At 39.9% G+C, this 72,089-nt stretch overlaps 1 long non-coding RNA gene across 1 annotated transcript; it reads right to left on the bottom strand.

The window, feature by feature from the left end:
• Positions 1–10,724: 10,724 nt before the first annotated feature.
• On the bottom strand, positions 10,725–58,495 carry LOC128942703 (uncharacterized). The gene is made up of 3 exons (XR_008483633.1): positions 58,380–58,495; positions 57,209–57,321; positions 10,725–11,191 (listed from the first exon to the last, which is right to left on the bottom strand). It is a non-coding gene; the product is annotated as an uncharacterized LOC128942703 (long non-coding RNA).
• Between the last annotated feature and the right edge of the window lie 13,594 nt (positions 58,496–72,089).

Raw genomic sequence — 72,089 nt, forward strand, 5'->3', positions numbered from 1 at the left:
TCATAAAATTGTCTAGAACTCAATAGTGCAGGATGTCTAATCAATAGTAATTCATTTTCAGAATTGCTGTCTGTTTCAAAGCCAGGAATTGCAAGAGGTAAATCATGACAAACGCTGCCCGCACAGACAGGATCCATTATATCACAGCAGGGGTCATTCTGGAATCACTTCATCTGTTTTTAAGGTTTGAAAGCCCAGGATGCAGCGGATTTTCAAACAGGCCCATCTGTGTGATATTTCTGGCCACAGAGCTCTGGTTTCCCTACCAGAGAACGGTGGTAACTAAATCTCTGTGATGTACTCCATGCCACGGGCTGGATTATTTGCATTAGGAGTAATCTTCTGGTGACTCTGCAGGTGTTTGTACTTGGCAGAATGAATTAGAGGGCTGTGCCTAAGCAACTTTTTTCTGAATGTTATTTTGGCTTGAAAATTATTAGAATGGGTAGCTGAACTTTTGGAGTTGTAATCTCTGCCCTGTGCTATAATTAAGGACTAACTTCTTATGCAAAAGGAGCAAAGATGGAGTGGGGCCACTGTTTCTCCATTCTTTTCCTGCTGAGTTTTCTGAATAACAACAACAAAAAAGCTAAATGCCCCTAACAGGAATTTTCTGACAGCAAAATCTAGTTCATTTAAAGTCCTGGTTTTAATTCTGCCCATGGATGATTGCAAGAAATTCACTTTTATAGTTTGGAGGCATTCCACCTGGAAAAAACTAGCTCTGGAAAATGAAATTTCCATCTGTTAAAAAATGGGAGGGAGTGGAGGGGGCAGGGCAGGGAATAAATGATGGTCCATGTAGATTAGGGCCAACAATTTCAAAAACAGGAACTAAAGTTAGCCTCGTGTATTCATACTCAGACACAAATACATATATAATGCTTTGGGAAATTGTGCTAAACCTTTGCTAGTTCTGCTTGTTTAACCTGACCTCATCATTTCAGGCCACAGTCAGCTGCCCAAATGTGGATGAGAGACAAACTCATGCTCATCCTTTTTTGTGACAGCACTGACCCATGTCCCAGGGAGCAGAGCCTGTGTTTCTCTCTTCCTGCAGAGGAGTGAGGTGCCAGTCCAGGCTAGAGCCTGTGGATCTGTTCATGGATAAAGGTTAAAAAATCCATTCTGCTTTGATGTCCAAAAGGCAGACTTTGGTCTGTTTAGGAGATCAGTTCAGAGAGTCCCCTGTGAGGCAGTCTTGCAGGGCAAAGGAGTCCAGGAAGTCTGGACATTCTTCAAGAAGGAAATCCTAAGGGCACAGGAGCAGGCTGTCCCCATAGGCCAAAAGCTGAGCCAGAGGGGGAAAAGACCAGCCTTACTGAGCAGAGAGCTTTGTTTGGAACTCAGGAGAAAAAAGAAAAGATTACGACTTTCAGAAGAAGGGGAAGGCCACTCAGGAGGACTACAAGGTTGTTGTAAGATTATGATAGGAGAAAATTCAAAGGGCCAAAGCCCAACTAGAAATTATTCTCACTACTGTCATAAAAGTCTATAAAATATGTTTCTATAAATACCTCAGCAACAAAAAGAGGGCAAAGAAGGATCTTCATCCTTTATTGGATACAGAGAAAAACATAGGGATGAGAAAAAGGCCGAAGCACTCAATGCCTTCTTTGCCTCAGACTAATATAAAGACTAGTTGTTCTCTAGGTAACCAGTCCCCTGAGCTGGAAGACAGAAGAGGGAGCAGAAAGAAGCCCCCAAATCCAATAGTAAACACTCAGTGATCTGCTGCTTCACTTGGACATATTCAAGTCTATGCAGCCAGATGGGATTCACCCCAGGGTACTGAGGGAGCTGGCAGAAGTGCTCACTGAGCCACTTTCCATCATTTATCAGCAGACCTAGAGGAAGGGCCCTGAGGAGGATCCAGGGATCTATAACCCTGTCAGCCTGACCTTGATGCCAGGGAAGGTCATAGAGCAGATCATCTTGAGTGCCACCACACAGCACTTACACAGCAACCAATGGATCAGGCCCAGCCAGCATTGCTTTATGAGAAGCAGGTTCTGCTTGGCCAGATGTGCTGGTTTTGGCTGGGGTAAGGGTAATTTTCTTCACTGTGGCTGGTATGACATTGTGTTTTGGATTTGCGCTGAACAAATTTTTTTATAAGTTTGTTGATAACGTAGAGATATTTTTGTTATTGCTGTACAGGGCTTACAAAGAACAAAGGCCTTTTCTGCTTTCCGTACTGCCAGGCTGGCAAGGAACATGGGGATGCTTGGGAAGCTGGGAGGAGACACACCCAGGAGAGGTGACCCAAACTAACCAAAGTGGTGCTCCAGACCATGTGACATCACGCTCAGTATGTAAAGTGGGAGGAAGAAGGAGGAAAGGGAGGACACTTGGAGTGATGGCATTTGTCAACCCAAGTAACCATTACACGTGATAGGGCCCTGCTCTCCTGGGGATGGCTGAACACCTGCCTGCCCATGGGAAGCAGTGAATTAATTCTTCAGTTTTCTTTTCTGCGGTGCAAGGCTTTTGCTTTTCCTGTTAAACTGTCCTTTTCTCAACCCACTAGTTTCCTTTACCCTTCCAATTCCCTACCTCATCCCTCTGGTGGGAGGGAGTGAGCAGCTGTGTGGGGCTTGGCTGCTGGCTGGGGTTAAACCACAACACCCACCTAATCTTCTTCTGTGATTTGATCTCCTTCTATGGCTTAGAGGGTGAGAAAAAGACTATGGATATTGTCTACCTAGAATTCAGTAAAGCTTTTGACATTTTCTCCCACAGTGTTGTCCTGGAGAAACCGTCTTTCTGTGGTGTGGATGGGTATACTCTTTACTATGTGGAAAAATGGTTGGATGGCCAGGCCCAGAGAGTAGTGGGGAATGGAGTTAAATCCAGCTGATGGCTGGAGTTAAATCCAGCTGATGGCTGGTCACAAGTTTCCCAAGGCTCAGTACTGAAGCCAGTCCTATTTAATATCTTCATTGATGGCTTGGATGAGGGGATCAAGGTCACCCTCAGTTCACAGACAGCACCAAACTGAACAGAGGTGTTAAACTGATGGAGGAAGGAATGTGGACAGACTGAATCAATGGACTGAGGCCAGTTGTGAGAGGTTCAACAAGGACAAGTGTCACGTCCTGCACTGGGGTCATGACAACCCCAAGAGGCATTAGTCTGGGGGAAGAGAGGCTGGAAAGCTACTCAGTGGAAAAGGATCTTGAAAATCCAAAATATAAGAATACCTCTTACTGAATCTTGACATTATTGTAGGATTTTTCATGGTACTTGCAATTGGGTCACAATGATGAAAACAGCTCTTCATGTGAAGGCTTGCTATGACTGGCACAAAATCAAATATTTAGTTATCTGTCGTCCATTATATACTGAAACATATTATATTTATGATGTAATGAAATATTCAAGCTTAATGCCGAGACACTTATATCTTAGTCTTAAAATTCTGCGAGCTCCTGAAAATGTACTTTGCATACACAAGATGTATATTTCATATAAAAATATGTGCACTGAAATATTAATATTTCCCTGAACCCTCTGCATTGTATTCTGCAGAATATGACATACTTAAATGCACTCATTACATCTGGAAGTTTACTGGCTTCCACTAAAATGTGCTGTATCACTCATCTTACTTATGTCATCCATGGTCTGTCATTCTTACTTGAGCTCAAGCCCATTCCAGCTTTTCTGCACTTTGCCCAGTTGCCCCAAATCTTGTGCTCATCTCAAAGAAAAGCCCTGAGAAACAAGGTTCATTTTATGCCTGTCTCTGAAATGTACTTTTTCTACCAAGCACAAACAAATCTTACCAAAAGTGCTTTTTCTTTTGACAATAATGCTTGCTGTTCAGCTTTCCTGACAAGCAATGAAGATTTTCCTTTTCTCTTCCATTCAATTCACTAAAAAACCTGATTGTGCTAGTTAACAATGAAAGCATATCAAACCAAGACAAAATGTTTAAATAGCTCTTAGCCACCACATTATACCTAACTGAAAAGAATCCTCTTTCTAATTTATGCAAAAAAAAAGCTTAGTTATCTCACTGAATAAAAAGAGAAGTGGCTCTTTTGTAGATAAAAACACACATAATATGAAGTCCTTGTTTAAGTGATAAAAGAGACAGCTCCTCAGCATATCTAAAAATCTTTATAAAATTAATTAATTTTTATAGGAGAAAAATAAAAGGGATACAGGAATTCTAGAATTCTATCACATATTATCTGAACATACACATTCTAACATTCTATTTAAATTCTATCTTTGGTAATGAATTTGGTCTCCATTAATTGATGCCTTGATATATTTTCAATAAATGTTTGTCTTTCAGAGAAGTTTTGTTTTGGTTTGGTTTTTTGGCCGTTTCTTTTTTTCCTTTCTTTTCTGCAATTGTCATCATTCCATTGCTAGTGCAGAAGCTGTTATCAAATCACTTTGAAAAATGTGTTTACCCTTTCCAAAACAATTTGGGAAACTGTTTCAACATCAGTAAAACGTGTAACGCACCAACTTCAGTCATTTCTCGTTATGTTAGTTGAGTCATGGACAATTACAGTTTTGTCCTAGTCTTTTCTGATTTGCCCACAAGATGTTTGACCAAGATGTTCAGAAGTGGTTATTGACCCTAGCTACCCACCAGGAGGCAATTTAGAAGGACCTAATTTGGACACAATTTAGCCACCAGCCTTCTTCATAACTTAGTTTCACTGTCAAATTACCCCAGTTATTTTAAAAACTGCTGACCTTTTGGGATTTTTATTTCTTTAGTTTCATTTACTTAGCTCTGGTTTATAATGAAAGTTCTGTCTTTGTCTTCATTGTATTGGAACTTATGAAACACTTTCAGAGATGAAGGAAATGTTTTCATAAGCGTGCAACAGTAGCAAATAATTACCTCTGATTTGCTTTTATTTACGGTAAATCTTTGTTCTTAAAGTATTACCAACAGACTTAGATGGAAAACAGAAGTACTGTGTTAAGTTTTCAAGTAACTTGCAATGTCTCAGTACAAAAGGAAAAGTGGAAGAGAGATTTGGATTGATAATTGACAGCTGAATGTTACAGCTCCACCATGTAAAAGCTTCATCTCACGGTAAAGGAAGCCAGATATATTGCATTGTATCCTTGTATATGGAACTATTTTGCCAAAGACATTTCAAATCGGGTACACAATGGATTCCAGAATATAATACACCAAATGAAATAAACAGGGCCAGAAGACTTCTCCTTTTTAATGCCTTTATTAAAAGTGATCAGCTCAGAATTGGGCGGCTCGACAGGTCTGCAGCGTCCCGTCGTCTCTCAGGGCGACTCAGAGGAGGAGAATACGCACAGCTCTGTGCACGAGGGCCAGAGCTGGGGGATCCAGTCCTCGTGGGAGCCTTTAGGGCATGATATTCCCCGCCAGATGTTCCTACTTCGGTCCGGGTCTCGCTCCCTCCCAGACCTGGCCCGGGGGATCTCGAAGACAGGGTGAGGAACGATGAAGGTTTCCAGCATTTCTGCAGGCCTAGCACTCTGCTCCTCACATCCAGACATCACTCCAGTCTCTCAACTCTTATTTGGCTCGTTGTTTTTGGGGTTTCTCCGTACAGCGGGGGACCCATGCTGCATTGTGGTCTTGGAGTCACTTTGCATAACCCCCCTCACCTTCTCAGGTGTCTTCACTATGAGAAAGGTACAACTTAGCCTCGGGCAAGGCTCTGCTAATACAAAAGGAGCAATTAGCAACAACGACCCGTGATTACAATAACAAAACACACAGAACTTGGGCAGGGCCAGTGATCTGGCTGCCTTTCTGTAACTTTTTCTCACAAAAAAATCATGAATTTTTGTTCATAACACCAAATATGTGGTGGCTTTATAAATATTTCCATATATCCTGCTGGTTTTTATGTGAGGTGCACATTTTCATTAGGTAACATACCATTTTTCTTCAATGTGCATTGTATCAGTGTGGCCTCATGATTCTCTCACTGTAGCAGTTTCCATTTTTTGTGTATATCATACATATGTTTCACTACACAGTGTAAGAACTCACTAAATATTGATATTCTTAGGGAAATCAGATGTATTTTCTGATGGCTTCCTATGGCTCTATATATGATTGTGATCTGCAGGCCTGCAGTGGTTGTAGAGATGAAGTGTCAAGGTCAAATATGACACTGACTACATACCCTGAAGTTAGACCTTGCTGAAATGGAATGAAGCTTGAATGTTTTTTCATCAGTTCTCCAAGCCTTGTAACATTTTCATGCATCTACCATGTATGAAAAGATCAAGTGTGTTGATGACATCCATTAAAACCCAGACTTGGTCATGTTTTGAAGAAATTCCTCCCAAATGGAGCCCATACAGGGCTGTAAACCAGAAGATGCCACACTTTATTTTACACATTTTTTACTAGGCAAATACAAAATTAATAGATTCTGCCCACTGGAAATTCTCTGCACCTGTAACTGGTTTCACAGAGAGAGCCTGTGGCACTGATGGATTGAAGCAGGGGTTAATCTTTGCATTTTGAGTGCATGCAAGAAAAGGATTGCATCTACTGCAAGGAAAATTGTTTTTCATTGATTCCTCCCCTGCTAAATAACTAGAATGTATCATCCTTTAAAAGCAACAGATAATAATCCTCATTCTCCTAACTTCTACTGCTACATTAATCAGTTATAATAACTAAAACATTAAAGTGCAATTATGTGAGCTGATCAAATGAGTGAAAAAGAGTTAGGTAGCCATCATTATGCAGTAACATAAGTGCTCTAAGGCACTCAGTGTCTGAGTCCTATGCTGTAATTCTGACTCCATCCCTGCACCTCAAGCACAGAAATGTTGAAATCTTGTGCAGTCTACACTAAGCCACCCCATTCTGTTACTTCCTTTTTCCCAGGAATTTATTAAATATGCACTCCTGTTTGAAAATAAATACATACATACATACATACATACATACACATATATATATATAACCAGAGTCTCAGTTGTCAAGTATGAGCAGTCACTGGAACTGCTAAACACCATAATTTCTCCCTCTGATTCAAACAGAAGAGAACATTTTCCTATTTAATGTGTTCTTAGGCCCTAACTTCTATGCACTAACTTAAAGCTTTGATTTAGATGTGGTGACAAGGGAAGAGTTCTGACCCTTTAGAGCTTTGGAAGACAGGACTAAGTCAGGTTAGTCACTAGTCAGGTGCACTACCTTCCTTTCTGTCTCAATTTGGAATAATAGCATCTGTGTTTTCCTTCATTAGAGAGATCCTTCTCTTCTCACCCTGCAAAGCATTTCATTCCCTTTGGTGTAAAAAGGGTAGCGCCTCTGAAGTCATGGCAACTTGTCAGCCTAATGTCACTTGACCTATATTTCATGTAAAAAGTTCTTTATCCATCTTTTAGGGCAGGTCCTCCACTCCCTCTTCAGTAAGTGCTAAGGGTCAAAATTCAGCCAGGTAGGCTCAGGCCTACTACAACTTTTCTAGTTCAATGGCTCAGAGATACTAGCAAAGATAAATTTAAAATTGCTTTAGGAATCACTGAATTGAAACTGATTCTAACTTTTTTCTGTGCTGTTCAGTGGCTGGATCAGAGAAGACACTCTTGTCTGGACTGTTCCCAATTTCTGTGTATCTCCTTACAGAACAGATATCATTATTTCTGTGACACTTATGCTAGATATTATTTGTATTATACTCAGTTGTAAATGGCTTTGAAATTGATTTTTTTTCAAGATTAGTTTCATTTAAGGACTCCTGAGAAATATTAATATCCTTGGTAAAGGACAAAGTGGTGAGCTGCAAACCTCAGTAATCCTCTAGGGATCTGACTACCTGTCTGTTATCCTTGCTAGCAAATCTGTGCACTTTTTAAACTGAAGGTTACATTAACATTGCACAGAGAAAGTCAATTAATTTAACAAATTATCAATTTGTGCAGTTTCTTGAACATGCAGTAACATGTACAGAAAGCAACTCTTTGTGATCCCACAGATTCCTGTCCTCAGTGCACAGCTTCATTAATCATGTGCTATGCATTTTATTGTCTAAATTGCCATGCCATTTGAGACAGGGAAAATATTGGGAAAGAAGTGTTGCTTACCCTTTGCACACTAGTAGAGATTTCAAATAAGCAGAGGGTTTAAAAAGACAATCAACTCAGTGCTGCAAACATTTAAATTTATTCTTAAAAACATGATATTATTTTTGTATTTTAAAGCCCAAACAAAATTATTTTATGGTTTTGCATCTATTTCTAGAACAAATGTGAGCATACTCAGCACTACATACTCAGTTCATGCAAGAAAGGCTGAAATCTGTAGTTACACCTCAGGAAGGCACATGATCTCTACTCTTAGTGCAATGCAGACACAGGCTCTGGACTGCATTTGCCTCCTTCCTAAAACTGAGTGGACCTCAGCCAGGACAGAAGTATTCCTTCACACAGAATTTTACCACACCTCCATTCTCATGGCCACTGCTGGCTGCTGGCTGTGGTCTCCATTTTTTACACTAGACAAACATATAAACAAATGGCTAAATGTAAAAGTCATTTCTTATCTATACTGTGAGAGAGCCTTGGTAATTTGATATGAATTGTGTAGACCCTTTTGGCCTAATTCAAGGGTATCTGTTGCTTGAGGCTAGGAACTTCTGTGTAGTGCCAAGCTAGATGTCAGTGCTTGAACAGCAGAGAGTCTGTGGCTTAAAATGCTTCCATTCCAGCTACATCCCTAGCAGTCATCAGTCACTTGACCTGAATATTTCAAAATGGACTCTTATCTAACATATCATGTCAGAAATTCCCCATACAGCTTTTCTCAGATGTATTTCATGCTTTCCATGATTTCTTTGCCTAGATGCCTATAACAATTTAAATAATAATGAACACAGGTTGGCAAATACAGGAAGGATCACATTTTTATCTCTAAGAAGGTGGTGAGCAGTTTACCGCTTGAAGGACAGATAAAATTCAGAGAACTCAAGAGCAGACGATAGCATGTGGAGCATTTTCTCAGCTTATGTAAATTCTCCAAAAAGCATCTGCCATTACAAATGTTTGGATTCCTTGTAAAATAGAGAGAAAAAAAAAGAACAAATAAACTAATGAAACAAAAATCCTAAGTGAACAAAAATCCTAAGCAAAATGAAGAAAAGGATGCAAAGAAGGGGTTAAAGAGAGAGAAGTCACAGATATGGACAGAAAGGCCTCTCATTCAATGCTGCCATAAAATAAGTATTAGAGATACCCTTAGGGAAGGAATGCTACAATTAGGATCCTTGATCTGGAAAGTCCTACTTGTTACTTCAATCAAGATGAAAAGTGAGATCAGAAAGGGAGAAATGTTGTTTGAAATCAACAGTTTTTGTTGGGTTAGAGGCTGAGGGAAAGTCATTCAGACACTTCAGGCTAAATGATGGAAGTGACTCTGCACTCAGTTCAACCTTCACTTCAGTCTGATGCCTCATCAGAAGCTGTCACAAATTCACCAATATCCTGTGCTGCTCATTTTATTGCTTCTGTTCTGTACAGAGTGTGAGCAACCACAGAGTGCATCTGGAGATCATATCCCTGTAATCTTGCTAGTAATTCATGCAATGTCTGAAAATGGAGAAGGAGAGAGTTGAAATGGACTTGCTGCGAATGGCTCAGAGCACTGCAAGTTGGAGTCGTGCCACATGTTGTTAAAAAAATGGTCACATACCCTTTAGTCCTCCAAGACATTCAGAAGCAAACAAATGAAGGCTCTGGAGATAAGCCACTAGACATGCAGAGATACTTTTTTGTAGATTCTAGTAAAGCTCTGTGCTTAAAATACGAAATCAGGCAATTTTTACACTCCAGCTGCAGAAGAGGGGTTGGTGCATATCACAAGGGCCACAAATCCGTGACCATGTCTGTGGGTGCTACCTTTAACCTGTTGGTGCAGAAGAAGAAACATGCCTTAAAATCCTGTTGCCTGTATGACCTGTGTAGGTCATAGCAATCCATAAGGTGACACATTTCTGGTTTTTGGAATTAGATCTGAAAACTTTGTTTTCACAAATTTTTGCCAAACAAATACGGAAATGGGCTTATTTTGCTGCTAGTTAAAATTAAAACTAATATTGTATCATCACGTGAAATTTAGTTAATGTCAGCTGTTTTGTTACTAGATATTCAGATCACAGTGAACTTTCATTTTGAAATTTAAAATTTTGGATGTGAAGCCTTTTTTCCAAAGTCTAAAATTTACAAGTTAGATAAGCCAGAACAAAAATGTTTCACATCAGATCAATATAATTTGGGGGAGTTAAATTTTGACCACTGATCAAATCATGTGTCTTTCACACAATTGTGAAAGAATTTTAATATACTTTTTGAAAACATTTTATATGGTCCTGTATGAAATTTTGAAGAAGTCTCCAGAAAGAAGACAAAGCTTATGCTTGTTTGCAGTGGTTATTCATTCCTCCCATTTTCTCTGTTCTTTTTCCACAAAATAACACTACTTGAGAAATTATATATAAGAGACAGTGAATATTAAATACTTAATTCTGTGGAGTGCATTTTTTCCATGGATTATGTGACAAAATCTCTGAATAAAAAATACACATATAAAATGGACACAATGCTTTTTCTCTCTGTTTTTTTAACAATATTTCAAAATTTAAAAAAAACCAGTAAAATAAGAATGGCTTTCTACACATGACATTTCACAATTTTTTATTACCTGTTGAATTAAATAAAATCCTCTAAAAATTTTACCAACATTGCTTTAATTCTTAAAAATCATTTTCAAATTTCTATTTGTGTGAGTCCCTAAATTACATTTCAACTGTCATTTTAGCCACATGGAACACAGGAAATTAATTTTCACATATTTCAAGACTCAAATGTGCATACAAAGCACAGCAAACCAGCCTGGAACAGTAAACACCTTTTCAACACAGCACCATGCCCACCTTGTAATTGCACATTTTTTCTAATGGATTCAGGAGTATGAGATGAAATATTACAGAGCTACAGCTAGTGGGGTGAGAGAAACCAAACCCAAATCCCCCAAACCCCTGCATCAAAACCTTTAGTGCTTTAGGTAAATGGGGATCCGTTAAGTATGTTTCTGAATTAAATCCTACAGGGAAAAAAATGTTAGGCACTGCTTTACAATTTGCCAGATGTTTCCAGGTTATTTTTTCCTTTCCATCAGAGTCAAGTTAATCATGTTCAATAGGCCACCCTGAAAGGCAAAGTAAAAGTAACTTCGTTAGACAGCTGCTTTGCATAAACTGTTTGCTTTCAAGGAATATTGTGCAGCCTGGAGATACTGGAAAGTAATAACAGAATAAAAAGATGGAGGGAAAATCTGCTCACACATCACCACCCTACTGAGTATCTCCACATCCCTCCAAAATGAAACTAAAGCTTTGTTTTGATGTTAGGGGAGGCTAAATCAAAATTCATTGATGACATTAAAAAGCCAACTTGATCCACTGTGAAATACTGTCACCTCATCTTCCTTTATGACTCTAAGAGTTAGAGTAGGGATACTGTCTGAATGGACCTTAACTTGTAAATAATGACTAAATGATAGGACAGTTTGGAAACAGGATTTGAAATCTATGGAGAAAAAAGTGACGGTGGCTTAGCTCAGAGTGCAGGAACAGACCCGGGTCTGTTTTCTAACTGACTTCTATATTTTTAAATGATTATATTTTCCATCCTTCAACTACTTGAAAAAGTATTTCAAGGCCTTTGATTACACATGGAGAGATTTGAGACAACTCAGCTGGCAAACACATTTCTATCTGGGAAAACCCCCACATACATCAATATAAAAAATGCAGACATAATTCTAGTGTTGAAAACTTCCTCAGTTTTTATTGCATAATTATTGTTTTTAAAGAATCCAATTTTAAAAGAGCCTTACCAAAGCTATGATTTTATGACAAAATAATGGGGTTTAAATTAGGCCTGTGGAGTCCCCAGTATAACTGAGAATCTTCATGCTCACCATCATCTACTTTTCTAGTTTCTCAGGCTATCTTTGGAAAGCTGACATTATTATAAGATTTTCATTAATTTATCTACTGAGTGGAGATTTTATGATCATAGATATCATATTGAACTCTGACTTATAATTACCAAAGAAGATTTACTGCATGTTCAGTGATTGCCGTGCACAAGCAAACACACATATACAACTCTAGAGAGGCATATGAGGCACACCTGCATAAATATATTTACATGTATATACTTGGAGGGGGGAGGTGGTGGCATTAGTTAGTGGACATAGAACACATTGGATCCAATCTCTGAATTTAATTACAATCTCTTCTGTAGATAGTTTTGAATATGATCCCATGACCCTGACTCAAAAGAAGAAATAATATTACTACAGAGAATACTGAACGCTGAATAAAATATACTGACATACATTGAGTCAGTAATGCATGAAACAGAATTGGTAGTGGTCCCAGTGGATACAGCTGGGTGGTAATTTTGTATTAATATTGCATTAAATATTAATTAATTATTAAATTTGCTGCCTTACCATACCTAGGAGCAGCAACCCACCACCAAAGGGTAGAGCACCCAGGGACATCTCATCAAAAGAGAAATCAATTTTCAGTCCTTGCCACTAGTTTTTTGTTCATTTAAATTTTCCTGGTTTCTAGTTTTTAATCCTAATGAAGTGACTCCTGCATATGTGTGTGTGTGTGAGAGAGAGAGAGAGAGAGAGAGAGAGTACAGAAACCTTCTGGTCTTCCTTGTGCCACTAACACAGAAAAATCTGGGCACATCCCCATGACCCAGCTGGAATTGAAGGTGTTTTCAGTCTTCATATACTTAGAAACCTTGGAACTTTTTCCAATAGAAGTGTAGGTCAGTAGGAGTGAATATAAACCTCCTCATTACTTTCTGCAGATCTCTTCTAGAAGAGTTGCATGAATGAGCATTTGAAAATGACTGTGCTTTATCCCTTTTATCACACAGTCACCACGATTTACTTACTCCCTGGCAGGGACTCCAAGCTGTCTGCCTCCATAAATCAGCAGCAACCGCCTTAGCCTTCTCCCAGAGGGTTCAGGTTGAGGTGCATGCAGGTTGGGATAATTCATGGCAAACATGACCGCTCCCCTTAAGGATTTTTTTAAGACTTGATAAATGCACAGATGTGCCAAGGTTTTTGTAGGTGAATGATACTTGGATGTTTGCTGCCGAGAGATTATGCTTTGATATAGATGTCCAGTCTCTTAAAAAAGTGCATTTTTCAGGATATATTAACAAATGTAGCTCTAGCTTAAGATCGCTGTTGTATGCTTTCCCCTCTGTAATCTTAAAAGTAACATATGGACTAAAGCCCGGCATTTGTCAAAATGATGTGAGAACAGACATTTATAAATCTAGTCCACAAGCACGTTTTCTCATGTTTTGTTTAATCTGATTGCAATTATGTTGTGTTGGGAGAAGAACAGTAGGAGCAAAACCCTAGCATTTCAGTGGCACTAAGATCTGAGTGGCTCTGAAAATGTGAGGTAGAAACCCTTGCATTTGGCAGAGCTACATGGACACATTTTGCACCAAATGAGCAACCTGCGGAGCACGTGTTGTTGTCCCCCCAACCCACACGCTTCACGCACACTTGGCACACAGCATGTTCCCAAAGTGCCCCAAGAGTACAGGAGGAGCAATCAGGAAGGAGCTACTGAAAAGGGATAAGGGAGAACCAGGACACATCTATTTCTGGGCTGTGAAGAGAGAGGCTGCAGCACAGCCATCCTGCTGGGCAACTTGTGCCATGTGAGGCTTGGCCATAATGTGCAGACTCATCCAGGGTGTTTGGCTGCTCACTCTGACTGCAGTAAAACCCCTAATTCACAGTGGCTACTTTTAACCTGGAGGTTGTTCAGACACCAGCTTTGCAGCAGCATGGACCTCTGCCATGCACCTTATTTCTTCTCCTGGCACTCTGGCTTCCCTGGAAAGATGGGAGCCCCACAGTGCTCCTGCTGGCATTTCAGTTTGGCACATGGGCCCATAGGTCAGCAGAGACACAGGCACTATTTCTTTCCAGGAACAATGGAGGTAGTGAAAGAAGCAAAAAGACTCAAATAAGGAGAGGTAAGGATATTGCTTTGCTAAAGAAAAGTGTTACTCAGTGCCTGAGCTGGGATAATAGAACCGCAGGACACGTCCTTACACAAGGAGCAGCTATTCATGGCCCTCCTTGAGATGTATGGATTTAATGGCAGTTGTATCGCCTTCTAAAACTGCCTTGTGCTATGAGATACGTATGTACAGTAAAAATAGCACTCTCTGCACAGCAGGTTTCTATTATGGGATTAACCAATTGTGCCCACGTTGTAAAAACCTGCTAACGACTACCAAAGGCAAATCTCCCCAAAGCAGCTGAGCAATGAAAGAAAGTCACAAACAAAAGACTAATGACCTAAAAGTAAAATTCAAACCTGAAGATACCACAGAAAATATTACTTAAAAAACTAAGGGTACAAAACTGTAAGAATTATGAAATGAAACCCAACTAACAACATCCATTGTTTGTTCCCCCACGTCCTATACTACTACTTCTGTTAATGCATATGAGATTGTAAGATGCAGGAGGAAGGACAGCATGCAAAGTGTGCTTATTTATGAATTCCATATTCAATGATTCTTCAGCTAAACCAGAAGAGGCACAGATGATTCTGACTGAACTGGGAAGGTTATGCTAACAGCACTATATAGTCCCTACCATATCCCTGCAGTGACTGAAGTTTTATGCAATCCATTTACATAACTCTGAAAGAAATCAATTTCGTTCCCTTCTAGAGTTGACCAGGTCATTCATTTAATTAAACTTCAGCAAGTATAAAAAAAATTTGCTTTCAATTCAAATGGTGTCATATTATATCTTTTTTTAGCATATGGTACCAGGCAGATTGCCAGCCCTATATGGAAGGAGAAATTCAGCAATATGTTGCAATAAAGCTCTCTCCTGGCTCCTCCGTCAAAACTTACTTTCACCTAAAATATTCTTTCTTGCCCTTTCTTATTTCTAGAATCTCAACATAAAGTCATCAGCATTCATGCTGTAAGATTAGATTTAATGTGTTTCTAAAGCCTCCCATTAACCTTTCAGAAAGTCTGACATTTCCTGATTCACCAGACAGCTAAGTCTTTTTCTATTGGGGTAGACAGTCTCTTCTCAAATCACTTGCATGTGTCAATAATGACTCCTTTCTTTCCCCACAAGCTGGAGGAGAGTGGGGCCCCAGCTTCCTTGACTGAAGGGGGTTGCTTTTGCAAAAGCTTGTGCACAAGCAAAGGCAGGGATGGAGAAATAATGTTAAGCAGCTTCACAATCAAAAGCTTCTGCAGATAGCCTCAAACCCAGACATAGGTGGATTGGGTAGTAGATAATTCTTTATTAAGGTACTGACAGAAATGTAGTCATTCAGGATGCTTATGAGCCTGAGGAAAAGCTGCTATTATTCTTGAGTTTCCATTCCTGCTGAGCCAGCACCTGTTTGCACTTTTCCCTCATTCTGGTCAAGCAAAGATTCTCACTTAGCATGTAATAAAATGTTGCTTTATTTCCCCTGTAAGCCAAACACATTGACATCATTGGGTGTGTGCCTGGTTTATGGCCTAAGGATTTGGCCTTTTATACGTACACAATTATCTAGATCACTTTCCCCCCCCTTCACTCCACACCCTCCACTCCCCTCCCACCCCCAGACTTATGTCAAAACAACAAGTTTCTCAGGTCTATTTTTAAAGTTAATATATGTGAGTGTCATGTGCTTGCAGATTTATTTGATTTCCTTGAGATATCAGGGTGAGAGAAATTCTTTACACTTTAGCCATTAGTTTGTTTTATAAAATTAGCAATTGCATGGCTTTGGTGAACTGGTCAACATGATACTGGTCAACTTACTTGTCTCCTGCAACTACAAAATGAAAATATTTTCTAGAACCTACATACCATGGAAATTCTTGATTGAGTTTGACTTTGTCATATAGAATGATTTAGCATTTGACAATGGAGTCCCCATTCTATAATATTTTTGAGGAAGGACAAGGAAATCTTGGTCTTTTGTCCTTGATTTTGTGTTTCCTTCCCACAATCCAAGATGCCTCTCAAAAACATAAATGCTTATGATTTTTCCCACAGATATGAAGTACAAGATATACTATCAGGAATTTAATACCACAAAATCTGAAACAAAGTAATATCTGTTAAACTTGCTTGGAGTCCACACACAACTTTTTTATGCAACTCATATGTTGGTTATAGCAAAGAGGAATCTCCTCCTTCTTTCCCCAATGTCAACTCTAACTAAGCAATTGAGAGGAAGTACTGTTTTCTCTGTCTTATTTGCATTTATACACATCTATATATCAATGTAATTATACAGTGGTTTGTACCTATACCTATCAATATTGATATCTATATTGATATGTGTTTATATATGCATTTATAGATATATATATATATAGTCATATGTAGCTATATATTAAGAGCTCACAATAGGCATCACTACCAATGTGTATTCATAGATATTGGCGTCTATTTATAGAAACAGATCTTGATAGGTACTGATCCTTTTTGAGCTGCATATTGATATCAATAGGCATGAATGTCTATTGACTTGATAACTAGTACTGCCTATGGATTTGAATATCTATTGATAGGTATTGATACCTGTTGACATCAATACCTATTGGTAATATTAAGACCTCAATACTTAGCAATACCTATGTTAAAGGGCACTGATATCTATCAATATTTATATCTATGATATTAATACCTATCACTAGCCACTGATAATGTTAATATCTCTCAATAAGCATTGGTACATTTTTTTTGTCAATTGGCATTGATACCTACCAACAGAGATCTCTCTTTAGTGCAATATGATATGCCTCAATGCCTATTGGTTTGGATACCTATTGGTGGGTACTGATGTGAGTAGGTATTGATAGAAATTTATATGTCCAAATATCCATACCTGTTGATAGATATCCGCACCTACTCAATTTGATATCTATCTATAGCGATGGGTATCTATGTCTATTGTTTTGGATATTGATTTGGGTCTCAATATGCACTATTAAATATTAAGAGCAATACCCTTTGATAATGTTTATCAAGAAGGTTCAAAACAGTGAGCAATTGAAGGGTATCAATATCAGTAGTAACAATATGTATTTATATTTGTAGCCACTGGTACTTATTCATACCTTCTGGTATTGTAAACAATGCATAACTATCAGTATCCATGTATTTGGATATCTATCAACAGATAGCAGTATCAGTGGGTATGGCTATCTATCATTACTTGTCAATATCAATAGTTGTTGATAGTCACCTGTGCCAGCCATTACTGACAGTATTTTTCATCAATACCTACCTGTATTGATAAGCATAACTGTCTAATATCTATAATTTTTGGTATTGATTTTGATATGAATTAGCATCACTGCCTACCAATATCAATATATTTTGATATCAATTAATATATTTTGATATCAATAGTCATCAACAGACAATCAACCCCTATCAATTTTGATACCTATCAATGATAGGTAATGATAGGGATAGATATCAATAGGTATTGACACTTATCCATATCAATTGGCATTGTTAGACATCCATACTTACTGGTTTCAATGCTGATTTCAATACTTATATGTATCAATCAATATTGATACCTACTGATTTTGGCATCTGTTGGTAACATGAGGCATACATACCCACGAACACCAGTACAGCTACTCTTCATCATGCTGTAAAAGCTTCTTAAATTTCTTAAAAATTCAAGATGAGTTTTTATTCATCCCACACGAACTCCTTTGTTCAACCATTTTATCTGACACACAGAGACACTTTAGGGACTCCTTCTGAGAAGTTCTGTCTGCAATGAAGCCCTGTTCTGCACTAGAGTCAAAATATACTTCTTGGCAATGTTGTGCTGATAAGCCTTGATACAACAAGGAGGCCAGGAAATGGCATTGTCAACAAGGACAGCTTCCATAGAGTATTTTGATAATGCAGTAATGTGTTGGAATAAAATGGCCTGATGGCCTGGCTCATGTAGTGATGGATAAATTATTGATATGGACTACATTTCTAAGACATCTTCATGTAAAGACTTACGTGACAAACGCCTCCACGGAGACAACTCATGCATAAGTAGCATGTATTTTCATTATTGATTTACTAAAAGGATATTATTGCTACTGCAAATGCAGGAAAATTGTCTCTATGGGTCAAATTCCATTTTGATGTTACTGCCAAGAAGGTAACAAGTGCACCAGGGATTTTTTTAGCCTTCTCATCCAGCCCAAAAGAAGAACTCCAGTTTAGCTGATGTTTAACTTTTCCAAAACCATACCCTAATATGTTGTGAGCTGCACTAAGTGTCTCAAGAAAAGAACAATAAAGAGAAATGAGCCCACTCCAAACAACTTAAGCCTTAACAAGCTGGTGACTCATGAATGTTAAACCTTTCTTTGCTGGTGAGCATTTTGCTTAAAAGAGAAATACAGAAGGCAAACACCAGATGATGCATCACATGAAGGTGCTGAGCCTGTACTCAGTGCAGAAAGTTAAATGCTTGTTGCTAATTTGGAGGCTCTCCCAACCTGACTGCAAGGGCCCAGTCCCACAGTCCTCCAGCAGAGAGTAGGAACCTGTAGTCAGGTTCAGCCAAGAATCCAGACCATGGGTCCTCTCCCTGGGGATGGACTGGGACATCAGCCCATGGCTGGGCCTCTGTCAATGGAACCTGTGGCCAGGCAAGGCTGTGAGGAGATGAAAACTGGCGTTGTTGCAGCACGACATCTTCAGGGACTGATGGGCCAAAAGGGTTGGAATGGGGGTCTGAGCCATGGACAGAGTGAGAACACTCCCAGAGGGCTGGGTAGAGATTGTCAACACTGGTGGTGCCCCTGGGACCATGACAGCAAAGCAGCACTGTCAAAATTGTGTAGCTGGGCATATACCTGATATGTATCATGCCAGGGTTCCTCTACCAGACTGCAGCAGAGTGTAATATATCACTTTGGAGAACTAGCACACTTTTCTACCCATTCCTGCAGAACCTAAACAATACTAAAATAGTGTCAAAAGAAGACCTCCCTTGCCTGTTGGATGCATGGTAACACAAGTTAAGGGTGGGAATTCTGAAAACTCCTCTGAGAAAGGATTATGTGCCAGCAGGAGCAGAGTCAGTGATGAGACTGTACAAAATCCCCACAGTGATGTACACATGATACTGCTGGAAAGGAATCTGAGCTATACAGCTTGTTTCCTTTCAGAACATGAAGTTTTCCAGCCCTGGAGATGTTTGGTTTCTGAAATCCTAATTCTGGACCCATTATGGTTAAAACAGAGTGTGATAATCCAAGATGATGTAAGATATATAGAGTGCATTCAGATTGCAAAGTGACACAGACACGAGGGAAATAAATGCCTTATATATTTAAAATATATTTAAGCTCCCAACTGCCAAATTTAAGTCTAAACATATGATTTTGAAATCCAAGCTATATAATCACATTTTAAAATTCTATGGTCATTATGAAGTATTTATTAACTGTTCATTACCAAAAAAGCAAATCATTATTTTAAAAAGTGCTTAGCTATCTAAAATAATCCATCTAGATTTTGGTTCTGTTTTCATACCAGTGATAATATGCTACAATACATTAAAAGGTTTAAGTAAAGCTTTAAGAAACTTATTTTTCCATGCACCTAGGCCAATAGTTTTCTACCTTTGGAGGGGCCACTTCTAAGGGTTAGGAAAAAGTAGCCAAGAAAAGAAGAAGCTTCTATTTCCAGAAGTTTTATATTTGCTATACAGAAAATGTACACTTCACAGAAATACAAAACCAGTAATATGGCTGTTAAGGAGAGTTCTTGCAAAAAAATTATTGCACTGTTCTCCAACATTTCCATATAGTAACAGCTGTATTTTTCTCCTAGGTAAATTCCTGGGGAAATACAGGGGCATTCTTTTTGCTGTTTAAGTGACCAGTTACTCTGTCCATGCTAGCTAACACTAGCATCACCCATCATCTTTGTCTTTGATTATCTTTATCAGACCCAGTCATTTCTGTGGTCAGATGCTCAGTGCAACCATAGCCTGTGCTGCTATCACTGAAGCTGGGTTTTGCACCAGGCCTTCAGATCCAGGTGCTGAAGAAAGCAGCCCAGGTGGAAGTGATGGAACCCAGGCGCAGGACTCCAGGGACTCACAGGGCATTGGCATCGTGGTCTAGGTGACACCTTCCTCCTCAAAGTCCATTTCTGCTGCTTTCTCATGGCAAGAACAGGTGTGTTCTGCCAAAGTCGGAGCCACAGGGAATGTGAGCTACCCAGAGCTGGGATGCCTTAACAGCAACATTTCTTAAGCAGCTGCGCCAATATCACTGAGAGTACAGAGGCAGACTTGAGTAGGTAATCCATACTTTCTCTACATGGAAATGAATATAGGTTAGTCAATAAATTGACTTTTTCTTGGTAAGTGATTTAAAACCATAGAGTGAAGGTTGCCACGTGAACTCCTGCAGGAATTTAAGCTACTACTGCTACTACTACAAAAATTCTCCAGACTAGGATTTTAAGGGATTTTTTTCAGCAATTTTTGTATTAGAAAATGAAATAAAAGTGAGAACTAGGTCTTTCTTTATTATTATTAATTTGTGTAGCTGGCAGACGCTTAATCCTTTGCACTTGAAAATACACGTGACTGAAGGTGAGAAGATGCTATAGGGCAAAAAGATGTTAGTGGCTGAAGAAGATGGCAGGCTACACCGTCTAGGGGGATATCAGCAGACCCTCTAGCCATTCTGCTTCACTGAGGCAGGTTCAGGATGCATGTCTTTTCAACTCTCTGTCTGCAGCTGTGTGTTAGATACATAAACACATATTCATATATCATACACTCTTGGGGGTTTTTTTCAATTTAAAAATATTTTTGGTTGCTTTTTTTTTCTTTTTGTTGGTTTGTTTGCTATTTTTTTTAAGAAAATAAAGGAATATATTTCCTTGCCAACAATCAATACAGTATGGAACAGCAAATTAAACTCTAAAGCCTCTTAGGTCTAGATTAATTCTAGCTAATTTTAGGTACATAAATGGGACACAGTTTATGTACAATGCCAATTTGGGTACTCTCTGTTGTCAAGACAGAGAGACAGGATGCCTCTAGAGGACACTTAAGTTTTAAAGTGGCGTGAGATCACCATCAGAAAGGGTCTGTCTGTGTCCACTTGGTAGAAGACAAGTGGACGAGCCATAATCTGAATTTAGGTGCCTTAATTAGATGCCTGGAATTAGTTGAGTTGATTCCAGATTTATTTAAGCAGGGAGATGAATAGAGGACTTGTGAATGAAAAGCAAAAGGACAACAAATCAGTAGAACAATCAGTTTTTCTTTCTACATTCCAAAGGTCGCTTCAAAGACACAAAGAGGAATAAAAAAAAAAAAAATTTTAAAAGGCTGAAGAAAAATCATCTATAAAATTCCTTCGAGCTAAGACATTTAACATAACACTCATAGAAAATCAGTTCTTGTTTCTTCCCTGCTTTGTATGGCATCCTCAAAAGGACATTTGAAGTTTCAAAAATAATATTTTTTTAATATTAGGTGGATGATTAAAGACACTGCTAGTGGAATCAGATTTTTTTCTCTCTTTCTAAAATAATGCAAATGTTTATTTTACAAGAATCACCTTTGGCATGATGGAAATCTCACTGAAAATAATGGTAATTGTTCAAGTTAGACCTTAATATTCCATGTATTTCCATAGCTTTTCATTTAATTATGCTTCTTTTGAAGCTCTGTTATTAAAGAAAATAAGTGCTACCTTTCAAACACAGCTGGAGTAGTGGCAAGGGACAGGGGTTCTCTGTAGCATTAATTTTTAATGTATTTTCACTCTTAAGATTGACCTTCCATTTATAAGATAAAAGTACATTTGAGACAAGGAGTCTCCCTGACTTATTAATAGCTTATTTAATTATTCTCCTTTCCTTGATAGTAATACTTCAGAAGGCATTCAGAGGAGCTGCATGAGCACACACTGCAGTACTCAGAAGTTTGTTTTATTTGCCCATTTCCCTTGATTTACCAACCTGTTTTAGATGCAATTGCCAAACTCGATTGATGTCTTTCATTTTGTGGTATAGAGGTGAAAAGATTACACATTGTCCTCTGAGGCTGGCAGCGGCAGAAATTACCCAGGGTCACATTTCCAAGGTGAAATTTAAAAGCAGTGGAGCTCCTCTCTTGGAGCTGCTTTCTCCTGTTTGGGATGTTTCTGGCGGCACCCAACACCTGTGCCAGAACAGCAGCACTCTGCCTTCTCCTGCTGCCAAAGAAGGAGCTTGTGAGCACAGTAAGACCTCAAGACCTGGCTTTCCAAGGATGTCTGGTGCTGAGCAAGCCAGGGAGGAGGTGGTGGTGCCACCTGCAGAGCCCTGGAGCTGTTGGCAGCTCTGGGATAACAGCGCATTCTCATGCTGCCGGTGATCATGAAAGCCAATTGTACTGAACAGGGCCAGGCCACTTCCACCACAGCCTCAGGTGGAGGTTAGCTCGGTCCAAAGAGAGGGGTGGATGTGGAAAAAAAAGCTGTTCTGGGCACTGCTGTGGAAAGCAAATAAATTTGCCCTATGATATTTCATTTACCAAGAGAAACAGATGGGGGTGGGTGAACAAGCCAAAACCAGCTTTAATTATTACTCCTTTGAAAAGGAATGTGCATAGGGACTCATGCTGCAGTAATTTGGAATCAAGCTGGCAGTAATACCTCTGTCTTTAAAAGATCCCCTAGTACTTGTTCCAACAGCTCAGTCTATTTTGATTTTAAACTCTTTCACCTACAGCCCAATACAATTCCATTACACTCAGGCTCCTAAATCCACAGAAGGATTTAGAAGAATACAGCTGAATATGTTGCAGACATCATCTGTGGGGGCACTCAGGCAAATTTCATTTAACACTGAAATTTGTTTTTAAGATTTGACAAAGACTTTCCTTGTATCTGGACAGGCACATGTATTACCATTGTGGAATGTCACTTTCAGAGCAGAGAGAAAGCTTCACAAGGATAGGTCTGTGCATAACAACAGATTATTACTTTCTATAAATGAACTAGTTCAATCCAATGGAAAGAGAAGCCAAATTGGTTCAAATTAAAGTTTGTCTGAAAATACTTCTACTTACTGTACAAACCTAATATTTTCTTGACTGCTGTTTAGGAGAGACATCACACTGTGATACCTAATGAAGCCCAGATGCAAATTTTTGAAATAACATAGAGCAATCAGGTGGGAATTGAAAATTCAAATTCGTTCTGTGTCTGCTGAGAAGTCATTATTAAAGAAAAAAGAATCATTCATTTCCACTGAGTTACTTGGAGACATTAAACACCACATGACAGAGATTATTCACATTTCACTAACATCTAGGACAGCCAGCCTTTCTAGTAGGAAATAGCCACCCTATAGATGTATCTAAACAAAGGCAAACTTGAGGCACCTTGAGGTGAGATGCCCTAACAGAGAACAAAAAGCTAGAAAGCTAACAAAAATAAAGCTGATTAACTCAAACTTTCCAAATTCCAGCCTAGTCTCCCAGGATTGATTCTCCTCCATGCTATGGCTAGAAACTCAGGCTGAATCATACAGATTATACAACCTTTCCTCTTGCTGTCAAGCAGCAATTTAAACTTTTCTTGTGTTGGTTTTTATTTTTGTCTTTTGTAGTCTGATGAGTGTGTGCATGAATTTGTTAGCCTCTCCCCTCTAAGGCTGCTCCCCCTTTCAGCTGCTCACCTCCTGGCTGGTTTTTTAAATCATATGTTCCAATGTTAACATTGTGCTGGTTGCCTGCACGCCTTGGTCCTAGGCACCAGGAAAGCCAGACTGGGAAGATTGCCCAAGGGAAGGCAGCATGGTCTCCTCTTCCAAGAAGCTGAGTAACATCTAGTTTCATAGCTTTCAGTGAAGGAGACCTTGCATATTCCCAAGCTGCTCCACCCCTGGCAGGATCAACCCATATACAGTGTGCTGCTCCTACTGCACGAGGTCAAGGCTGCTAATCTATTATTTTGTTGAAATTTAAGTGCAGGAGATGCAAGAAGCTAACAGTGGAGAAACTTGTAATTTATATCCCACTCTCAACTCATGGCAATAAAACCAGGCCAACAGTGCAGGAGGGTTTTGAGACTTGAAAATGAAAACTGGACACTAGGATTTATTTTTCTATGGTGGTTTTAAGAGACCAAAAAGAGTCTACAATAGGTGTAGGCCAAATACTGAGTGTCTGTCTGCTCAAATTTTGATTGCAGTGAGAATAGGCTTGGATAAAAACCACAGGAGTACTTCGGGATCTGGCCCCATGTAGGGTGTTTAGGGGAGACTGGTTGTCAGCAATTGGGTCAAGCCAACAACTTCTGTCTACTTAAAATAAAGTCATTATTCTCAAACCCACAGCAGTGCCTCCTCCTGATGGCTGCTGCAGTCACTGATTGAAACCAGAATTAGCCAAAGTCTTTCTTGGTCCCTGCTTCTAATTTAACTTCCCAGCCTTGTTATTTCTGGCTGTAAACGTTTTTATGTTTTTACTCTGAGAGAGAGTTCAAAGTTTTTAACTGATTGTGCCCAAGAAAGTTTTCTAGCCAGGAGCCTGTACTGCTTCTTGAACTTGAAAATAATTGGCTCAGCCAGGGATTTCTTGAGAAACACTGGATAAAATGCTCTGTAGGCATTTCAGGGCTAATCATAGGCTAACCTGTCCCAGGATACTTAATCTGTTAGATCATATTTAATATTTTTATCATGATAGCATGCAGAGGCCCCAGCAGGACCCCCAGTGCGATAGAAATTTTAGAAATGCAGATGTTTACATGCTCTCTTTCCTGAAAGCTAACAACCTAAAAGAAGCCTATAAAAAGCATATTTAGAGAAAAACAATAAACTTGGTAAAGCCGCCACTGTAGTGAATAATCTTATTTGCTTGTATTAAACTGACATTTGTTATCTGACCAGTGATATCCAGCTTGTGTCAAATCAGCTAGCAAAGAAATGGATATTTCTGTGCAAAACTCACAGGAAATCTTGCAACATCACTTTTTTGCTATACTTTTGGATAGCTGCAGTTATTCCCTGTTAAAATTATTAGTAGTCTAAATGAATGAGATCACCTACTGAATAAAAGCACAGCCAAGCCACACTCATAACATGATCTCATGCAGGCATGTCTTCAAGAATGCCCCCCTGAGAGTTTTCAACAATTGTTCATCCAATTGTTGTATGTAACCTCTGTTCAGAAAGGAAATGTGGCTGACAAAATAAACTAAAAAAAGAACCCAGTGGTGCCAAAAAAAATATTAAAAAGTGTTTGTGCCTGAGTATTTTAATATATATTCTTTTCTCATCACCAAAAAAGAATCCATTCATTTTAAACAAATCTACATAATGCTAATTTTTCACATACAAGGGCCATTCATTTATTTCAGTGGGGGCTCATGAGACTAGGTCTTAAATAAGTTATGCATGAGTGTCTCCATGCCCTAGAGCCAAATATAGCAAAACATTCTCTCGTCTTACGGCACCCACATAGTGCAGCACTGTCTGCACAGCTCCAACACCAATAATATTTTTGTCTCATCTACAAGGCAAGAAATCACTGTTTTTCAGAAAGGAATGGAGAAACCAGGAGAAGGAAACATCCACCAGTTGAAGACCATTTTGGTGCAAGCCAGATGATTTCTTGTCAGATTTTCATAATTCATCATCCACTTTTGAAAAGTTCCCCATCTGCATACCTGTCCTAAGATACAGAGGATTATAAGGGACTTATTGAGATGAACTGTGCACTGGAGAGGGCACTTGTGCACTGGAGAGGGCACTTGAACCAGAACCACCAAATCCCCAGACTAGCCTCATAATCACAAGCTCATCCTTTTCCCCCAGTCTCTGCCAAGGAGATCGCCAGGAACTCAGACATTACACAACATTGACTTTCTGTCTCTTTGAAGAACTTTGATCCTTGCAAGCGGACATTTTCTACCCAAGACAGCCCATTGCATTAGTTTGTCCCCTTGCCAGCTCTGTGTAGAGGCTGAAGAGAAATTTTGCTGCACAAGACAGAGTGAAACATGAAGATGTGGTTCAAATGGAAAGCGTAAGTGGTCAGAAAAAAGAAAAGAAAATATGGGGGAATGGGGGAAAGAAGAAAACAGGGGATGGATGAGAGCAAAAGAGAAAGAAACAGAGGCTGGTTTTGTGGCATGGGTTTTGAAAGCCTTTCTGTGAGGACTAAGTGTATGATATTACTGGCATTTAGCACTAAGAAATGACACTACAGTTGGTAAGCACCTTTGGACAGCAGACAGATGTGGTACCATACAAAATACCTCACAGATTTTTAGCAAGTCCACTTAATGATCTTTTATTGTCTGAGTCATAAATCCCACTGACACACTGATATGAGCAGTCAGTGCTAGTGTGAGCCAGCAGCATGTTTGCACAAAATGCCACCAATGAAACTGCACCTCTGAAGCACAGAGATTAGTTTTCCATTCTGTTAGATGGTCTTCTAGACTGGTCTCCCTACACTCTCTCCAATTCAGATTTTCAGGATATCACTGAAAAACAGGTTTTCTGACACTGTCACTGGCATTTTGAAGATCTTTTTTGCTTTCATTTTGGTTACTGAGGGATAATGCCAACCAAGCCTGCCCACACTTTTTAATGTTTCTGCTAGTAAGAAGTTACCTGACAGCCATCCAGAGCACAGCATCCCCCAAAACTTGAGACCCATGTAAAGGGACAGGTACAGAGCAGTGACACAGGAGGACCACACTGCTGCAAGCCTCCAGTCATGTTTGTTTGCCTGGCACACGTGGCAGAAGGGTAAATGGGCACGCTTGGTCTGCTAAACCAAGCAAGGGGATCTAACAGAGACAATGAATGGGGCCGGGTGCTTTTTATTCTCTAACAGATGGTATGAAAAAACCTTCTTGTATGCAATTTCAGCATTTCTGTGCCTGTGAGAGAAAAAGTCTGAATTTGTATTTAACTTCTCTTGAGCAGGACTGACTGCCATTTTCACTTCTTTTTCCCCACTGGAAAAAGTGGGCCTGGGCCTGATTCTCAGCTGATGTAATCTGGCATTTTGCCACCCAAAGCAATGAAAGTGTATGGGCACAGGGGAAAAGACAACAGTTTGGCCAGGGACCCTTGAGAAAGCTCCACCTTTAAGTGCTACCACAGACTGACATCCATGCAAAGCAAACAGGATGTCCAATTTTAAATCTCTAACAAGCCACATCCTGTATACTGCATTCTACTCAGCTGACCCAGGAGATAAAATGGTTGGGACTGATCCACAGCCATGATAAGGCTGGTTTGCTTAAAGTTACAGCTGAAAATGCCTCCTGAATGGAACTTTGTTCTATTCTACCTGCCCCACACCCCACCTCAGGCAGGCAACGAATGAAAATGGTAGATCAGAAGTGAGACTGTTGTCCCAGCACAGCTCAGATGTTCCTGGTGGTTGTGTCCATCACCAGCCTCAGAGTAATCATCATCTTACCCTTCACTGAACCCCATCTTCGGACAGATAACAAATAAGGGGTTTTCCTTCTAGGGAAAAAAAAATATTGCTTAATTGCAAATATCCATTTGCAATGAATTAAGAAGATCACCAAGACCTGCCAGCTCCTAGCTGGTCTTTCACTGCTATTCCACTCTTCATTCACAGCACATCTGCTATTAAGAGACTTTTAAAGCTCATCCCGGTTGTCTGAAGCAATCCTGGCTAACAAACACATGAAAGCTATGTGGGAACATTTCCTGCTTTCAGGTTTATAAATCTGTATCAGTGATGGCATAGTACTCTGAGTACTGGCTTTAGTCCTTAATTTTCATTCATCACAATATTTGCAAGTATGTCCATGTGAGAAGCTGCTAATCGGGATCCACAAAGGTCAAATAATTTTGAGTCTATACATGTGTGTGGCTGTGCCTTGTGGCCTAAAAACCATATTCTTTAATGTTATATGCTACTAGAAACTTTGCATTTTTTTTTTATATTAGGAGAAGAAGAGCTGGCATTATCGAAACGTGACTAAAACTGAACAAGATGCACTTTTTGGACTATTCTGCTAGACATAATATCATCACAGCACTCTCAGCACATACTTTGTTGTTCATTTACTTGCAAGACTGGCAGTACAGGCTAAAGGCTTCTGCTGTACTCTATTTTAGTCAGGAAGCTATGAGGAGGCTGGCAGAAAACTCTTGTTTTTTGACTGCGCTTCACTACACCCATCAATGAAGAGACAGTCCTGCAGAGACTGCTGATATCTCATCCATGAGACAGGCAGAAAAAGCAGGATAGGGAGGATACAGGAATAGGTTGAATTTTGCTGAAGTCACATATTTGATCACAGCCAACCCAAGTCCTCAGAGCAGATGCCAGTCCCTGAGAGTGACTCCATGGCATTACCTGTAGGTATATTTCAATTGTACAGTGGATTGAGACTTATCTGGGGCAGGTAAAGCAGGCCTTAGAGCAAAGTCCTACTGCTGGATTAGAACTGCACCAGTATAGATTTCAGCAGGTTGGCTGGTGGCTCGTCACGCTGCATTGCTCTGTGTACTGCTCTATAAATCCATTTGTGGCAGACTGTGGGAGAATATGCCTGTTATTCGTAGGCCCTTGTGTGCAAGTGCTCTCAGCTTGCCAGCACAGTAAATTAAACTGCTGGTGGAAAGACACAGATCCTACTCTAAAAGACGAACTCTTCCAGCTGTTAATGTAAGTCAGATTTTGGGACAGGGAGCAAAAGGGAAAAAAAGAGGGAGATGAAGGGTATGAGACTTGGTGGAAGGAATTTTGGCAGTGGGTTTTGCCCTGCAAGCAGCAGGGTTCCTTGCTAAGGAGATCACGTACGCTGCATGCAGGCCTGGAGTCATGGAGACAGCTGATGAGAGTTTAGGCTTTGCCAGACAATAGCATTGTAGTACACACACCAAGAAAAACTCATCAGATATGAGTGGAAAAGTAACTTTCTGGAGAATTCTCTCATGGAGTCATTACTGAGCCTTCCCACAGCATGCTAGCACATGTGCAGACACATGGACAGAGATTCCTCTTGCTATGAACGATGCCACTGGGTACCCTACGCTATAGCATATTCCAGAGTGTCCACCACAAAGTATCTCATGGACACCATAGCTCCTTAGGTCTCCAGAATTCCTGCCTATAATCTACTAGTTCAGCCATTCCTCAGGAATCACTCCTGTTCCTCAGTGAGGTTAACTACCATTGGAACAGTAGTATTTATGGGATTTTATTAGAAAAGAATGAATGAGCAGAAGGTGCAGGAGGAATTGAGCACAGCCCAGAGATGGGTGCCCAAATTCCATGTGCCAAAGCATAGCCAATAGGTTGAGGGAGTAGATCCTTCCCCTCTGCCCAGCCCTGCTGAGATAGACTCGTGGAACTAGCTCTAGTTCTAGGTTTGAAAAGAAACCTTGACATACTGCAGTGAGTCCAGCAAAACAACCTCAATGATAATTAAGGGATTGAAGCATTTTATATAAACAAGAGGGGGCTGAGAGAGCTGGGAGTCTCCAGCTTGGAGAAAAGAATGTTCAAGAGGGGATTTTATACAAGTGTAAAAATATCTGAGGGGGAAAATTGCCAGGAAAGAAGATGGAACCAGACCCTAAGTGGTGCCTATTTGTGGGACAAGAGGAAGTGGACATTAGCTGAAATACAAAGAAGTCCACTTAAATATAAAATAAAACTTTTTTTTTTTTCCTGTAAGGATGGTCAAGCACTGGAAGAGGTATCCTGGAGAGTCTGTGAAGTATTCATCCTTGGAAATATTTAAAGCCTGAGCTGATGTGGCACTGAGCAGCCTGTAGCATTTGACCCTGCTGAGTGCAGCCAGGTCAGACTGGATGACATCCTAAGGTCTTTTGCTTCTGCAGCTCTTCTGTGACATTCTGTCCTTTGAAATAAGGACAACGGTGCTAAGCCAGCTTGTCTTTCCACAAGGTTACTGGAGTACAAGCAAAATTCCAGAAGTGTACAATCTTTTTCTTCATCACCTCTTGAAGCAGCAGTCAAAGGAAGTTGGTGTCCCATAATTAGATTTTAGCAAGACACATAACAACTTGGCTATCTTTAACAACTATCCTTCAACACTAAAGACAGCATGCTTTATAGCCAATGATGTTAGCAAACCTGTGCTAAGGAAAAAAGAAACAATTGCAGAATATTTCCAGTCTTAGGCCAGAGGCAGGATGTCCAAGACTGAATCTGTCTGAAAAGTAATTTCCTTCTGATGTAAAAGACATTCTCTTTTTAATTCTCCCTCCTGCAAATACCATTGCTTTCTTATTTACTAAATGGGGCCAAATATCAGCCAGCAGAAAGTGTCCAACGTGTCCCACAGTAAGTATCAACTTATACCCATTATGGAAAGCTTTATGCGGGTCTATAAGTGGCTCTTAAATGAACGTTTTCTAGAAACAAAATAATTCTCTCAGCAATGTATTAACATTTTCTATGGAGAGGGAAAACAAAAAATCCATGTCTATAATATCTCCACTGAAAGTGTGCAAAAGGCTCTGCTACAGTAGAGGTTGGTCTCTCTCCTTGCTGTCTTCTTGTACTGTCTTATCTACCTATAGAATGGTAATGTAATTGTTTATTTCTCTAAAGAAATTGTTGCTAAATGATTGTGTGAAGTGTCAGTTCCCTCACATGGTGTCTCAGCTGACACTTCAGTTGTGGGTGCCTCTACCCTCACAGAGCAGAATGGGGTTGGTTCAGGAGCATTCCTTACATAAGGGAATCAGGAAAATCTGTCCCTTTATTCTCTCTCTGCTCTCATAAATAGGTGTTCTGTCCCAAAACATCCAACTGAGGTCTGCCAGCCACACTGCATAAATAGAGGGCTTGCCTGGCCCTGTAATAGTTTCAGGTTGGCCTAAGCACAGCCCAGAAATTCCTGGTAAGATACTTCCTCTTAAGTTATTTTGCTCTGCAAACTGCTGGCATTGTGCTTATGCCATGCCCAAGGATGGCACCACAGCGTAAAAAGAAGGTAAAACTGAAGAGCCTTTTGCTAAATAGAAGATATCTGCTCCTTGTGAGCTCAGAGTGCCCTTTTGGCTTCAAAGCCATTTGACATGAGAGGATCTGAGAAGCCTCCAGGCCTCCAGTAGGACTGGAAGTTGTGGTAATCACAGGGTCTGCACAACTCTTTGTGCAGGCAGCAAAGAAGGAAGATACAAATGCAAATGAGGATGTCTTCTGTGACAAAGGAGACTAACAGCACCCAATGTCTGGCTTGTACAAGTGATTATTAGCACTTTTTTTGTGCATTTCCAAAAGCAGAATAGTTGCTATTCGCACAAATGAATGACAATAAGGTTTACTGCTTATTATTTATATCATTCATTTCTAATACAAACTATGGAATACAGGATATAGGGAAATAATTTAAAAAAATGTTGCAAGATTACCAGAAAAACAGATGAACATTTCTCATACAGGAATATAGAATAATAACAACTATAATAAGTTTGAAAAGCCCCAGGTAGTGTGCAAACAATAAAATGCTACAAAAGTAATAAATCCACAAGGTTATTAGTACAAGAACAATGATGCAAATGGTTTCAAGTCTCATTTGGCTTTGAGCATTTTCTTCTAGGTCAGTGATTTGAATAAGAGGTAGGCAAACACTGCAGAAGATTTTGTGTAAATATTTGTTCAATGTTTTTAATGAATTCGCTTAGCTTGTGTTTATTTTCCACTAATATTCTAGTACTGTGGTTCCCAATCTGCACTGCCTAATATAGAAAGCCTGATGCTGTAAATGGGGAAGATGGATCAACCAGGCCATACACCCTTGTCACAGTGAATGTGCTTTGTGGCGAGTTCATGAATATGATTCATTTTAAACAAATTTTGGAAAACTGGTCAAAGAAATCCAATTCTGTATTTGTTCACATGAGAATTTGTACCATATGCTTTGGATATGAGAATAGGATACATTTATTCTGTCCAGAAACAAGCTTGTACACTGAATCATCACTAAGCCTGGGAATTAATATTTCAGCTTCAAATATTCAGAAAAAGAATGTGATTCACAGATATCTGCTTTTACTGAGAATTATTTGAAATAAATATAGGAACATTAATATTTTCACAAACTATTAGTAAAATCAGAAATATGCAAAATACATCTGCACTGCCTGGCAATATAGCAAGGAAGCCATGGGGAGGCAACAAACTTCACTTAAATGTTTACTTCCCCCCTCTTTCACATGGCTGTTGGATAACAAACTGCTGAAGCACCAGTGTTAAGTAGGACTTAGGAAGGCAGGGAACATGGGTAGTGCTGTTCTAGCAGAGTGGCAACACACCTTCTTTAAATATATTATGTTGCTCCTACAGGCTGTTACCAGGCTAACGTATAATAAATTCTTCCCTTTTCCTAAGGCAGCACTATCCAATTCAGTTTCAGGTTTAGCAATGTCCAAGTTCATTACCCAGCTTCATCCCACCACCTGTCCTGTGGATTCTTGCCCAGCAAATTTCCTTTCAGAATTTCATCTTTTCACCATCCAGTGTGGTTAAGTTTTTGCTGGGAAGTGAATGTTTCCAAGGCTGGAAAGAAAATGGTAGTGAAGCTCCTGCTAAAATAAATCTTGCTGAAGCCAAGGATACTGGAAAATGAACGACTAATGTCTAACCTACTATGTTGGCCACAATCCTGGGTAAAAGAGCTGCAGGAATATCCAGAAAGCAATAACCTAGATGGTACAATTCTAATCAGGATTTTGGATGCAGAAACAGTAATAAAACTCACCCTTCCCATAATCACATGCAATTTATTAACCACAGTGGCTAAAGAAAGCCTTTTGTTTCTGTGTTGTTATAAGAACTGCTGTGGTATAAGCATGTATTTTAAAAGGCCATTAGTTGCTGCTAAAACATTGGTTTCTCAAATACAGGAATCCATCTCAGTTTATGAAACTAAAAGACTTTTCCAATTTTAAATAATATTTTTACAGACTTATAACAAATCTGATGGTTGCCAGGAAAAGGTAGTTCAGTCTATTTGGAGACTAGCAATTCAGAAACAGATGACAATACAAGGAACTAAGTATAGTATCCATATCATGACAAACCTACCACTCTTTACAAAAAATCTTGTGTCTTGTAAATTATGTCCATCAAAAATATCCTGGACTTTACTTCATTCTGATGTAAATTCATGTAGAAATCATACATGGATAAAAATCAGTATGATTTTGCTGAGGCATGGCACTATGGAATTGATAAAAGGCTTGAGGTGTATTTGGGCTGGTGACTAGGACACACACATGCGCACCTGCATAAAACCAACATTGAAGTACATCAGGCTGCAATTTGGGAAATGCCAGAGTCAAGTTGATCTTGGAAATTCCAGATTCAAATTTCCTGCCAGGTGAGCAGGTGAAACACCAGATGACTACAGCATTTCAGATATTCCATTCTCTGGAAGTCAAATATGTATACATATACATATAAATGCATACATTACTTCTATCTGGGAAAAAATGAAGTTATATTTTGAAAGAAAAATGCTGTATTTACTTCCAAACCTCAAGGGTTGTGAAGGAAAGAATGTTACAACATCACAGACCTTTCCAGACAGCCCTTTCCTCCTCTGGCCCCCACCAAGTCCTACCCAGATGTTAGAGTGCTACCCTCCCACAGGAGAGCAGTCTTTCCTGCTCTCTGTCTTTGTAATGATTTTCCCACACTCTGCCTTCTGCTCACTGCTCCACTTCTCTTGGACTTGGCCAAGACAATTGTCTGGTCTTCAGACATCCCAGTCCCATGGTCCTTGTTCACTAGGTTGCTTTACTTTCCTTTTAGCCTCCCATTATTGACACGATTTCTCCAGTCCTACAGGTCCTATCCACTTCAGTCCTAGCTATACTCTTCTTCCTCTCAAATTTTATGATGTCTTTTGCCTTCTCCCCTCCCTAGTTTGCTTCTTTGAATACTTTTCATACCTCATACTGCAACACTGTCTCAGATCAGACACCTTTAGCCTCTGGCTAACTGCCTATTTCTTTTCCCAGGAGATTGAAATCCCTCAGATTCAAATTGTAGTGTTCTTGCTAGACCTTTCCCTTGCCCCACCTCCCATCTTCTGCCCATTCCAGCATTTTTAGCACCTTGTAGCACTATGGTCACAAGATAAATGCCAGTCACCCACAGCTACCACTGGACTATAATTAATGTGGGAGAAAACTTCAACAGAATTAATTTGCAGTAAGTACCCAGAAAAACATATTTCATTTATACCCACGAAATTTCTAAAGACATATTGAATTTCAGGATGACCTTACATGGAGGTGTAAGGAAAGAAGGAAAGGCGGATTAACTAAAAATTCTGCTCCATACGATAACAATTATTAAAAGGAACACACGGGCAAAGCAGGGAAGGCAACAGATTTTACCCTAGCCCTGTTCTAGGAAATGCCTGAGCATTCCATTAGAACAATAATCATAAGAAGTGATAATAATAGATTTTTGGGTCCACTGAACATAGAACTTTTCAGGCCACAAAGTAAAACTTTGAAAATTTATTTACAATAAAATTACTGTTTTGCCATGAAGAGTGTTTGGCTTACCAGTTTGGACATACTGGTCACTGTGTGTTTGCAAGTATGGAGCTTTAAAATTTATTTTTCATTCTCTGCTTGATTTGTTTTGTCCGTGTTTCTTTTCATTATATATCACAGTACTGCTGGCATGATGGTAGCATGTTTGAAAGTTCCTCATATTTCAATGTTCTTGACAAGCCAATCATTTTTCAACTTGTAGGACATTGTCCAGGCCCTCTCAGAATCATGAGGAACAAGGCCACTGCTGCTCTCAGGATCAAAGCTTCTGCTGAGGCTCAAGTACAGCAGAAAGCAGACAGTCCTGCTGGCATCAAAGAACACACCCTCTGCTACTGAGACTGAAGATTCTCCTTTCTGCATTACTTAGGTTTGTATTGGTGCTCTTCACGAATCATTCTTGAATTCCAGAACTTTCTACAACATATGCATGCTACTGTGCATGGTACACGCGAAGTCTGCAAACCCACAGATTGTGTTTCCTCTTCTCTGTCAAAGACAGATAGCTACCCATTTCCCCACTAAGATGACAAAACTGTAATTCTAGTGACTGATACAGAGAACTGTTTGAATTTAGGAGAAAAATGCGGATTTGTTGAGGGTGAACAAGAATTTTGTGTAGACATGCTGTTTGATTAAGGAGCTGACTATGATATCAATTATCAGCTATGACTGACTCAATTCTACCATTTCAGATATAATCACCAGCAGTCAGACCTGGCAGCTGTGGTGCATTCCTTTGCAGCAATATAGCTGTGTATAAAATAATGATATTTTGGATTACCCAAGCAGCTGGACTGCAACTCATAGCTGGAACTGAAGAAAGTAATACACATTTAATTTAGAGCAAATCTCGCATTTCAGAGTACACAAAGGCCTCAGTTTTAGCAGAGGTAACCAACATCTTGTTCCAGTATCACTTCTTTTCCTCCTAAAGAAATAATTTCTGAGGTTCTGAAGAATAGGTCATAACAACTTTATCAAATGTGCCTGGGACTTTGCAGCCAAAGTCTTATTGAAAAAGCAATGAGGCTGATATTTAACCACCATAAGCAAAGCTTTCCTATGAGGAAATCTGTAAGTTTCTCAATCTCTATTTATTCACACACCATGGCCAAATGATGTCTTCAAGTTAAGATCCTTATAGATAGAATTGATTAGTCCAGTGCTTGGCAGCTACATGGATCAATTTTATTCTTTTTTTTAATTTTTCTTTTTCCTTTTTTTTGACATATGGAAATGTTAAGTATTGGAAATATTTTGGGCTAGCCTCAAATGAAACATTAATTATGTTGGGGAATTCATTAGGTCATTTGAAAAGGATTTTCTTTTTTAATGGAGTATTTGGCCTGCTACAGGATATAATGATCTTAATAAAGCATGATTGCAAAATGTTAATTTCAGAATACCATAATCAAGTTAAATGATAAAGCCAAGAAGTTCCTGGAGATGTCTGCCTACATCAGTTGTATGTAACAGGCACAGTAACAGGTCATTGTAGAAAAACGTCTCAAATCCATTTGCAGCTGCTTGGATTCAGCATTCCTGGTGCAAAGCCATTGGAGCCAGCTTTTCCTCCAGTCCTTTCACTGCAGTGCCTTTGGTAGGTGAGGAATGAGGCTCTGCCACAGGCATGGCTGCTTTCTCTTATCAGACACCAAAGCAGCTGCAGCCCCAGAGCAGTGGAACCAAGGGAGACCAGATCTGTCCCATCATTATTTAAGTCCCAGGAAGAACGGCAAAAGTGGCAAGGGTCAAATATCCTAAAAAGAGAGAGAGAAAGAGCGACCTGCTTCCCAACATTGGCTGAGCACTGGCAAGAAGCCAAGGCTGTCAGAGCACATGGAGTGCTCCCAAGGACGACACGGGATGACAATTCTGTGTCTGCAGCCCATCCATCCTGGCAGCACACAGGCATCTGTGCATTCCATGCACAGGAATTTTTGTAGCAGCAGTTGTAAAGGGGATTAAACAGGTGCCTGATTCCGAGGTACATAGGAAGGACATAAAAAAATGTAATGATATAAAGTTAAGAGGACAGCAATGTGAAAGGAATGAGAAAGGAATAGGGAAAATACTACAAAGCTTTTCAGGTCCTCTTTCCCTCTGAACTTAAAAGGAATTACTCTGAGGTGGAATCAATGTCTGACGGTGAAAATAAGAAAAGAAACAAAAATTGCTTAGTCTGGGTAGCATCCATGGATATCCAGATAAAAACTCAGCATTTCCACTGTCTTGTATGCTTCAGATGTTTTCACAGAGGCAAAGATATGCCACGTGTTTTCATCTGTGCTTTCCCTATTGTATTTCAACAGCATAAGAAACTGAATTAAGCTCAAATGGAATTTAAAGCAATGGAAATTTGTCTAGACAGGATTTAACTATATCTATTAACTCAATGGGACTTTCAGATAGCAAAATAACAGTTTGAAAGTTCCCACAAAGAAGCAGGAATGACACTTTAATTTGGGTTCACAACTTTTCTATTTCAAAAAACACTGAACAGACAGAACATCTTTGGAACAGAATACTTAGTCTAGTCAGGAAACAAAAAGGTTGTTTTCCAATAATTAAAAATTGTATTCTTATTTTCATATTTATATTTTTTGGCCACAAATCCCTACACATTTTATTTTCAGTCAAGTAGAAGGACTTCTGAAAATGTACCATATTTGTTTAATCACCTACTTCAGGCTCTGAAGGGAATGAAACAGCCACAAGAAGACAAGTGACTTTTCCTTTCTCTAAAGCAAATTCATGAAGCAGGTTTTTCACTGGATTTATCTGGAGCTGGATCTTGATATGGCTTAATGGGATGGGTACAGCCTGTACACCCAAGATGGAAAGCATAGCATGGAACAGGACAGACTGCAATGTAACAGAACACGTTTTCAATGTATCTCTACACTCCTTGTGGCTTAGGAAAGACAAAGACGGAGAAGCCACTGTCAAAATGCCCCTGGAAGCACCGACCAGTGCTTTGGAGCTTTGTGCTGCAGGTACAGGAAGAGGGGTTGCTCACATCTCTGCAAATCGGGATCACCAGGCTGACTCCTCCACTCACTGTCACTTTTTGGATCTTGTCATCAGCACCTGATTGCTGGCCATGCTTGGTTCATATGGCTGTGATCATTTCCTTTCTTAAAATAGTGCTTCAAACTGAAACCTCTGCACACCTCTTATGAGTGACTCCACAGATTCATTTAGCATCTGCCACTGACTTTCCTTCTCTCTGCTGCCCCAAGTAGCTCAAGTTGTGCTAAATCTTGTAAATCCTTTCTATCTTTGTTATGCTTAATTATATAGCTGTCAATCTTAAAACACACAAAAGAGGGAAATTTGAAAACATTCTGGGATTTGTATTATACTGTTGAATGAACTGGGTTTTTTCCTATTGCATGGGAAAGACAGATTTAAATGAACTTTTCACAGACAAAAAGATGGGTGAGTCTTTAACAAGAAAGAAAAGAATTGGCAGGTGTATAATTATTTTACTGCTTCTACTTTTGTTACTTTCCTTCCTTATTGTCAGTCTTCACCCTCTCCCCAATCCAGTTAAAATAATAATAATAATAATAATAATAATAATAATAATAATAATAATTCAAGCGTCATCTTTCTATCCTAACTTTGTGGAAAGAGCTACAGCATCCACATATATATATAAAGAGATGCTTCCTCTGAACAAAATTATCTGCTTCTAACCACACATCTCTGGACACTCGCACTGGAGTTGAGGACTCTGTCACATAAATGAGCTACATCTTAGTTACAGCAGCTTAACAAAGTTTGGTCAGTCAATGGACCTGGTAAAGTTGTCTGGCCCACACAGTTAATCTGCCTCTGTTGCAAGGTAAAGTGCATCAGCTTAAGTGACACACAGGACCCATTATGACAGCCCTTATGACAAATGGTAACTGTTTATTCCCCAGTAACTTGAGACATTTGCTCCAGTTAATCAAGGGTAAAGAAACTGTCAGGAATGCAACAACTGATCAGAAAAGAATAGTCTGCTGTTACTGCTGGTGAAGAGACAGACAACTGAAGAAAAGAGAAAAATCTTATTTAATTTGCGCTGCTGAAATCAGACCTGTGCAATATCTGCTTGCTGGGAGGCTTGGCTAGGACCATGAAGAATACAGTCTGACAGAGAAAGAGCACATGAATAGGAATGTACACAGCAGGACTACAAAGAGACTAAACTAAAGCCAGTCATGCCATGGGATCAACATTGCTGCTGCTCAGTGTGCGATGCCCACAACAAGCAGCATCATGTGGCATTGAAAACAGAGAGAGTACAGCAGGACAGAGGGGCAGTATGGAGACCTGTGGCATCAGTGATTGTGGAGAAAGAGGTAAAATGAGCAGAAACACCATTTCTAACATTTACATTGGCATTTCCAACATGTAAGATCTGACCCACGCAGAGACAAATAATATATTATTGTAAACAATATAAGAGACAAATCTCTAATAAGAACATATTTCCTAAGTTCACTCAGAAAGTAATCAATTTGAATAATTTTAATCCCTTTAGACACAAGTTTTAATTTTCTGAATGCCGGTGATATGAGGCACCTTAACATCTAGTCATGTGTTCAAATATACGGTGCTTTAGGCATCCTGAAGATACAGCACATGTTGAATTAATAAAATGTTAATGCAGGAGGAAAGGTGCAAGGGGAAACCTTAACCTGTTGGATGAAAGTTACTGTCTTGTAGTCTTAGTTTGGCCAGTTTTCCCTTTCCCCCAAACTCATCTGCATGTGTGAAGAGAACTGAGCATAAAACACAAGTGCTCAAACTTTATGACCTTCACAATGATGTTGTGAGGTCTGAGAGCCCACAAAAACCAGGCCTTCATTTGGGACAACATTTCATGTGGTGATTTGGTGTTTCCCCTCAGCAAAGCCTTTTTCTACTCCTGGGACAGGCTTTAAGCTGCATCTTAACTTTCAAAAGCTTAAACTGCTTTCTGACAGCTGCTCATGTCTTCTTCAAGTAACTCCTTGAAAGTTTATTCTTAGGACATTGATTTGTTGCTAATAAAAGAAAACGAGCTTGTGTTTGTTGTGAGGTAGGTAGTCTGTTTAAAACTATTGCCACTTGGAAGTGGCTGTAAATAAAACATAATTTTTGCAAGGGAGCTGTCATCCAGAAATCATGCACAGAGCCTTTCCAGATGATAAAAACAACATTTCTAAGACATGAAGGACAAAGATGACTTACAAGAAATACAAACAGCCCAGAGAGTGACTCAGGGAAGGCAGAACCAGGGCCCAGGAGGAGAGAGCACTGGCAGTATGTTGTACTTTGTGCCTTGGTCATGAAGAGACAGCAGCTTCCCAGGCTTTATACACCACTTCTCCAGCTATTCTGGCCTCCTTCAAACAGACCAGAACTGACATGCAACCCCTCCTGGCCAAAGTGCCTAACCCAAACATTGATTCTGGAAGTTATTCCATCCATGACTTGATAACAGCAACATCATTATGGTTACCCATATACCTGCATACCCTGCTTTCTGTTTGCAAGTTTATATCTGCAATGATCTCTCAAGCTCAGTCTGAAGCTCATCCTCCAGATGTCCCCAGGCACCCTGCAACCGCTGCTACTTAGGCAATAATAAAGCTCCCTTTTCTCCCCTTGCAGGATGCTATATTCCCCGCACCAGCAGTTTCATTCATCCAGAAAACATCCATTCTCAAATAAAATCCAGGCATTTTGGAGCATGGTGCTGAGTCATGTGCCTGGAGAAAAAAATGCCTCACTTTCCCTTGCACCACACTTAAATGGGCAGCTGTCATGGCACAACCAAACTCCTTATCCAAGTCTGCCACCAGGCATTTTTTTACCTCAGAGAGATCCACAGGATTGTTCACCAAGAAGTTTAGTTGAGGTCTGATCCAGCTTAGGACTTTTGTGAGGCACTGGGCCGTGCACTGATGTCCTGTTATAGTTAACTTGTTGTAAGACAAAAACCACACTAGACTCCTGGCTTTGCTCGGTTGCCTCAATAATACAGATATACATATACACATTTAATATAGCACAGAGTGTATAGAAAGTATATACACATACTATATGTATATATCACCTTTCCATACAGTTTACTGTTACAGACACTTGGTTCTTCTGCATCTCAGACAGATCAAGAGGGATTTTTTTCCCCTGAAGGAAGGGGAATATTTGTGTATCTAACCACATTGCTGCTGCCCACTTCACTGAGTTATTGCTTTTATCCTCTCAGCTCACAAAAGTGTACTACCTAGCAAAAAAGCCAGCAGACACAGAATTTGGAAAAGAGGGTGAGTAGTCCTCTCATCTATATTGGAAATAAAATCCCTGCCTACTAAATCATAATAAGCATATGGATCCATTCCCAAAAGAGAGAAAAAATTCAGATTTATGCTGCTTTGTTTTCTCCTAGTGGAAATATTGAGCTGATTGAACATGAACTTCTAAAAATAAATTTGAGCAAATCCCACCAGTATTGTTACAGACAGACTCCAACTTCTGTAAAGAAACTGTTGGCTTTTCAGTCCCCCATATTTCATGATCTTTCTCCCAGTGGGTGGGAAACACTGTGCTTACAGTAATGCCTCCCATGCTATAGCAAATCTGCCAGCTGTCTCAATGTATGCAAATAGAATTATGTGCTGAAGATTGCACTGCCCTTTCTGGGGGGCTGCTCTTTGGCTGTGGATGGCCTCTGACTTCTGACACAGCAGGCAGAAAGCCTTGCAAATTTGTCAGCAGCTCTACCCAGTCACTTTTAATCAGAGAACACACAGACCTACCAAAACCTTACTCCTACCTGAAACCTGTGTATCATTACACTTTGCAGTGCCATGGGGCTACAATGTGAGAAACTCACCCTGCTTAAGGTAAATTTACCATTCAGCAGCCCTTTGCTGTGGAAATAAGGAGGCTTGCTCTCATATTAGTTACTGAGGTAGATTGGAGGCACAACTCTTGGACATTACTAGCCAAGGACCAACCTAAGGATGGCAAAGCTGGTTGTTGAATGAAGCTGTCCTGTGTCCCTCCTGTACTTCTTATGCTAAGGCATGCAGCCTAGGAAAGTCAAACTTACTTATTTCCTTTAGAAGTCTTTCTTGCTGTTTATCAATTCCATCCAGTGAACACAGTAGGTATTCACTGCATTTTACTTGTCCTCATGAATACCAGCCACAGCTCTGCCAAAAAATAGCTTTACCCAAGTTAAAACCAGGTGCAGTAGAAAAGGAACTTCTGGTAAGCTTCAAGAAGTATTACTCCCCAGGTTAAAAAGGCATCTTCAGCTTATAGATTTACCACTCTCATGCCCTTCTGAAAAAAATGGATTTGTTTGCTTATAAACAACACATTAGGCAGAATATTAGTATACTTACAAGATTAGGCATGCAGAAAATAGCTTCAAAATTAGATTTGTCAATAAATACTTGGAGAACAAGAACAGGTTTTTGGCGATAAGTTGTCCTGGTGGATGTTAGTCACATTTCTATCCAGAGATGAAGGATAATGAAGGTCATTGTTGTATACATTGATTCAAAATGAAGGACTTTGTCAAAGTCACAACCCACAATGATACTGGAGGTGAGCCTTCCAGCAATCTCTCCTGCAGCCCAGGGGCACAGCTGTCAATGAACAACCCGGTGCTCTTGGTACCATGGCCCCTTCTGAGGGCAGGCCAAGCTCTTGAGCAAAGACACACCATGCTGCCATTTCTGGCTACATTTCAGAGTGTGTGGAAGCCCTCTTTCTAAACCCCAAGTGAAGTAAAAAAACCAACCTCTCACTTGCAGCAGCTATGACAGGAACTGAGGAAGGTTGTGGCAAGCCAGCTCCCACAAAGCCACCCTCCAGGGCACCCTGGAGGAGGCCTCAGCGTGCTTTCATTTCATTGCACCACCAAAGAACAGAGATAATGCAACTGTCCAGCATTTACATTGAAGTCACTCTCTTCCACATCGTCCAGAACGTTTTGCCAGTGCCTTTGGTGATGCTGAGTTGCACCTCCACGGCCCTAAACTAGATTCTGTGAGTATTATGGTGCTCATTAAGTACGATCATCTACTGTTGCTTCTGGGCAGGCCCCCTAACAGCCATCGTGGATGTAAATCCAAGAGCACACATCCTATGATAGATCCATAGGCATACAATGCAGTCATTTAAAACCAAACAAAACCCACATAGGCTTGAGAAGCCCTCCTTTGAGCCTTTCTTCCCTGTACCTCTTGATAAACATCTCTTTTTTCCCCCCTACCACTGACTAGCAGTGACCTTTGCAATATTTGTCAGACCTTAGAATCAGATGTTCAAAAATATGTAGTAAAGTTGTCAAAAATGTTTGTGCTTGCTGCAGCATTGTCCATTCCCTGAGTATGAGTGGGATTAACAGATGGGATGGCTCTGCTCACACTAACATGCACTGCCTGTGCTTTTACCTCCTCCAGGCTATAAAACTATGATCTTCACACCCCAGCTTTCTGTGCAACTCTGAGTCCCATTTTTCAAAATAGGCCTGCAACTTTTAAATATTTGCTTTTGACTTGAAGCTAAATAAACCAAGTCATAAAGCAAGTAAAATGCAACAATTTGCCTCTCTTGTGTCAACAGAGAGCTAAAAGGCCTATGCTCAAAGAGAAGGGTGATGTTTTAGTTCTTTTCCCCCAGTGACACAGAAATGGCTCTTTGTGTATTCTGTCAGGAAAGTCTACCCGAGTCACACCTCATTTAAAATGATCTGGACTATGAAACTCAAACTGGCTGCCAAGGGAAGTGCAAAAGCTAGGATAATAAGTGAAGCCCTCAGAGCTCCTGGGGAAAGCATCAAGTATTTGGAAAATAAACAAAACCCAAAAGATAGAGATTCACTCTAGACCAATGAGGAGGAATTACCTTTTTTCCTACAGGGTTTGTCCTTGGCATCAGCCATAGACACCTGATGGAAATTTTGCAAGCTTTTCAGAAAACACAGAGGACCATGATGTTTGAATTGAAGGTTGCCCCCCCCTAATGCTTGTCCTCCAGTGCCATGATTTAGCACATGTACAGCTACAGCAATTGACACCTGAAAGCAACCAAAATGCAGATTTAACTTAGTTCAGGTCAGGTCACTGATAGTTAAATTTGGAGGGAAATATCTATGAATCATTAAGGCAATTATTTTCATGTAAGACAAAATCCTGAAGGGTTCACACAGTCCTTTCTCAGATAAATGTCTATCCTGAAATCACTAGAAATTTTAACCAAAATTATTTGACTTTTCAAATACAGGGGCCATGAAATAACCACCTCTTCAAGGCCTGATTAAATACTTTTGCCTTCATTGAGTTCTGATTTTTTTTCCATCTAATTCACAAATCCTGATATTTTTCATGCATTGCCTTTTAGAGGACTAACAGATCTTGCCATTAGTGGGAAGGAGTTTAATTTAAAGCAATATAAACAGTGCTGCACAGCTGAACTAAAAGAAGTGGCAATTAAAATGCATCTGCTATGATGGAATGCATTTTAATAAAGATCTTCAGAATGACATTAGAAGTCATGCACAAAGTTTTATTCCTTATGCATGGAGTAACATCAGAAATAATAAAAAATCTTGGCAAAAATAGGAAACATGCATTTGTAAGCCTGATGGAACTATGGTATTGCAAAAATTTTTATTGCAACAACAACAAGACAAATATCTCTCCTTGATAGCCTTTTTTCATTTGAATCAATTTAGTCTAAATTTGCTTTTTCTTCTGTTAAAGGTCATTCTTTTGTAAAGTGATTTTTATAATTGTTGTCATTCTAGATAATTTATGTCAAGTTTTGGCTAGATTAATCTTGAGAGCATCACTCTAATGGATGACTAGCTAATAGATTCATATAACCATTCAGGCACAATACTCACTCAGAGGACTGTCTACAGCACAAAACAAAAATTAGGCAGAACTTCCCTCCTTTAGGTGTGCAGCTATCTGTACTGATCTCTACTGCAAGGTCTTTGAATGAGTGCTGTCACCCTACTGAATCATTCTGTCCATAAATTATTCTCCACAGATTTTTTACTTTGGCTGTGTGTATCAGAAACAAGGCATTCTTTGAATTGTTCTGGGAAGCAGGCAAGGACAAATGTTTCCACAAGGTTGAAATGGTCAGCTGGTCCTCTATGCTGATTTCCTGTTTAAGTATTTAACCCACAACATAGCAAATAGGAACTCCAGGAAGGCACATCAAAAAGCCAAACAAAATTAAATCAGCACACTCTGCCTGCCAGCTCTCTTCCTGACCTGTGTGTATTTGGCCGAGTCTACGAAGTACAGTAGCTGAGTGTTCAGTGTGAGATGTGAAATTATGGTATGACAAAATTCTCCCTGGATCTGAGAAGCTGCCACAATCCTGTCCTCATTTATGCTATCAGCTCACTGGATGTCAAAAAAGGCATTCAGTCTTTCTGGGGCTCAATCTCTGATGCCATTTTTGAGAGTATGACTGTGCCTGGGCCCAGAGTTATCTGTGTTAAGCCCTCATAATCTCAGTTTCTGCAAGGTTTCGTATCCCCTCTGAAGAAGAAGTCCCCTGCTCACAATTGGTCACCACTTGGTAATCTGTCCATTGTTTCAATTGCACTGCAGATGTGCATCCAAGGCAAATGCACTGTGAGGTATCTTCAAAATTAGCATTTGTCTTTCATATGCAAAACCTGGAAATGAAAACTGCTCCACTTTAAATTGCACAGAGATGTTTTGCCACTTTTTACTTGATTTCAGAGACAAACTCATTGGAGCCAGGTAACTGGGTTTTTGTGGCAAGGTTTTGGTAGCCGGAGGGGTGCTACAGGGCTGGGCTCTGTGAGAAGCTACTGGAAATTCCTCTTGCTGCTCTGAGTGGAGCTCAGACTGGAGCAGCCTGTTCCAGAGAGACTGTACCCTGTAGAAGGGACCCACAGTGGAGCAGTACATGAAGAACTGCAGCCTGTTGGGGAAGTTTGGGAAGCCACTGTTTCCTGTGGGAGGGACCCCAAGCTGGAGCAGGGGAGGAATGTGAGGAATCCTTCCCTGAGAGAGAGGGAGCAGCACAGAGGATGAGATGAACCAGCTGCCAGAGGAGGTAGAAAATCTGGAAGTGAATCTGTGTTTGGGAAGAAGGGAGGAGTGCAGTAGATTTGGTTTTAGTTACCTTAATCCTACTCTGATTTGACTGGTAATAAATTAAATTAATTTTCCCCAGGTCAAGTATGCTTTGCCTATGACAGTAATTGGTGAGAGATCTTCCCCTGACCTTATTTTGACCCACAAGCTTTTAATTTTATTTTCTCTCCCCTGCCCAGTGAAGAGGACAGCGACAATGTGGTGACGGTGGGCACCTGCTGTCCATCCAGGATCAACCCACCACAAATAGAAAGATTGAAAATAACATGCCATGGTTCTCTGAGTATTAGGGTAGCAATTTCTGGCCACATATGGACTCCTTGTGGTGGCCATTAGTACAATATTTCTTATTGTACTCCACGCCCTTATACAGGGTGGATCAAGTGCTAGCTGAGGCAGTTCCATGTTTAAAAAAAACCCCAAAAATTTACAAGGACACTGATGACCCCATTTTCAGATTTTTACCATCCAACTGCACCGGGCACTGGATTAATCCTTAAGCAAGTTAAGAGCTCAGTTCAGCAATGACTTGAGCTATAAATCAGCAAATAATCTCACTGAAGTGAGCAACACCATTTTGTGCTCATGGCTGTGCACTAAGCCAGGCACTTGATCCCACCCCTATCAGAGCACACGGACGTGCCTGGCTTTATGTGCTGGGCCCAGCCTTCCCATCAGCAACACTCTATTGTCAATCAGTGCACTTGGATGCACGACTTTTTGCTAACCTTAGGAAATGTCATTTTTATTTTTTCTACTTTAAATTCTGTTATTTTTTCCACTCTGCTTTCTGGTTTTTGAACATTGTGAAAGCATTTGGCAGATGTTTTTTGACTTTCCCAGTAACCACAAGGGTTCAAATCATGCTATTTTTGGTTATAGTGGTGTTTAAGTGAAAACTGGGGATCCTCTCCAATTGCCCAGTTTCAAAGGCTGGGGTTTTAAAAAAAACAATAATAAATGCCACAAAGCCTGTGATGAGATAATGACATCTGACAATACAGAGTGTGATAGCTGTAAAAAAAAGAGTTATTCTCTGTCACACTGGTAGGAGATAAAATCCCAAAAATTTATTAGGGACCACATATTTTGTTGCCCAATATTTCACAGCTACCACAAAATTCCCCTTGGGGGGAAGGTGGGCTGTTTCTGACCCTTTGGATGGCCATATTTTCTCATTTATTTTTCACTTCCCTTCCTTCTAGCACCTACTTAGCCTGTTTCCCACTTTTACATTAAGAAGACTGAAGAGTTATCAAAACTTCACCTTCCTGCCTGTCCATAACTGCATAAATTCATCAAACCCATAAATTCAAGACAGCAGTGTGTACATCCTGTCTGAATGTAAAGAGCTTTCAGCTTTCTGGACATGTTGATTGAGGGGACTTTTTTTTCTTTTTCTTTTCTTTTTTTTTTTTTTTTCCCTACTGGACTGAACGATGTTGAGATGCTGCCACCTTCTGATAGACACTTGAGCTGCCAGTGGGCTGCAGAAGCACATTCCCCCATTTCCTCCAGCCTTGTAAGTTGATTTATACTGATCCTCAACTGCATTGCTGCAATATATAACATGACAAGTTAAACGCAGTGCCTGCCAAAAAATCTTGATAGGCTCAGCTTTTGTGCAGAGGCACTTGAAAAGACCATTACTGCTGCCATCCAACTAAAGTATGCTCAATATTTTTGACAGTGAATTATCTGAACAGCAGTTTATCTCAATGTTCACTTGGTGTTATAACAATTTAAAGATTAAAAAGATGGGAGAGAGAAAAAAGAAATAAAAGGAAAACCTGTTTTTTTCCAGCTACAGGAAAGTGGAATTACTTTTTCTGTGAATTTTAGATCCATTCTGTACTTGCTCCCAAATGCATTTCAGAGCACTCACATATCAGTGGGCTGATAATTAACATAGTTGTAGATCGCATTTATTTTTTGTCATTTTCTGTCAAGATCTTATGTCTTCAAAAATCCACCCATGGTTGCATCTTCTCAGAGATATCTTGAGTGGGATCTTCAAGGCAGTGGCTTCAAAACTGAACCAGTGAGGAACAGATCTGAGTTTCCCATCTGCTTCTCTGTAAGGCCTGTGTCCTGCTCTCTGAACCTCTTTAGAAGATACAAAATCAATAGCTGCATGACCGCTGCAGTGATTCAATGCACAGCCCCATCTCAAGAAAGCATCATTCTCACTCACTCCTTGTTTTTTGCAGCTTTATGCTCAGGAGAGCAGAATATGTTTTCCTCCACTATATTTCTGTAGACCAGAAATCACCTCTGGTTGCAATGCCAAGACTGTCCTAAGACCATTCTCAAATCTCAAAATTGACAAAAAGATCCTTCTGCTTATTTATGTGCAACTAAGTAAACTTTTCTAGCTTAAATGTATTATTTAGGAGATAAAGATTTGAGTCAAATAAGATGTTTTGCAAACTCTTGTAAATTTCATCAAATTATTCTGGCTTCATAATTAAAATAATTGTTGTAATAATCAGAATACTTTGGGCATTTTCTAAACCTAAGGCTTTGATTTACCAATCCACAATTATTTGCTAATCTTAGTTTTCAAAGATTGTTAAAATTTCAGAAAGGTTTTTTTTTCAGTTACGCTGAAATCCTCATCTTATTTTCGTTTTCTGAAACTCCAGCTGAACCAAAAAACCCTGTTGTTTCCTACTGAGCACTCAAAAGCACCTTAGCCAGAAACTCTCAGCAATTAGTGGCTTCAAGGTAAAACATCCCCAAACCCAGAAAACTCCAAAGCAAGTAACGTGATGGGAGCAACACCACAGTGTGCCCTCTCTGGCTGGTGTGACATGGCCAAGGACAAAGTCAGGAGGGGCCACAGGCAGCATGGTGCCTCAAAGCTGTGTGCAGGAAAAAAGGGGCTAAAGCAGAAGCTGGAATGTGGGCTTGCAGTGTTCCTTAAGCTACTGCTAAGAGGTTTGTCAAACCCAAAGAGGAGGGCAAGTCCCATGTCATTTGGCTTAAGTTACTTAGGCAGGATCTGCACCTCTATATTTAGGGGCCCATAAATCAAAAGGAGTGGCAGATTACTGGCCTGAGCTACTTATTATGATAGATGCCAATCACTTTGATATTTAAGACAAGAAAGTTCAGCTTCATTTCATGTTGGAAAGTGTTTCTGGTGGAGAAAAAACATTTCATGTGAGTTAAACAAAGCTCACTACACCAAACTCTGCCAGAGTGTCTTTATGCATTCATACATGAACGTTTCACTCCTCCAGCAATTCAACACTTTCTTTCCTCTACCATAAACATTACTCTGTGATGTTATAATTCATTTCACTGCTCTACTGGATAAAACTGATCCATTCTTCAAGCCACTTGTGGTTCATTTTCCTAAGTAGTGAGGTATTAACAGAATCATGAGCAAAACAAGACAACAAAATTTCATGTATTGGCTATGTTTCTGTGGCCAAATTAAAAGTACACCACAGTGACCAAAACTCCACACTTAATGGCAGTGCAACACAGAATGATTTAATGATTTTTCTGCATGTGAATTATCTGAATTAGGCTCCATATTCTGGCCTGGAGGAAAGCTTTCAGCAAGAACTGAGCAGGAGACCTGACAGCAGCTACAGAGAACTAGAGAGGAAGAAAAATCCTCTGATGCATTCTAAGAGATGTTGTGGCACCCGAAATGAAGGCACCTGTTTGAGTCCAAGAGAAAAAGATGAAAAAGATGAAAGAAAATAAGCGAGGCATATTTACTTGAACTTCAAAAAATTTGATCTTATCATGGTATGAGAACAAGAGAATGTAGGAAGTTCTGTATCCTGATCCAAATCACTGTGAAATTATGTTTTCAAAATAAAAGTCAGTGATTACGGTTTCACAGATATAAGAAACATCCTGACAGCAATGAGTAGGCATGATAAAGTAGGTCAAAATTTCTACTGCTCTCTGCAGGCTATGGCAATTCCTTGGGGTCAGTGGAGAAGGAGAGACCCTTTCTTTGTCAATACTATGTCATTTCTGAATTACACTTCCATTGTACAAACTGTGTAGTTTAGAAAAATGGTGGCTATTCCACTGCAAACCAGATGACATTTTAGAAATACGATTTGACATGAGTCTTTTAAGAGTGAGTTCCTCCTTCTGCTAATGGCTGGGAGAAATTCCCACCCATGTCACTTAGTATTATCATATCAGCTCCACCTTCCAGACCCTTAGCCATCTTGGTACCTATGGCAGCAATATATGGTGCTGTGACCTACAGAGCTGCTACAAAACTAGTTTAGAAATTGTGCAAGAAATATCCCTGGGTTTTAGAGAAATGTTTTAATTAACTACAGTCAAATGAATCACAGTCTTTCTATTTCCTAATCTAGCCATGCTATAAATTATTCTCTACCTTACCAGTGATCAGTCTGAGTGAGGCAGAAAGAGAGGTTTCACCAGGGCTTTGTGATCATTTTGAGCTCGGATGCCAGCCAGCCTCTGATTGCCTCAGGGATGCTTTTTTGCCCATCACCCCTCAGCAAGCCTCCACAGAGGAGTTCACATCCTTCAGGCAGTTCCTTTCTTCGCAATGTGGAGACACAAATATCTTCTCCTCTTCACCTGGTATTTCAGATCAATACCTTGTCACTTCATTCACCGGTTGCTGCTTTAGCCTGTAGTGAATTTTCTGGGGTGTTTGTGCTTTTTCATCCCTTTTTTTTTTTTTTAATGAGTATTTTTAGCGCATTCCTTCACCTTTCTTGCACAGCAGTGATTATCTTCATTGTAGCTCTCTCCTAACTCCATATATCACTTCATTACCAGAGATTTCTTAGAAATCAACCTTAGCATTCTGAATAAAAACACAACCTGGCCTTCAGTTTCTGGAAAGTGCTGTTCTATGGGATGTCAGACTACCACAACAATGAACTGCTGTGTGATCTGCAGCCGGCCTTTGCTCAGTGCTTTGAGCAGTATTAGCTCTGTTTTCTGATTTTCCATTTGGACCCTCTTTGGGTGCTGCATTTCTCAAATGCTGGAACATGTTGCTAGAGTGTAAACATTGCAATACCAAAATCAGCTGCTCCTCCATCTGTAACTATCATTTAAACATCCCATTCCTGCTATGCAAGAAGAAGAAACATTGGCAGATTTGAGGGGCATCGCTAGCAGTGCACTGCTGATAAGAACTCCTTGCACATTGCAGCTAGAGGTGGGAAAGCACTGCTCCAGGGAGAGGTCCCTTCCCACAGCCATGGCTTCTGCAGGTGTCAGCCCATTCCAGCTCTGGTGTTTTGCTTTTTTTTTTTTTTTTAATTAGGACACATTGTGCTGAGAATTCATACTTAAAAAATGAAAATCAAAGTTGCTGGACATGTGTGAATCTGGAGCCACCATCACAGGTTTGTGTGCAAAGGGACATGGCCTCATGGGCCAAAATGTGAACCAGGTTGCTTTCATCCTCTTTGCAGAAATCAAGGTAATCAGTCACCTCCAGCTCCTCAGTGCCTTTTCTGCTCATGGAATGTGTCAGTCCCTTACTACCCTTACTTTAAGAGAAAAGTTAAAATCATTGAAATCACTGAAGAATCAGGTGTTATGCTGAGGATAGCCATGAAAGTAGGTTGGGAAGTAACATCTAGATGTCAAGTTTCTGACAGAAAACAGATGAGAAATGCAATGGAACACAGATAGCATTCAGGCCAAAATGCTGTCCATATTGCCAGGAAAGAACTTTGAAAGGAAAATTGTTACAAAGATTATTTTAAACTTAATCTTTTGTCTTAGGCATGTATGGGAAGAAAGGAGATTTTTTTTTAAGCTTGAAAAAAATATTGTATTAAAATATTATGCTAACCTTTGACAGTATTTCCAAAATCAAAGATTTTGACCCTTTCATTTGTGCAAATTTTACAAAATGGATGACTATCCTGAAATATGTGTTCTGTGTTGTATAACTTTCTACTACCTTTTTTTAAATTTGTTTTTGAGTGGGTTTTAACTTAATAAAACTGAGGAGGTTCTACCAAATTTTACTTGAATAAACAGAACTTTCATTTGAAAACTTGGGGGAAAAAATACTTGAAAGAACCATTCATCCATGCCTATGCAAGCCTTCACTCCATCCACACTAACAAGCAAGAGGATGCCAATATAGAAACACAGGCACTTGGCTCTAATCTGAGTGAGACTAAGAGGACAAGCAGTTTTTTGTGAGGAGAAACTGCCCATGAGGCATTTCTGTACTACAGATGCCTATGCATACTAGGGTGAGCAGCAAGAATCTGGCCTGCTTATTTGAACAGCAGTAAGGTAAATACAAAAGCAATAAGATAAAATACTATTAGTTTTTCACTGCTTTCCCCCCCTTTCTTATTGAACTTCACTTTTCATTTTCTATTAAGGTCAACTGGGCAGGTTTTTCTGAAACTCCTATATGTTGAAATGTAAATAAAATAAACCAAGGAGGGACATGAAAAGAAATGACTGGTCCTAATGAGTGTAAGTTTATACCCTGCGCCATAGAGCTGACAGGAACATCCCACAGGCAGGGTCAGATACTGAGGGGGATGTTTACAGCTCCACTGACATCAGCTGAGGACTCAGCCTAGCTGTGGAGCCTGGTTTCTAGCATGGCAGTAAGCGTCGGCACACTGCCTTTTGGCCGCTCTGCGGCATCTGCAGAGCCAAGACGCTGCTGCACAGAGGTGGCTCCAATGCTTTCCCTTCTCCATCCCTCGTGATGCAGCACCCAAAAGGATTAACAGGAAAGGATGTGTGTGGCTGTCCTCTTCCTCCATCAGGCAGTGAGCAGGAAGGGAGAGAAAGGAGGGGGAAAGCCCTTCATCCCCATGAGTTTCTCTTTCTGCCAGCAGCTGATGGGGAGTTGCCACCAGCCTTCCCATTAGAAGTTTACAGAAAAGGTGAGCTCATCTCATTTGATTAGGACTGTCACCATCAGACAGTGTTTGCAATTAGTCCACGCCAACCTTATTCAGGCTTTGGATGCCTTTCAGCAGCGAAAAAGGGAACACTTGAGCTCCATTGAATTGGAGCGTGGCATCTGCTGCATGCTGGGGGGAGAGGTTGGGGGTCAGCGCTTGATTTTGATAAAGCGTGCCAGATTAATTGTCTTCGGTAATCCTGTTTGTCATGGTAGATGTGCAGAGAAGTCTTTGTGGCACAGCCTGACATATGGGCTGGCCGGCTGCTTGCCTATTCAGTCCCTCCCAGCACATGCTCTTCACAGTTGGCCTAGTTCCCAGTGCCTTGTTTTCCCGGGGAGCCAGCCTCCTGCGCCTATTCAGCTGGCCCCCCGCTCCACAAACAGGCTCCCTAATCTTCAGGCCTGTCTGGGCTATTCAAAGTGATTGCATTATTCAAAGAGATCAAGAAAGAGAACGGGCCGGGAGGGGTAAGCGAGAGAGGGGGAAAGAGAGCGGTGCAATTTGGAAAAGAAATAATCAGCCATGTACTTCAGGCAGAGCTCTTCAGGAGGCTGATTATAGTCCCTCTCCAAATCTGAATCTATCGTAAAATTATACCCTGCCTCTTTTGTAAAATAAATGCTAATAAGAGGTAATTTGGACCCTGCTGATTATTAACTTCAGTGGAGATGGTCTTTTTACCCCATGTTTTGTTATGAATTCTTGGATTTCTCCCCCCGTTAGGATCCATGCTCCACAGCAGAGAAAGAAGCAGGAGAGTTAAGGAGCAGGACAAATGTGGCATGACAGAGGATAGGGGAGCATCTAGCTGGGCAGACCAGTCTGGAGTTACTGAAAGACCACAAGCAGATCAGTTTCCTGAGAATGGATCCAGCACACCCGTGTTCCCACAGCGTAAGTGCAGAGTCTATCCTGCAGCTGTACAGCCACCTTACAACAGCTTGCTTCCCCAGGGAAGGGGAGAAGGGAGATGGTTCTAAGCTGATGTGAAAAGGAAACAGAAAGAAATAGCTGAAACTACCCTCACCTGGGTTTCTTAAGTGCTATTTGATTATGCATTTAATTACATGCTCAGAAATATTACTTTACAAGAGCTCGTAGGATACATAGTGTCTAGTTTGTTTTTTTTTTCTTTTAATGGGAGCAGCTTTGGAGAGATGCTGAGAATTCAGTATGTCAGTCAAGCCCTGGACTTCTACAGGCCATAACCTAATCTATTTCAAACCCCATCTTGACTGGGCTAGAGTCAAGTCTTCTGCCAAAGAACATTCTTCCAAGTATAGGTGTAACATAACAATAGGAAAAACAACAAGTCAAACCCAAAAACAACCAACCAACCCAGCACGAAAAAACCCAAACAATACCCATCCTCAACCAATTAAAAATAAAGCACAAAATTTTCTTCACTACATTTTTGCTTTTTTATGATTCAGAGAAGCAGCAGAAAGAAACAGATGCTGCTGAAATGTCCTGTATGAACATGCAGAGAACACATAAACTGCTCTGACCCAGAGTGCACATACACCAGTTATTTCCTGTACCAAGGATGTGGTGGCATTAGTGTGGTGTGATTTGCATGTGCTGTATGGTCATCTGGCAGATCTTCACTGTCATCTGATACATTTCAGCCAATGTTGAAGAATTCTCCAAACCTCTGCCTGATGCACTACTAAAATTGTTATGTTGTTGTCCTGCAAGGAAACAACTAAAGCATTGAAGAAAGACAGGGAGTATCTAAGTTTAAAAGATCTTTCTTTGATATTTTTTAAAGCCAGTTTTACCTCTCTATGCTTCTCCCACAATGTCTTTAGCATCATCCTCTATCACTGCCCAGAATTTTCTGATTAACTGCTTGACAAATCAATTCCTGGCTTCTCCTGAGCCCTAGAACTTCAGGCAAGCTCATCACAGTCACATGATGTCTTCTGCAAAAGCTCAGCACCACCCAGATGAATTCAGTTCAACATTAAGGAAGCCTTTGAGGCCATTAGGCTTTTGCTGGGTGTGTGCTGAAGGAGAGGGGTGGCATGCTCAAGTCAACAATCTCATTTTTAACCATAGTTTAGTTGTTGTAGCAGAAGGACAGCTCAATTTATTTTTGCAACAGTGTTGGTATGTCTCTTAGAGATATATAAATCTTCATCTTCAATAGTGCCACTTTTATGGTCAAATGAAAAAAGGGATTTGTTTTATATTAACAAATAAATTTATTTGTTAATATATCTGCAACAATATAGACTAAAAAAACTTCAGAAATCCTATTTGTTGCAGACAGATTTATTGGAAAGAGAAAAAGCTTTCCAAATATTCATGTTCAAGGCAAGTGTTTTCCAATTCCCTGAGAAGCTGTAAGTTTCATCCATCCTTGATAAAATATCTTGATCTAATATGTGTTTGTGAAGACAATTATCAGAGAAATTAGTAGAACCTCAAAATTTGGTTTTAATACTTCACACCAACAAGTTCATTCAGAGGATAAAATTTTACATGACCATTGCATCAATTTTTTCCCGTAATTTCTGAGAAGAATGAGAAAAATATCAGCAAATAATCCAAACTGAATTGCTGTCATTCAGTGAATTTCAGTCAAGGTGAAGTGGTCACAGCACCAGCCTTCCAGAGCTCAAGAGATATTTGGATAAGGCTCTCAGGCACATGGGGTGGGGTGAGATTTGTGGGGTGGTCTGGTGCAGGACTAGGAGGGCTTTCTTTTTTTATAATGATCCTCGTGGGTCCCTTCCAACTCAGGGTAGTATAGGCAATTTTAGCTATTAAAATTATTCCAGTTACATTTTAAATAGAAGTGAGTAATTTAAGGAATACCTTAAGCCTTTCTTAAGAAAGAGGGAGGAATCTTCTTTCCTCCAGTGTCTCTGAAAGTTGGCCATGGGCAGGTGGCAGCAACAAATAGGAGTTTCTAATACCAGCCATCCCTGATGCACATACATCTCCCCTTTCCTCTTGTTTAAATTCACAAAGATTTACGAGGAATGAAACATCTTCTTGCTTTAGGGATAGTTTGAATGATCAGTATTTTTAGCAACCAACTGCACAGCGAGAGATTCTTCAAAGATTAAAATAAAGTAAAAACTGGGACTTTACTTGTGAATTTAGTAAAATCCTTTGATACATTTTGAGTAATGCTTGCCATGTATTTTGATGGAAACCAAGGGCAAACTTCTGACTTACTGTGTGACCTAGTACAGCTCACATAGAAAATAGCAGGGAAGGAAGGAAATGAGCTCATCAGTGCCCTCTAACTTGCAAGTTAAAGCCAAATGTGTAACATTGACAGGAAGATGCTATATGGAGATATATTTCACAGCATCAAGCAGTTTTTAGAAGAAGATGGTTGGAAGAGATTTGAACAAGGTCACCTCTCAAAAAATAGCTGTTTTCAGTTGATAAGTAAGTCATAAGTAGTGTGTTTGTGTCCCTGACACCTTCTTAATAATACTGTTCTCCTTCATACCTTTTGCAAAATTAATTTTTTATTTCTACAGGGAATAAACTAAGTTCCAGGTCCTTCCTGGGTTTTTGGGCTTATTAGTTACCAAAACCATCCAAAAACTGTAGTTGAACTGGGGAACACATGCACGTCGTTATGTTGTATGACACTGATAGTAAATGAAAAACTGTAACATGTATGCAGTGAATGGTCATTGACATAGCAAGAGCCTCATGTTACTAGCGATACAGGTATTATTTTCTGCTTTTCTCAGTACATATCTACAATTCCATTTCTCTGGAATCTTTGAAAAAATCCAAAAGTAAAAACAGGAGTTGAAATTAATTAAGTCCCTACATATCACACTACCTCTTCTACTTTTTGACATTAATACTTAAGTACCACGCCAAAGAAAAACTAAAATTATATTCCAGCCTTATGACAACTACATCAGTTGCCTGATATCAGGTAAGAACTAGTCATTTGCATGATAAAGTCCCCAGTGAAGACACAAATAACTCCCTGTATTATAAACATGTTATACCTTCTGTATCTTCATGAAAGCAATATGTTTTACAGTAATTAGATGTATTTTGTATTTTTACAAGATAGAATAAATTTGGACTGACCCAATTCTTCATTACTGTGAATCTATATCCCTATGAGTAGCTAAGAGAAGTGCTGCTATCCTGATATAGAACATTCACTACATTCCTGCTTTGGAGACTGAATATATTTCTGTATCTTATTCTATACTGCACTCTTAATGTCCTGTATGTAATGGGGTAATGAAACAAAGAAAATTAAAGTAGAACAATCAGAGCACAGGAGAAGCTTTTGCTAAGCAGGGAATGTCTTTTCATTTGTATCACTCACAAGATTACTGAGTTAGAGAAGAACAAATTAATCTCAGCCACTGTTTTACATTCTTGTTCATGCCTCCATTTTAAGGTCAAAAAGGTCCCAGTCATCTCACTGAACGTGTCAGGAGTGAGAGCAGGTCTAGGGCTGTAAGGACACATACCTTTGACAAGTAATACAGTTGCTGTGGCTGAGACTTCTCCCTTCTCCTTGGGTCCCTGTGAGAGCAGTGCCCCCTGATCAGGAGACTTCAGGGTGAGTCTCATTGTTCCAGCACTTGAAAAAAAAACCATCAGAAATATTCACAAAATATACAGGATTAAGTAAAGATCCAAAAATGATGACACACACAGTAAATGTCAGCCTAATGTTCTGCCATGCATTTTTAAAAATAATCCTGGGACAGAAGCATGTGTTTTGGGTTGGGATTCACATCATTTAACTTCAATAACCTAAAAGTCTAGTGCCAAACTAAAGCTCAGTTTTAGAGTGCACAGAATACCCAGGAGGAGCCACCATCTTCTCCAGAGGGCAATTAGTCCTGTTCTAAGATAACTGATCTCAGGTTTAACCTCTGGAATGACACTTTCTGTATTAGCTATGAGGGATAAAAATGGGTAGTGTAGTTCAGATGGATACATTCCAGTTCAATGAAAACCTCCTTTAGTGTTACCAGTGGAATTTTTTCAGGCAAAAGACATTAGGATTTTATCTGACTGTTGTTATTACACACTTCTATAATGGTGTGGGACCATAATGTTCTCCATAGTTCACAGAATAGAATGTTATTCTGCCCAATAAGGACTTGATATTTTCATGGATGCAGTTTTTACTTTGAAATAAGCTATTAAAGTAAATTTCCATGCGCTTTTGTTATTTGCGAGAAAATAAAATTATTCTCCAAGAAATGGCTCTGGTTCAATAAGACAGGTTGCAGTAAACCTGTATGCTCTGGTTTGATAAGACAGGTTGCACCATTCAAAGGAGTATTTCAGATAAATTGACCAGCCATTGTAAATGCTTTCCAAGAGGAAGAAGTGAGAACAGAGGCCCCACAAGTCAGAAGGTAATGCTAATTCCTCTGTGTTAGAAGGCTACTGAATCTGCATCACCATAAAATCTGAAGTGCAATTAATGTGACTGAATCAGGAGACATATGCAATTGAGTATTTTTTTCCTTACTGATATCCACCCTAATACTGGAGTAGGCAATAGAGTCTTCAAAGAGTCAAAAGAAAAAGTTGTCCATTTATTGCTAAATTATGCAAAAAAACGTGGAGTGCATAAAGATTCTGTCAAGCTGAGAGAATGTTCACATGTAGAACAAATCTTACCAGTGATCAAGGAATCTGAAAAGAAGAATTTATCAGTCTTTTCTGGACAAGGTCTCTTTTAGCCCCCAATCCTTTACTTTCTGGCTTCTCTCTTTCCCCTTCCCCCAGTCTCTTCAAAGCTTCCAACCACTGTCATCATTTCCCGTGTTTGCAAATGGATAAGCACAGGGCCCTGCTTCTCAGAAATGCCCTGCAATCAGCTGGCTCCCTCCAGCCCCCCACCCCCAGCCACTGCTCTCCCCTCCACTGTGCACAATGTCTTGGTGACAGGTGGCTGCTGCTTTCTGTAATTCTGGATACAGCTCCACTCAGACTCAGTGGCCTGTAAAAAAACCTAGAGCTTATGAAGAGAAAAAGCTCTGGCTCTGAAAGTGCTGAGACAGGCTGGTACGGGGACTCAGTACAAAAAGCATTCAGCACAAAAAGCCAAACCCAAATGAAAAGAGCTGCTGCCAGGATCATCACGAGGTCCTCTGCTGCACAGATGTCTACTGAACTAAGCTGAAACTGATGAGTCTTTTATCACAGCCCCCATCCCCCCTCCCTGCAGATACCCACAGAAAGACTCAGCTGCCTGGCTCAATTATTATTATTCCAAGGGACACAGTATATGTGATAGACATACGACACTCAGAGAATTAAGCTCAGATAGAACTGTCTGGCAGAATTCCTCTTTCTTTTTTTTATTTCCTTTTTTTTTTCTTTCTTTCTTTTTTTTTTTGTTTTTTTTTTTTTTTTGTTTGTTTGTTTGGTTGGTTGGTTGGTTTTTTGGGGTTTTTTTTGCCTTTTTTTTTTTGTTTGTTTGTTTTTCCTAGTCTGCAAAAAGCCGATTAGGTAGTTACAGGAATGGAAAAGATTTGGGTGCACTATGGCAGCAGTAGAAGCAGTATTTTAACAAACATATTGTTTTCAGTATACTCAAGCAGGAGAGAGCTAACACAGGTGGCCTCTGCAGCTTGGTACTTACATGGGTGCTCTGTGGTTTACTGCCTCCCTTGCAGCATTTTACCATTCTAGTTAAATAGAAACAGGACTGTTAACTGTGTGTTAACATGATCAGTCTGATCTGTGCACATTTTACTCCTTTACCTCGTTCTATGACTGAAAAGTTTATTACACAGTTTCTTCCCTTGTATTATAAAATGGGTTTATAAATTCTGAGCCAGTTGCAAGCTCCTGATGGGCTATATCTCAGAAAGAATTCAGCACCTAAAAGCCCTTTGCTCTCCAAGGCTCAGCTGATGTTTACTTTTCAGTAAGTCTGAAGCACATGCTTATTTTCACTGTCGTGTTATCAAACATGGGACATAGACTTTGTCATGTCTGAGTGCCTGTGAAACACCTGTTAATTCCTCTGAAAGCAGCAGGCATATAAAGCAAGCAAGGGCAATGGAAACTGGGCACTCAGCACCTTATGAACCTTGGCTATATAGGAGAGAAGTGAGTGAAAGAGAGCTGCCTCTGGTTACTGCAGGTGCTGCAGTTTGCTAAAGAACAATTTTCAAGAAATGTTGAACAGGCAAAACATAAAGATCCCTTTGTTTATATATTAGAACGGAGAGCCTGAGGGATTTTTACTTTAACCATCTGCCTTCCAACTTTTACATATAAATTCTGCTCCCTAATAAATGTTTAACACATTAGGAAATATATATTGCTGGAAAGAAACCAGACCAAACTCCTTCTACTTCACAAGGATAAATTAGCAAGTGAAAAGCAAGACTTTCCAAACCCTCTTTTGTATGAATACAATCATTTAACTTAGGTTTTGGAAAGTTGAAGGTCTAGTCACTAATCTACTGACTCCATCACAGAAGGGTGAATTTAATTTAGGAACTGGTGGCTTCAGCACTGCATTTAGTTACACCAACTTGAAGAAATTTATGTGATAATCCTTTTTATTAACATATCTATTTTTTTTTTTGAGCCAAACAGCAGATCAACCAAACAAAAGATGTGCTTTATTGGCTAAGAAGTTAGCTGGCTATCTTTTTTGGCTGGACTGTTCCCTGCTTTATCTGCAGTGGGTGATGAGACATATAAATCAGTGCCTACATGGAGAGGTGACAGGCTGTTTACACAGCAGGCTTGTATTATCACAGCAATCATATATGGGTAATAAATTAAGCTGCATCAAGAAGCCAAAGATTTGCCCCATTGGAACAAGGTCTATTTTCTTATAGTTTCACCAAGAGCCTGATAAAATATACAGATCTCTCCTGTAAACTGTACCAAAGCATTCAGACTTGACAAAATTAAATGTAAAGCATTTCTCTGTTGCACTTTAATTTGCCTTGTTGGAAAGCTTAAATCTTGCGTGTAGCCCTGAGCTGGATTCATGCATCTGCATTGCCTTGCAAATACCTGCTACCCTTGCGAGCAGGAACAAGGAAACACTTTGTGACACTTTGTCCACCCAAGAAAGGCCTCATTGTTGATAAGGGAGTGGGGAAACAGGAAAGCAGCTGGACAAGACCAATGCATGTGGGTCTGCTCCAAAGGGGAGGGTAGGGCCAGCTTTTCACCCTGGCTTGCTCCGGAGATTGCCTGGGTGGTTGGTGATGTTGGTTTGGAGAGTCCTGAGCTTCTGGATCATGACAAATGAGGCAAGTGTAGCTGCTGTGTCCTGTATCAGCTGTTGTTTTCAATTTCCTAGTTAGTCATCAGAGGGATTAATGCAGACAGCAACGTGGGAGCCTTTTCTCACAGACAGCTACTCGTCTCTTGCTACCAATTCCACCGCTGATTTTGTTAGGCAAAACTCAGAGAATCTCCCTCAAGAGAAGAAATATGTCCTTTTGCAGAGAGTTTTAAGAATCTTGCATGAAGGAAATAAAATATAAGCACTGTGGAATTTAATATTTCAGCAAATATAAGCATGTAACTATATTTTCACCTCAAATACAAATATTGGAAGGTTTTGGCCCATCTTCTTGTTTTCTTTGGCCATTTTCAACAGGAAGAACTCCAACAAATATGGTGTCTTTCTGATTCAGCACAAGAGGTTTGTTGTTGTTTAGACTCCTGTGTGCAAACAATACTTGATGTCATTGGGCCAAATTTATCCCTGGATTAGGTGCACTGACGTCAGCGTAATTACAGTAGGAATTAATTTGCCTCACTGATATCATTTTCTGGATCCTATATCTACTTCCAAAATGCAATTAGAATCCAATTTCCTCAGTCTTTTATTTTGGAGCTAGGCAGCTTGAGTTTCCCCACAAAGAGACTGGGCTAACAAAAAAATGTATCTCCTGGTCACTTACCTGATCATGGTTGCTAGTACCAGCACAAGGGAGCGCAGGCTCAGAAGTTTTGCACTTTAAGTGGAAGATACCTGCATCTCGGAATTGCAGATTAAACCCATCCGAGGAGATTCACAGTCCTGGTTTAACCCCCCTAATTTTCTTTTCACAGGTTTTGGTTCATTCACTTTGACAAAATACAACATAGTGATTGATTTTGCTGGGAGTTTACTGGGTGTCAGTACACCATGAATCTGCTGTATAGTAATGCCCTTACTTGGGAAATATTGACTTGCTCTGTGCCATTACAAAGGATTACTGAATCAGACAATATTGAGCAAATGTTTATTATATTAGGTTTTAACAGTGACTTTATTAATCAATTCACCAGCTGTCTCACCACTTGCACCAGATCCAGCTAAATATAAGCTTTTTAAAAAGTATATCTTGTTACTTTCTAAAAGCTTCTCTATCAAACTCAATAATTTGCTTGTACACAAAAATGTGCAGATCTCATTAAGAAACCTTCAAAATACTATAGAAAAAAAGAAATAAGGGTGTTTAAAATAATTATCGAGGAGACCCATTAAGGCAAGGATGAATTTTCCACCTCTTGCAGCAGACAGGTCTGAATGTGCTTTCAGCTCAGCCTATTCTGAACCACATTAACCACCATTGTGAATGTCAGGAGAGGTTTGAACTGAGGTATTGCTCACCACTACATGGCAGCATGCATATTTATTTGCCAGGAGGGATATTAAACAAAATAAGCCTGCTCTTCTTCATAAAAGTGTTCTGTAACTCCTTGCTTCTGGCTGTCATGCATAAAAGTATAGCAATCCAAAGCAGAAATACTGAAAATAATAGAAAAAGTGTATGACACACAGAAGGAAAATACAGGAAAAGACTGTGTGGAGCAGGAGAAAAAAATTGAAAAAAATTAAACATTGGCAATTACTCCATTGTTAGAATAATCCATTAGACTGGGCTCATACCAGATTTGCCCATTTCTGGGATAACAACAGAAACAGATTATATTCACTTCTCAAGGACCACATTTACCAAACCCATGCCACTAATATGCAATCTACAGCAGCAAATTCCCCACAAGGAGAGAGCAGCCATGCATGAGGCCATCCTGGTCTGTGATGCCCCAATTGCACCAGCTGGAGAAGGGCCAGAACTCTTCAAAAAGAGGGGCTGCATAGGGCCAGTCACAGAGGCTCAAGATGAGATCAGCTCTGCAAGGCCCAACTGTGCTTGCTGGTTGAAATCCCCTCATGGCACAGATTAAAGAAATGCTGATGTTTATGTTAAAGAGAAATGCTAGCCCATGGCATATTTAAGATTTGTCAGTTTTAACTGTCCTGTGGATTTGTCTTTCTGTTTAATCTTTGAGTCTTTCAGACATGGGGCATGGCTTCCTGCTCTAAGAAGCCAAAGACAGTGCATATTCCTCAAATCTTTCTCAGATGTTTTTGTGTCCTGACTCAGTGTTTCTCCAGATAATGGGATAAGAAAGTAAAGCACTTTGGAGCAATCTCAGTGAATGCAATTTTCTTTACACATAATGTGCCTATTTTCCAGGCATCAAACCAGATTTTAGGGAAATCATTCTCCTTCCCTTCTCCAGGTCCTACTCAAGCTGTAAATATGCTTCACATGGGGAAGCATGGCTGGCACCAGGCCTAACCAGATCACAAAACAATTTATATAAAAGTTTGGACCTGAACAGTCTCATGGAGGGAACCTTACTTAATCATCACAGAGATCAGAACTGGAACAAAATTTCCTGGCCCACAGTTTTTGGAGGTTACTTTAGGTCTCTGGCTAAAAGTTAGTCATTAATTTGTTGAATGCTTGGCCAGCATGCCAGGGAAAGCTCTCTGGATAACAACAGGTTTCAGCATGGAGGAGATTTTTCAGTGCCTGTTCTTGCAGCATAAGCTGAAAATGACACTAGAAAAGGAGCATAGGATCATATTTGCTTTCTCTGACAAATGGGCTCTTCAGCCTCTGGGAATTGAGACCTTCAACCCACTATGATAAGAAAAACAACCTCTATGAGCAGAAAGTTATGACCTTCTCCCTTCCCCATTCTCCTTCTGAGCAGATTATAAAACAAAGAGAGAATTTCTGGAGTTGTCTCCAGCTCCTGCAGAGTTTCCATGGACACTGGTTGCCTAAATTTCTTTTTATGTCTTAAGGGAGAAAAAGTATCTCCTTGTTTGATTCAGGGGGGTCTGTTCCTTTGAATGCCAGCCCTGTCCAGCCTCACAGAAAAGATTACTGGAGCGTACCAGAAATGTAATAAAATTGAGAACTTGTTTACTTGTCCCAAGCAGCAGAAGCAAAGTTCTTGACTGGAAGACAGAAAGCTCCGCAAAGTCACTAGGGCAATCTCAAATGTATTAATACATAAATTGATCTTGGGGTTAGTGTGTTTTTTGACTAGCTGGTTGGTTTTGGTTTTGTTTGAGTTTTGTTTTGTTGTTTGGGTTTTTATTTGTTTAGGGGATTTTTTTTTTGTTTGGGTTTTGGCTTTTTTGAGGTTTGGTTTGGTTTTTTTGGGCTTTTTTGTGGTGTTTTGTGGTTAGCTTGGTCTCTTTTTTGTGGTATTTGGTTTTGGTTTCCTCTGTTTATGTTACACACTGTCAGTATGCTATACAAGGCAGATATGTCCTTTCCAACCAAGCCTCATCTTATGGCAGATTTTGGAACATTTTGCTGTTACCATACACTGCATGAACAACAGTACATTATAGGGATGGCAACCAAATTAAGAGTTGCACACACACAAAATCAACATATTTCCTGGGCTGAGATATCTCCCACATTTTGGGTGAGAGGAGATGCTTTTACACATCTTAGTACCTCATTTGATCACTGATGTCTCACCGATCAAATTTTATTGATTATTACTCAATACTAATAATTTGTCAAACTCCATTGCTCATAGGTGTGTAAAATCAGGTAGCTTTTGAACAAGCACAGTAGAATTTGGCAAATTTTGCCAGCAATTACTCTGCCTCCAAATTAGATGCATGGATATGTTCCACTTTAACTGTATCTGACATCTGTTGAGTGCTTTGGGGATACTGATGATGGGAAGAGAGGCATAAGGTTAGGGTCATTGCCTAAGGGCAGCTCTAGTGCATGTTATTTCTTTGATCACATATTTATGCTGTGAGAGAACATAAAGGAGTCTATTCTGTGCTTGATAGACATATCTGAGTGTCATTGATGCTAGAGGACTCAGATTACCAGTTACAGCTTTGCACCACAGTCCTTTTTGTATATTAATTAGCTTGAGCATTGCATAAGGCTGTTTTGATAGGGATCCTTAAAGCGTACAGTCTATATTACAACCACACTCCTGTCTCCTTCCATGGGAGCCCTGCCTTCTGTTAACATTTTGCCTGAGGATGAACTGAAGGACCCTCCACCCCCTACAGAGCCTCCATCACCTCCACTTCATGTTTAAAAATCAACTCAGACTCTTGGCAAGGTGAGACGAAAAGCCAGGAACAGCAGACTAATGCAGAGCTTGTATTAACATTTTGACTCAATCTAGATTTTTACAACGGTTCCTGAAATGCTATACCAGAGAAAACACCACTGAATTGTAAACAGAAAAACTGCACACAAGTGGCAGAATTTGCTTTACAGACTTTGTTATCTGTTAAGTAAGCAGGAAATGATGGTATTAATGCAAACAGAAAGGCAAGATTTATTCCCAGAATGGAGGGCTGTGGAAGTCTATTCATTCAGAGACATTGCCCCTGGGGGTCCCTGATCGATGCAATGTTTTCACCCTCCACTACACCCGGGCAGAAATTTTACTGATGACTTCTATGCTGCATATATATTTTGACTTCTGAAGGCTTTTAAGACTGGTGATAAATACACAAATGTCATACATACAAACAGAACATACATGTCAAATATCACCAGAGCATTAAATTTACCTATCTGGCCCCTGGGTTCATTTCAGCCCTTTTCACTGCCATTTGCCCCGTCAGTGCTATTTCCTGGCCCAGCTCAATTAAAGGACAAATTCATCCCTGCACGTGTCCTAAGTGCCCTAATGAAGTCAGCTGTCAAAGTCCCATCATGCAGCTGCCTGGCTGCAGGATCTGATGGCCACTTGTCAGCTGCTTCACCAAGTCAACCCCGGACAAAGGCCCCTTTGATGGGCTGCCTTTCTCCAATCAATCTACACCTTCTCCTCTTGGACTTCAGCATCTGCTTCTGTGTAATTTGATTTTATATTCAGTGCAGCCTGACCCTATTGATAAATTAAATCTATCTAAACCTGATATCCTCATGCCACCACGGGGTAAATGACTTGCTTTAATTTTGGCTTTTGCCAGACGTGACATGGTATCAATACTGACTCTTTTTTTGTGTGTGTGTTTGGGTCAGTATTTGAATGGTTCAGGCTCCAGGTCACGATTAGGGTGGGGGGAAAGATGAGAGAGCCATTTTAGAAGTATGTACAAAAAAGTAAATCAGAATAATTCCTTCTAATATTTTAGCATTGCTTTCCATAATTATGTTTGTTTCTTTCCTGATAATCACATTTTATTTCTCTGCCTTCCAAACACAAAAAATCCAGTTTCAATAAACAAACAAGCAAACAAACAAATAACATTAATTTATAAATTCTCTAATAACTAGAATAATTACTCACAAAAGTCTGTTTTCTATGTAGATTGAAATAGATCATTTTCTCAGATGCACAGTTTCTATTTGTAAACAAACGTAACACATACACAAAAGCAACAAATTAGAAAAATCCTGAAAGTGTATATACCTTCGTTGATATCTTTGCAATGCTTCAAAATTAAAACAAATACAATATTTTATCTCCCCAACATCCCATTTAATGTGTAAAAATTGTAGAAGTCTACCTTCCTAGGAAATCCAGCGCTTTTCCTTCAAACTACTGACAGTTTACAGTTCTTAACTTTTTTTTTTCTTTCAAAGAAGCCTAAAAATTCTGTGAGATCTCCTGCTTCCACATATACCTGCCCCCTTCACCAAAGACTTTTTGATCCCATCTTCTCTTAATCTATTTCCTTCTTCTCTTTTCCCAGACTGGGAGGTCCACCTACAGTCATCGCCCCGCTGAGGTCTAGGCAAAACAATTCCAGGGCATTGGGAAACAGATTGTACATAAATGTGTGCACAGAAAACACTCTGAGGTATTTTGGTGAAGAAGAAAATTCTTCCCTTTCCACTGTAATAGTCTATTTCAGAAAAGGACCTTACTCTTCCTACGACCGTCCGCCTATCCTTTTCTAGCTGTGTGTTGCCCTAAAGCTACCGTGTGAGAACAACTGGTGCACACTGAGTTCTTCTGGAATGGGAGCTGGAGGAGGAGTGAACTGAAATTCTTTGCAAGCTGCCTGGCAACAAAAAAACCCCAACCAACCCACCAACCAATCAACCAACCAACAGAAATAAAAAAAAAAAAAAATTAAAAAATTTTAAAAAAAGAGGAAGGAAGGCAGAAAAGTAAAAAAAAAAAAAATCTTCATACTACATTTGGAATGAGACCATCTGAGAGTAGGCACCAATTCATCACTACATGACAAACTGGATTCTCCAGTCATAAATGGGCAGCATCTCCTGTTATAAAATCCTGTTACCTGGCAACCAACAAATATTATAAAACCTTCCCCAGGTGGAATAAAATTTTCCATGCGATATTATCTAGTTTGGAGCTTCTCTTCTTTTTAAAAACTAAAAAGTTCAAAAGTTTTAGAAGTTTTGTTTAATGAACAGTGTTCCCTTATGCTCACCTCAATTTCCTCACCCAAGAAGGCAGAAATAACTTCTTTGCATAACAAAACACCCCCTGCTTACAAGCACGGCAATCTGGGCATCCTGGTCCTAGCATCACATGAAGGCATCTTGCTGACCTACTTGTCCAGGTTGAATTGCCTAATTTTCTTGAAACCAGAGCGTGCTTTGCTGAGAGTGCTTTTGACAAGGTGGGGTTCACAAGAGGTTTCTCCTCTGCTGTCTGCCTGTGTCTGTAGTATGTTTGCAGACATGGCAGCTCTAGGCCCTGTCAGCTTTCTGGTTGGCTTCCTGACTCGGGCACTAAAGCCTCTGAGGAGCTCTTTCTAAAGTGATGGCAGAGCTGCAGTTTTACATTTCAATCTAAAACGAACAGTTTAGTTTGGATTTTTTTTTTCTTTACTTTGATAGGTGAAATGTAAACTTTTATCCAACTTAAGAGAAAATGTCAAAGTAATTGTGTATCCACGAAGAAAAACACCATTCTTTATTTGTGTTTGAGATCTAATTACACAAAGATTTTTCTCAGCTGTTTGTGTGCTAGCTTGACAGTGCCTTGAGAGTGGTTTGAAACTGGAGTTGCTTTTCAGGAAAGAAAAGAGTCTAGTCTACAACATTCTCCAATCACTGATGTTGTTCAGGCCTTTGTAAAGGACTGAGGCCTCTGCAAAAAGAAAGCAATCAGTGACCACTATCAGGATTACTCTATTTCAAAGAAATGTCTGTAGACATTTTTTAAACCAGGACACCAAACTTCCAAATTATCCACTTATTATTATTATAATTACATTTTATCCTTCCTTACAGCGGTGCAAAGTGGAATGAAGTGCACGGATGCACCAGTCTAGAAGAAAATCTGTGATCTTCCACCCTGCTAAGTTTTGTCTAAGAAACCATTAATGCTTCCAGCAGAGAGTGCAGAGGGCAAAGCCAGGTCCCTATTTGCCATGTAAAGTGGCCAAAGACCAACACTGCTATGAGGAATCAGCCGTGTGGATTGGGAGGACAAGGGTGTACAACGCCACATGAATGCATCTGCACACAATCTGTGAGATTCCTTAAAACAAAGCTACTCAGCTTTGACCATGTCCCAGAATAATGACCTTAGGAGATGATATTAAATGTCTGTGGTCTGAGTCAGTCTCAGTTGTGCACCTTGACCTGTGTTTTAGAAACACAGTAGGTTTGGTCCAACGTTTGAGTAATTCCCTAGGACTAATCCCACCCATGAAGGGCTGTATCACAGTGGCAGCCTCACTACAGCCAGCCTTGGGTCCGGCTCCTGAGCACCATGGAAGAGATTTGCCCTGTCACTATCAGAGCCGGTTTCATCAGGTTGTTGTCATTACACTTGTGTCTCGTTTCATTACACTTGTGTCTTGTTTCTACAGGCTATAGTTAGATTGTTTTGTTGGATTTTTTTTTTTTTTTTTTTTTGTTTCAGAAAGTGAAGAAAATTCAGCAAGCCAGTATAAACTGCTTTGGATTTGGGAAGGATTGGTTCCATCTTTTCCTTCAAACCTTATCTTTGCTGAGACCTAATGTAACACCTTGTCAAGTCTGGAGTGTAAAAAAGCTTCTCCACAGAAACCCTGAAACTCCAAGATTTGTCCAGAATGAGTGTGATAGATGAGTAATGCGATGACTGATGCTCACAATTAACAAATATCATGCCTATAAGTTAAGAAAAGTTTTATAGGTTTATAGTTATGTTTTACCCCCTTGTGTAGCTATCAAGAGACAGCTGGACTTGGGACATCTGGGAGGGTTGCATTGTCACTATGGCAACGTCTGACCTCCAATCAGGATTTGAGGAAGCAATCTCCACCACTGGACAGTGAAGAAGGGGGTGATGGACAGAACTTGAGAGGGGTTAAAGGGTCAAAAGGTGAAACCTCCATTGTGTGAGCGAGAACATGTTGGGAAAATCCTTTGCGTTTTTCTCTATTCAGTCTTCTGTTGTATTCTTGGTAAGGTTTAATAAACCTTTTTAAATTATGAGAAGTGAGTAACCATTTCTCACAATAAGGACAAAAATAAGCAGCCAACAGGTACAAACACATCTGCCCACTTGGAGCAGGACAAAGCAACAGTGCATGTCCAAAGGGCAGCACAGCAGTGCCACTTCCAGCTGCAGCTGCACTTACAGAGAAACTGTTAGAAATCCCATCCTTCCTGAACATTTCTCATGCTCCCTAATTGGCTTGAGATTTTGGGAGGGACAGTAGCTCTTACTTACAACATTTGGTTTAAATGCATATATATAAAATGCACATATAATTTATGTGAATATAAATAACTTTATTTTAAAAGTTTAACTATCCTTTCTGTGAAAACTCTGAAAGTGAGAAAAAGTGCTTCATTTTTGGGTGAAAAAATAATTTTTGTAAAGCTGCTGCTGTTAAATAAATTTTGACAGCTGTCAGAACTGACAGCAGCCAGTGGTACTTCCACTGTTGCCTTTATTAATCTATATGAGCTTTTAAAATTTGAAGTATCCTCTTCCAGCTGTTGAAGTTAGGATAAAATTACAGCTTCTATATTGTTCAGCTCTTAGTTCTTCCATTTAAGCTGCATATTCATGGAGGGATTGCCATGTGACAAAATTGCTTAGAAACTAATGCCGTAGTGAATTATGTCCATCAGTAGTTACTGAAAGTCCACTGACTTAACGCAAGGTAATTTCAAGTTGACCTCAGTTCTAGCATTGAAAGGAAAAAAAACCTCGTCTTTATAAAACTTCATATTCCAGCCCATAACTTCATTATTGAGATGATTGAAGAAAGGTTTGGATTGGAAGGGATCTCAAAGATCCAGTTCTAACAGTCCCTGCCATGGGCGCGGACACTTCCCACTAAACCAGGTTGTTCAAAGGCCATCCAACCAAGCCTTGAACACTTCCAGGGATGGGATGTCTACAATTTATGAGGGAAGCATGTTCCAGTGCCTCACCAACCTCACAGTAAAGAAGTTTTTCCTATCACCTAATGTAAATCTACCCTCTTTCAGTTTAAAACCATTACCCCTTGTCCTATCACTACATGCCCTTGTAAAAAAAGGCCCTCTCCATCTGTCCTGTAGACTCACTTCAGGTACTGGAAGGTGCTATGAGGTGTCCCTGGGACATTCTTATTTCCAGGCTGAACAATTCCAACTCTCTCAGCCCATCCTCATAGAGGAGATCCCTTGGTCATCTTTGTAGAGTAGGTATGGTCTCACAAGAGTGAAGTAAAGGGGAGAATCATCTCCCTTGATTTGCTTGCCATAAATCTTTTTCCCTCTTTAAACCTGGGGGTTATGTTTCCCCATTTTGCAACTCCTGGCAAACTTCTATCCTTGGTTTTGGTGGCATAGAGTTAATTTTCTTCACAGTAGCTTGTATGAGGCTGTGTTTTATATTAGGGCTTAAATCTTTGTTGTGAATGTAGAGATGTTTATGTTATTGCTGAGCAGGGCTTACACAAAGCCAAGACCTTTTCTGCCCCTCACATCACCTCACCAGCAAATAGGTGGGGGGCATGAGAAGCAGGGAGATGACATAACCAGGATAGCTGATGCCAGCTGACCAAAGGGATATTTCCTGTGACATCATGCTCAGAAATTAAAAACAAGGTGAAGAAGAAGGAAGGGGAGGACAGCTAGAGTGATGGCATTCTGACTTCCCTGGTAACCATTGTTCATTATGTAATCCTGCTTTCCTGAAGATGACTGAACATCTGCCCTCTGCCCATGGGAAGGGGTGAACCAATTCCTTGTTTTACTCTACTTGTGTGTGTGGGTTTCACTTTCATGATTTAACTGCCTTTATCTCAACCCATGAGTCTTCTCCCCGACCATACCAGGGGAAAGCAAGCAATTGGCTGCATGGCACTCAATGCCAGCTGTGGGTAAACCCAGAGAGAACTTCACTAATCTGAAACAACTTTTCAAATATGATAGAATGGCTTAGTAACTTCATCTGCCACTTCCCTCAAGACCCTTGGATTTACCTTTTTGTGCACAGTAAGGTTCCTTATAAAACCAGCCAACCAGAACTACTCAGTGGTTGAGCGTAGACAACTTAGAAGGAAATCAATGATAATCTCACTTCTGAAAACCTGACCTTGCTTACTGAAGCATAGCTAAGTTGCATCAACCTCACCTAAACCAGTCATCCCTTTATACTTAACCATATGAGTGGAAATAAGCAAATAGGTAAAAACAAAGATACACTTATTAGTCTTTCAGTAAAGATGGTTATCTACGTTCAGTGTAAAAAAGCCACTTGTTTTATACCTGCTGGTACATATCCCCATGAACCCAAATGCTGTACTGAGAACACGCCTAAACTAGACTAGAAGTTGGCTACTGGACATAGTAGTTCACAATACTTCTTTTACATTAAAAAAGGAAAAGTAACTACTAATTATTTTCAAGACATTATAGAGGAACAGCAATACCTTCATTGTGCTCTTACATTGGAAAAAAAATCATCCATTCCTTTTATTGTTTTGTCAAAGTTTTACTTTTTTACTGTTATCCCTCTTGCTGCTTCTATTTTAGAAAGGCCAGTATTTCCAAGTATTTAATTTGGCAATGCAAATGTGAGCGTGGAGATGGGTGTCAAGGACAAGTGGTCTCCAAAGCTCAGCTGTTTCTATTTTGGCAAGGTATAAAC

The sequence above is a fragment of the Melozone crissalis genome, unplaced genomic scaffold, assembly GCF_028551555.1.
Source record: "Melozone crissalis strain CALT ecotype California unplaced genomic scaffold, PUWL_Pcris_2 ptg000042l_1, whole genome shotgun sequence".
Lineage (NCBI taxonomy): Eukaryota > Metazoa > Chordata > Aves > Passeriformes > Passerellidae > Melozone > Melozone crissalis.